Genomic DNA, 60948 nt, shown 5'->3' with positions numbered 1-60948 from the left:
TGTTCTTCGTTAGTTAGTTCAAAACTAAAACAAAAAGTTAAGGACTCAAAGGAGGTTCTTGATGTATACCTATAGTGATTAGAAATTATCTTGTTTCTTTATCTATAGTCTTTACATTAGTCATTACTTTCGTAGATATTATTAATGACATCAGTATATCTCCTATATGCAACTTTTTTTTTTCCTTTAACCCACTATAAAACTTCACTTGGTAAAAGTTTAAAAATGTATTATTTATAAAGTTGCATTTGAAAGTATAGATTTTGGGATTAGAGTTTAAATTTGTGTAAATTTAAACAAAATTTAATATAATTTTAAAATATATATTAATTTAATATAAATTTAAATGTAAGATCTCTCAAAATATAAGATAAATGAATTTTAAAAATTCAAATTTAATATTGCATAAAATAATGGTAGTGATTCTATTATAATAATGAAGTTAAATTAAATTTAACAAATCTAAATGAGTAAGTAGGTAAATTTATTATGCCACTACAATAACTAAAATCAAATTTGATAAATTCAATTTTAAACATGTAAAAAGTATTGAAAGTATATCTTGATTATTACTTTTAAAATTATTACAATTGATAACTTTGAATTAAAAAAAAATATCTTGACAAAAAACTCAAAAAACTTTATGATACAGAAAAGGGCTTAAAAATTTTGTCTAGCTCGTAATATTTAATTATTATTATTATTTTTTAAATTGTTAAACTTGTTTCATACTTTCATTTTCGTTTACTTGCTTCATCCACTGGATCTAACACCTATCTTCAACAGGAATTTAGCCGAGTGATGCTTTGCGGTTTGCACATCCGTCGTCAATGGCGAACCTCAGGCTCCGCGGCTTTGTCTGGTGGAGAAAATGGGCGAAGAAGGACTTGGCAACCGCGGCCGTTGCAGTCACCATCTTCATCTTTGTTTTCATCCTCATCTCCTGTTCATCGAGAAATGGGACCAGCGTCTCCCAGCCCTTCGATCGCCCTACCACTGATCTCGTCGACTTGACGTTGTCGCACGTCGCTAAGGACAGAGGCGCTTGTAATTATTCCCTCTTTACAAACCAGATCAATTGACTTTGAATCTTGGAAGTAATTTTCTTGCATTCGGGGTTTGAAATTAAGGCGATTTTCGCTTTCAAAAGCAGGAAAAAAAAAACCTTCCAGACTGCTAAACGACTGATGCCTTAAAATGTGTTTGTTTCTGTGGCAGTGTGTTTGGATGGGAGTTTGCCAGGGTACCATTTTCAGAAGGGTTTTGGATCCGGGGTTAGCAACTGGCTTCTTCACATAGAGGTTCGAGCAGTTTCTGACTTTTCTTTTTGACCTTTTAGTGTAACTTGTTTGTGTGCCTGGTGGGATTTGGGGAGTGTATTGGATGATTGGGCATAAATGTGTTTAAGTGCTGTTTCTGAGCTATTGCGTTGCGTGGCAGTTTATTTAAAATTGAATTTTGTGCATTATGTTTTTTCTTGTTGTTAATGTCTGTATTCGGTTTGTAAATTAAACTCCTTTGCTAGGAAGGACCGTTATTGACACGGCAATGTGATAATTTAAAAAAAAAATGAGGATACAACATGGCAGGGATAGGTCAACTATATATTTTTGATAATAAAAAAAGTATATTAGATAGGGAAAGGGAAAATAAAAATATATGTTTTGGCATGTTTTTCCTTTTATATGACAAATATTGTGGTAGTTTTTATTTAAACTGAAATATAAGCACCATTCATGCAAAATTATCAATTACACATTTTTCAAATACACTTACCATGTGTTTGGGAGCTTGGATTTCAAGCTTTGGGAATTGGATTTGTGTGAATTTGAATAAAATACAGGATAAAATTGTATTGATTTTTATTTAAATTTGCACAAATCCAAATCCAAGCCTTGAAATCCATGCTCGCAAACACTAGATTATCAAATCATCAACTACATTCATATTATGGAATACTGGTCCAACAAAAATAAAACAACTCAAAGGCATGGCTGATGCTGGGCCATGGGCATAACTCATCAAAAAATTTATTTAAAAAAATGATTAACAAAAAGTAGCAAATTGGCCATGGCTTTAGAGAAAGAGGGAATTCTGGGGATTGGGAGTTCCTACAGTGCTCTTTAAGGCTGGCATAGTGTTGCTAGGACTCTAAAGTCCAACCACTGAAATGTCAAAGAATCTCTTGACTCTTGGTCTCTTAACTTCTCAATTTTTTTGGGGGTTTTCTTAACATAATTAAAGTCGGCAAAAAAATGTAGTGTTGGACTAAATTTCTGACATGTGTTTGATACGTGTCAGGGAGTGTTAGGCATATGTCGGTATTCCGCACATGTTCCCACCAATACCTCATTCTTTCAGAAGTGTTGGCATTTCGTAGCCCCTTTGTTTATGGTGAAAATTAATTTCCACTCAACAATTTTCAATGAGAATTAAGGTCTCAAATGATATGTAAATGAGTTAAATTCACTTTGCCCATTGTGTCACTGGTCAAGTTTGTTTAGGGCATTGCCACTTGTGTATAGTGGATGGTAACCATTATGTAAATAGTAGTATAGGGTTTATTCATTTGAGTGCATTTATGCCATAGTGTAAAATGGGAGCATGACTCGGTTAGTTTGATGTTTTCTGGTGTAGAGTTAGAAAAGCATATAAAGCTCTTTAGGTGAAGGTGAGTGTTCATCAATCATTGTATTTACTCACTAGCATTTGTAAACATGGTTAACCTGCTTGCCTCCCTCGCTAAACACATTGCTTTTTAGGTGTTGTTAATGAATCACATTGCTTCTGTGTTTATCACGTGATTGTCATATGCTTATATGAATTGCTTATTGTTTCCGCTTACTTTGCATTCGATTGTTGTGCATGTGTTCTTGTGGTAAATCATAGTATACTTTGGTTGTCTAGTTAAGCAAGTTAGTGCCATATGGTCCTTCACAAGGTGTGAAGTGTTCGACTTGTCACAATTGGTATTAGTGCTTGATTAATCGCTTCGTGAATTGGTTGCATTCATATTGTGGGATTTTGTGAAGCATCGTTAAAAGATCATGCCAACCAATACTGAGAGAATTGAAGCACTAGAGGTGTAGGTTGAGCCAATCAACGATGTGGTTATGGAGATGACTAGACTTGCTGAACGCGTTGATGTATTAGAGGGACGACAAAAACATTTACAAGGATTTGTTATGGAAATGTCAGAGGACTTCTACGCTACAATAGAAGCTTTATAATTTCCAATTGGGGGATTTGAATGCCGAGACGAACCATCAAGCTATGGGAAATTCCAACTCTATGGGGATAGAATATGGAAGAACAAAGGTGCCAAAAACCAAAACATATGGAGGTGCCCATGATGCTAAGGAGTTGGAGAACTTATTATTTGACATGGAACAATATTTTTGCACAGGGAGGAATGACTTAGATGAGACAAAAGTATTCGTGGCTACTACGTGGCGATGCTAAATTGTGGTGGCATACCAAGTACAATGAAACACAGAATGGACATTGTGTAATTGATTGTTGGGCAGATTTGAAAAGAGAGTGCAAGGCCTAATTTTTTTTTTTTTGAGAATGTTTAGTACAATGCTTGCTGAAAATTGTGAGACCTTAAGCATACTGGTACAATCAGGGAGTATGTGAAATAATTATTTGCTTTAATGTTGGATATTAGGGACATGTTAAGAGAAAGACAAGCTGTTCTATATTTTTGAGGGGTTGAACTATGGAAAGGGAAGAGCCTCGTCGCAAAGAATTCAAGACTTGCCTATTACATAGGTTGCTGTAGAACACTTGACTAACTACGTTGGAGAGAGTTTCACAATGTCCCAAGAGAGTGGCATAGGCGGAAACAACAGGAACTTTTTTAAGAAGGGCAAACACAAAAGTGAGGGAGGCGACACCAAGGCGTCAACTTCAAAGGAAGTTTCGTTGTCTCAATCTTTCAATACATCTAGTGGTAAGGGTAAGTTGGCATGCTTCTTATGTCGAGGCCCTCATAGAGTTGTTGATTGCCCTTACAAGTCATCACTCAATTCCTTTCATGCTTCCATTGCAGAGGGAGTACAAGGAGATGATGAGGATGGGGAGGAAACCTTGAGAATGTGGCTATTCAATGTTTTGGAGAGGCAGGCAAAAAAGCCAAAAGTTACCCAAACAAAGGGGTTAAAGCAATGTTACCTAGATCATGGAATTTTCTGATTCGTGGAATGGGAACAAGACTACGATGTGGCAGATGTTTTAAAATGTGGAATGTTGGGGGTATACTAAAATAGATATATTGGTGAAAGAAGTGTAATGGCACTTGTGTATTTTGGAGAGAATGTTGAGGTATTCCTAAATCTAGAAGAGATTTTTTGCTCTGAAATAAATTAATTATGACACATAATAGAATTACAATGTGATGATTCCAACTTTTAACGAATAAAAAAATGTTTTGTGAAAAGCATTGATTTAAAACTTCGGTTCATTAGATTTAGCGTTTTGGAACAAAAATGTACCATGTTTTGAAACATTTGTACCAATACATGGTTCATTAGGGTGTTAGCGTTTTCTGGTAACTATGGGTTAATGTTTGTGGATTTGTATAGGCTTGGCAAAACGGTTGGGGCAGATATGTGGATTAGGCGGATTATCAGGTGAGGATATTATAATCCATATTCGACTTAATTAAGTGGCGAATTTATAACGGTTTAGATCAGATAATCTATGGAGGATGATGGATAATACGTCATTCACTCATTCCCATACCCAATATATATATATATATATCATCCAATGAACAATTTATTTTATAATATAAAAACAGAAGTTATTTTTAAAATTATAATTTGGTTATTGTTAAACATTTAATAACCAATCACAAAATTATATATATATGTATATATATATATATTTTATATTTCAAATAATTAATTTAGAGACTTTTATTTTGATCACAAGAAAATTGAGTATTTGGGCATGGGGTAGACCTAGAGGCGTATATAGTAGTGCAAGAGTTGAGAGTACGGGATTAGGCCTTGGCCAATAAAGCTTATGTTAGTTGGGTTGATGCCTCATAAGCATGGACATATAGGATTATCAATGAATTTAGACATTTGTTGTTAACGGATAGGCGGATATCTACAGGATAAAACCCTAAATACGCTAACTGGCTCATTTAGAGGTGGATAAAAAAAAGTTTAAACGATATTCGACTCATTTAATGTGTGGATCGGTTACGAGTCAGTTTAAGTGGGTTGGATTCATTTTAGGTTAATAGATATGTGGATCAATGTGAAGATTACCCATGCTATGGTGGATGACGGGGTTACTAATAACTTTGTATCACAAGCAAAAATATAGAGACTCAATTTGAACTTAGAGAAGGACTCAAAATGCATGAAAGTGGTTAACTATGCAGCTTAACCAACTTTGGGAGTAGCCAAGCTAGTGAATGTGAAGCTTGGAGAGTAGGCGGGTTATGTGAATTTCATAGCCTTGTCGATGGATGATTTCCAAGAGATACTTGGGATGAAATTCTTAAAAGAGACTAAGGCGGTACCAATGCCATTTTCTAGTTCCATTTGTCTGAAAGGAGACCACCCTTACATTGTGCAAGGTGTTGCAAATAAAGGGGATGATGAGAAGTTCTCTTAGCCATGCAACTCAAGAAGGGATTAAAGAGGGATGAACAGACATATCTCGCCACATTGGTCGTGAACAAAGAGGTAGGCCAAGAGTGGGTGCTTATTGCCATCAAAGTTGTATTGGATGAATACAAAATTTTGATGTTGGACAAGTTACTGCACAACTTGTTGGTGTGGAGCATGAGATCGAGTCGCTACTAGGGGTGAAGCCTTTTGCTGAAGGGTCATTATTAGATGACGTCTTTAGAATTAGCAAAGTTGAAGAAGCAACTTGACGAGTTATTGGAAGAGGGCTATATATGTCCTTCCAAAGCACAGTTCGAAGCACCATTTTGTTTAAAAGATAACATGATGGGAGTATGCTAATGTGTGTGGATTGCTGCACACACGATAAGGTGGTTGTGCGCAACAAGTATCTTAGTCTATTGATTGCTGATTTGTTTGATCAGTTAAGTCATGTCACGTACTTCACCAAACTTGACTTGTGGTCAGGCTACTATTAGGTGAGGATTGTAGATGGTTGTGAGCCACTTGACATGGTATAAGGCGTATGAATTATTGGTGATGCCCTTTGGGTTGATGAATGCGCTAGTGACATTTTGCACACTAATGAACATGGTATTTCATGAGTACCTCAACAAGTTTGTGTGGTAATCCTGGATGACATAGTTGTCTGCAATTCTACTCTGAAGGAACATGAAGAGTATCTAGTGAAGGTGTTCGACTGGATGAAGGAGAACAACCTTTATATGAAAAGAGAGAAGTGCTCTTTTGCTCTGAGGAGTACCAAATCCCTTGGTTATGTGATCGAGCAAGGTCGTATCTAGATGGATATGGAAAAGATGATAGCTATCGAAGACTGGAAGATCCCAATGATAGTGAAAGAGTTGCGTACCTTTCTTGGACTCGCCAGCTATTATTGCAATTTTATGGAGGGGTGCTCGAGGAGAATTGCCCTGTTGACAAAATTGCTAAAGAAATATAATAGGTGGAACTGGATAGAGAAGTGTCAGGGAGCCTTCGACAATTTGAAGGAAGCTATGATGCGAGATATAATATTTGCTCTTCTAGACATCATGAAACCCTTTAAGATATAGATAGATGCATCAAATTATGCACTTGGTGGAGTCTTGTTACAGGATGGGCATCTTGTTGCGTAGGAGAAGGAATCCATTCTCCCCTTTTGGGTTTCTCCTAATAGCTAATGTATTGAGTCGAATGGTGGATAGGGTTGTGGAAGGGGGTTGGTGAAAGGTTTGGAAGTGGGGAGAGAGGGAGTGGTGGTTTTTCATCTATAGTTTGTGGATGATACTATTTTCTTTCTACATGATCATAGCCCCTTTATATGATGTATTTTGGGTGTTGTCCATGCTTTTGAGAGGGTGTCAGGGTTTAAAATAAATATAGGGAAAAGTGGTTTAGCAAATATTTGTGTGCCCCTTAAGTGTGTTAGAGAGTAGGTTTCTAAGGTGGGGTGTGGCATTTTAGAGTGACCTTTGGCTTACTTAGGGGTCCTTTTGGGTGGTAATTCTAGATCCGAGGAGTTTTGGAATCAGATAGTGGAAAGAGTGGCTCAAAGGTTGGATGGTTGGAAGGGGCACTATTTTCCCTTAGGGATAGAATCATAGTATCAATGACAACGACAACAAGCCTGAAGTCACACCAGGTGGCGTCAACTACATGAATCCTTTCCCACCAATACACCTGATTGAGAGCATTTTCCTCTATTAGATTAAAAGCTATTAAATCCTTCCTCACTGCCTCATTCCAAGCTATTTTAGGTCTGTCCCTACTCCTTTTCATGCCAAAAACAATAACTAACTCCACCGCATAGGTGTGCTACTAGGCTTGCGTTTCAAATGCTTTTTAAGTTGCTCCTCTCTTATCTTATCTTATCCTCGACCTGTGCTATGCCTAGATTATTGCGTGTATGCTCATTTCTTAATTTATCTTCTAATGTTATGCTACTTATCCACCTTAACATTTGCATTTTGGCAACTTTTACTTTTTGTAAATATTTCTTAGCTGCCCAACATTCTGAACCATAAAGCATAGCTGGCCTTATAGCCATTTTATAGAACTTTACTTTCATTTTTAAGGGTATTCTACAGTCACACAACACACTTGACACAACAGTCCATTTTACCCAACTTGCTTTATTTTCATGTATTACATCCTCTTTAATTTCCCCTTCCGCTTATATAATAGATCCAAGATATTGAAATTTACAAGTGTTATTAATTTCTTGATTATCAAGTTTAATCTTCTCCCTCCTATTTCTCATATTACTGAAATTACATTTCATATATTCCGTCTTATTCCTAGTTATCCTAAAACCTTTAGCTTCCAAGGCGATTCTCCAAAGTTCTAACTCAAATTCCACTCCACTTCTACTTCCATCAATGAAGACAATATCATCTGCAAACAATATACACCAAGGGATCTTGTTTTGGATATTCTTAGTGAGTTCATCAATCACTAAAGTAAAAAGATAAGGACTCAAAGTACAACCTTGATGTACCTATTGTGATTGGAAAATCTCTAGATTCCCCTCCTACAGTCCTAATGCTAGCCGTTACTCTATCATTCATATCCTTAATGACCTTAATATACCTCCTGCATACCTCCTTCAATGACTCTAATTTTGAGAATAATCTCCTATTTTTAGACTTTCCTTATCTGTCACTTCCATGTTTAATTTTTCATTTTGGTTTTCATTAAACAGCTTATCAAAGTATTTCCGCCACCTCTCTTTTATGTCTTCTTCTCTAATTAAGACATTATCATTCTCATCCTTTGTACATTTTACATTACCTAAATCTTTGCACTTTCTTTCTCTAGCTTTAGCAAGTTTATGAATGTCTCTTTCTCTTTCTTTTGTATTAGTCTATTATTTAAAGTATCATAAGCTCTATGTGCAGCTTCACTAAGAGTCCTTTTTGCATATTTTCTTTCCTCTTTATACTTTTCTAGGTTTTCTATATTTCTAACTATGCTATATTTTATACTAGGATTTTTTGGACTTCTTGATCCTACCATTAACTTTCTTGACTACTTGAGTATCTTCCTTTGGATTCACCTAAAATCTCTTTTTCTATCTTTATGATAGAGTTAGTCATCTTATTCTAAACATTGTTTGGATCTACCTTACCCCCTATTGTCCAATCACACTTCTTGATCATTTTATCTTAATTTTACTATATTTTCTCCATTCAAGCTCCACTACCTTGTCCTCGTGTTAATTTACTTATTCTTTTCTTTTCCATTTTTTAGTATGTGTATGTAATAATATTAGGACTCTATGCTGTGTAGCCAAACTTTCGCCTGGAAATCTATTTGACTCTCCCTTACAAGATAGACAATCTCGCTTCCTAGTTATGAAGAAATCTATTTGACTTTTTTTTTTTCCACTTTTGAAAGTCATTAAGTGTTTTTCTCTTTTCATAAAGCAAGTATTCAATATAACTAAATCGTAAGACATGGCAAAATCTAAAATTTATTACCGACATCATTTTTATCTCATATCGATGTCCTCCATGCATCCTCTCATAACCTATATTATCATTTCCAATGTGTTCATTCAAATATGCTTTTGTGAATGTTTTTTCAAATGTTGGTACAACAACAACAACAAAATCAAGCCTTAAGTCCCACTAGGTGGGTTGGCTATATGAATCTTTTTTTGCCAATTTATGCGATCATGGACCATTTGTTTTGACAGATTCAGGTCTATTAAATCCTTACTCACTATCTCATTCTAAGTTTTTTAAACTCACTCTTCCTCACTAGCGCATTATGTGGCCTAGGTTGCAAGTGTCCAGATCATCTAAGTCGTCCCTCCCTTATTTTATCTTCTGTAGGTGTTACACCTAACTTACCGCGAATATGTTCATTTCTTAATTTATCTTTCAGTGTTATACCATTCATCCATCTGAGCATTCTCATCTGCGGTAACTTTTACTTTTTGGTTATTCTGTTTCTTTGTCGCCCAATAAAACTTTCCTTTTAATTTAAGGGTGTTCTACAACCACAAAGTACACTTGAAGCACTTATCCATTTTACCGAACCTGCTTTAACTCTATGCATTATGTCATCTTTAATTTCTCCTTCAACTTGTATAATTGATCCAAGGTATCGAAATCTACAAGTGTTATTTATTTCTTCATCATCATGTTTAACTTTGTCTATAGTATTCCTCCTACCACATTACTGAAATTACATTTCATATATTTTGTCTTATTTCTACTTATCCTAAAATCTCTAGATTCCGAAGCTTCTCTCCATAATTCTAACTCAGCCTCTATTCCGACTCTAGTTTCATCAATCAATACAATATCATCTGCAAACAACATACACAATGGAACCTCATTTTGAATACGCTTAGTCAGTTGATCCATCACTAAAGCAAAAAGATAAGGGCTCAAAATAGATCCTTGATGTACACCTATGGTGATTGGAAATTATCTAGTTTCTCCATCTATAGTCCTTACACTAGTCATTACTCCATTGTACATATCCTTAATGACATCAATATACCTACTACATACACCATTTTTTTCCTAAAACCCACCATAGAACTTCCTTAGGTATCCTATCATATGCTTTTTTTAGGTCAATAAATACCATATGTAAGTCCCTCTTCTTTTTCCTAAACTTTTCCATTAATCTTCTTAAAAGATATATAGCTTCTGTGGTAGAACTCCTAGGCATAAAACAAAATTGATTTTTTGAGACCTTTGTTTTTAGCCTTAATCTTTGTTCAACTACCCTTTCCCATAGTTTCATTGTATGACTTATAAGTTTAATTCCACAATAGTTATTACAATTTTGAATATTTCCTTTATTTTTGTATATAGGTATTAAAGTGTTTTTCCTCTCTTCATCGAGCATTTTCTCCTTTATTTTTGTTGGTATCCCTTGTAAAATACTGCCCATATCTTCTCAAAATTGTCTTTTAAGATTTTTTGCTAAGCCTATTTGGGGAACATTTACTATCGCCATGTCTAAAGCTATCTTTATTTTAATGATCCTATTCCTTATTCTTGTAACATCTCTACATTATCTTTTAGGTCTTTGTCTACAATAATTCCCACCCCATTTTTATGTTTCTCTTTCCCTGTGTACTAAAGTTTAAATCTTGAATTTTCAAAATTTCTAGCTTTCTCCCCTACTTATTTTGTCTCTTGAAGGCAAATTAAGTTAATTTTCCTTCTAAACATTGTTTCCACTTTTTCCATGCTTTTGCCCGTAAGTGTTCCTATATTCCAAGTTGTTAATCTTAATTTCTTATGTGGACTTCTTAGCCCTTCCCTTTATATATTGACCAGGTCTATCCTCTTGACCCGGGTGGATTTGGTGAGGATTCATGATAAATAGATCAGATAATTTTTATGCTGGTTGTTAACTACCTAACGCAACCCTACTCCTTTATCCGGGCTTGGGATCGACTGTGTGTACAAAGATAATTTGTGTTACATAGGTAAAGTGCAAGTTTGAGTTTTTTATTTTTTGGGATGCAACTTATTTCACATATACAATAAAGCAAGAACTAAAAACCCACACCCCTACCTTGAGCAATCTAAACATAGAGAAAATTTATTTACACTAAAAAAGCGCTTTTGAATTTTTTTTTCATAAATCAAGATTTGCACAAAGAAAACACAAAAAAGCATACGCTAAGCCTACAAATTGAAAACACAATGACTAAATGCATATGTTAAGTGGTCTCCAAAACAAAACACAAAATCTACTCCACTAACCAACAATTGAGAGGAGAGGAATAAAAAATCAAGAGAGGAGAAGATCTCATTGGCGGCTAAAAATGGCAAGGTTGAATTCTAGGCAAAAGTTTGGTGTCCCAATAAAAAAAGCAATGACAACTGACTAAAAATATGCAGTAAGTGCCTTTCGGAAATTTAACACTCATAACAAAACCAATTGAAGAATATGAAAAGCAATGAGTGATTACAAGAATTCTAAACCAAAATCAAGATTGGCGAAAAAGTTAAGTAATCAACAATGTCGAGGTAACCCCTCTCACACGACTCATGCCACTTTCATCAACTTATATTATTTGTCAATTTTTTAAAAATCTCAGCGGGGATTGCAAATAAGGTTGAGAAGATAATGAGAGATTTCTTATGACCTAGAGTTCGGGGTTTTCGGGATCACTTAGTAAGGTGGGATGAGGTATGTGGGTCTAAAATGGAGGGATGGCTGGGTATTGGTAATTTGGTGTCTAAAAACATTGCTCTTCTAGCTAAATGGTTATGGAGTTTTCCCTTAGAAGATCATTCCCTTTGGCTTAAAGTGATTAGAAGTAAGCATGGGTTGAGTGTCAATGGGTAGGATACTAGTGTTAGCTTGCAATTTTTTTCAGAGAGGCTATGGAGATCTATTTCTTAGATTTATCCCTTAGTCAATCCTCACTTTAATTTTGTGGTGGGAAGTGGTTTTTGGAAAGATCCGTGGTTGGGAAATGATGTTCGCTCCGCATCATTCTCTTCTCTCTTTTGATTGAGCTCAGGGCAGGATGGTATGATTTCTTTCTTTGTGGTTGATTCAGTCATCCCTTTAGTTTCTTTGAACTTTCATTTTAGAAGATCTCTAAATGATAGAGATTTGATGGAACTTTCCTACTTGTCGTTATTAAACAATTGTCATCTTTCTTTAGCTAGGGATACTTGGTCTTGGGCTTTGGATTTTTCTGGGGTTTATTCTTGTAGATCTTTTTCTTTTTAAATTTTATATATAGTTTTTGACCCGTTCTAATTCTTGTTTTCCTCTATACTTGTGTATCTTGAAGGCCAAAGCTCTCCCAAAGATTAAGGCTTTCATTTGGCTGGCATTGCTTAATAGAATCAATACTAATAATCTGTTGCAAGTCAGGAGACCTTTAAAGGCCTTATCTTTAGATGTTTGTGTACTCTATTTGAATCTGAATCGGCATCTCATTTGTTCTTACATTGTGATTTTTCTTGGAGCATCTGGAATAAAATATTTGATGTGTTGGGAGAAGCTTTGACTTGTCTAGCATTGTTGGAAGGAATGTTGGCTATTTCTTTTGAGGGTTTTGGAAGAAGGAAGGATAGGGCTGTTCTTTGGAAATGCGGTACATTTGCAGTGCTGTGGGGATTGTGGTTGGAGCATGTTGCATGCTTTTTTTCAGGGAAAAAAATTGAATATGCAGTTGGTTTGGGAAAAGTTTCAATACTTGGCCTCTTTTTGGTGCATTGGCTTTGGATGTTGTAAAGGAGCTAGCTTTCAAAAATCTAGCGAGATTGCAAGAAATTTTTGCTTTGACTTTTCACAATATTTCTTTGTTTTTTTAGTTTCTTTTTTCTGGATTTTCCAGAATTTTGATGGGAGATGTCTTATTCTCCACTTTGTAAATTCTTCTCTTATTATTGAAATGCCTTTTTTTGCTATCCCCCCCCCCCCCCCCCCCCTAAAAAAAGGTTATCACCCAAGTAGGCCCATTGGCAAGAATTCATGGTGGAGTTTGATTTCTCATTTAAGCACAAGGCAGGGTAGATGAACAAAGTTGCAGATGTAATGAGCAAGAAGGCCGAGCTTGTGTCCTTATAGATGGTAACAAACTTGACAACAAGAACGATTACTACAACAATGTGGGAACACATTAAGGAGGACCTTGTCAAAGATCCAGTTGTCCAAAGCCTCTTGAAGTTGGTGGAGAGGGCAAAGTGCGCCAATGCCAATTCTGCTTGGAAGTTGGATTACTGATGACACATAGTAATTGACTCTTTGTGCCTCGAGTTGGTGACTTGAGGAAGACATTGCTGTAAGGGTGTCACAACACCATGTGGGCAGACTGCAGGCCATCTAGGATGGCGTCGCAGTTTTGCATCGTTGAAGCAATATTACTGGCCACACATGCGTGATGAGCTGGTTGAGTATACTCGAACTTGTCTCACTTGCAAGCATGACAAGGTGGAGCGGAAGAAGATTGCAGGGCTGTTAGAGCCTTTTCAAGTATCAACAAGCCTGGGAGAGTGTCTCACTTGACTTCATCACTAGCCTGCTTGGAGTTGAAGATGCAAGATCTATACTTGTGGTTATAGACAAATTTTTGAAGTACGATACTTTGATACCCACACCAAAGTACTACTCTATAGACGAGACAATGCAATTGTTCTTCAAGCATATTGTGAAATATTGGAGTGTTCCCGAAGGCACTTTTAGTGACCAAGAATCCAGATTCGTAGTTAGCTTTTGGACAGAACTTTTTAGAATCCTTGGTTCACAACTTGACATATCTTTGAGCTACCACCCACAAATAATTGGATAGATGGAGAGATTCAATGGGCTACTGAAGGAGTACTTGCACCATTTTGTCATTGCCAACTAGAAGAATTGGGTATAGCTACTCACTTGTCTTTGTTTTGTTTCAATAGCCAAAAGAGCTCAACAATCAACAAGAACCCTTTTGAGCTTGTTATAGGCTTGCAGCCACTATTACATTACATAGGGGACAAGCCATGCATAGGAAAGAGTTTGAGAGCATACATCTTCACCAAAGGATGTAGATAGAACACAAAGGTAGCTTGAGTTTAATTGGAGAAAGCTTACAAGTGGATAAAGTAGGCATATTAGGGGAGAAGACTGTTGCACTTCAATGTGGGTGACTTGGTGCTTGTCAAGCTCCATCCGGAGCAGATCAAGTCACTACGGGATTGAGATAGGGGACTACTTTACAAATATGAAGGACTAGCCCCCATCTTGGCTAAAGTTGGGAAGGATTTTACGAGGTTGATCCTCCGAATTAGATGAAGGTGCATCCTCTGTTTCATGCATTGACATTGAAGATCCAAGCAGAAGATAGTCAACTAGAGCACCACTAAAGACAACACAACCTGACAAAAGAGAACTTGAAGTCATCCTTGTAAACTGAGAGTTCACATCATCAAGGAAGAAGTGGCACAAGTTCTTGGTGAAGTGGAGAGGCCTTGGAGACGAAGAAATCAACTAGATGTCAGTAGAAGACATGGTTTGTTGACAAAGTTGAAGAGTACTTAGTGTCAAAGTTTACGAGGACATGGATCACATAAGTGGGGAGAATGTCACTAGCCAAGTTTGTTCATGGCATTATGCTTGCTTTTGACAACTTATCTTGTGCACTAGAGATGGGTAACCATCTTGTAAATAGTAGTATAGGATTTATTCATTTGTGTGTTCAGCCTACTTGCTTCCCTTGCTAAACACACATTACTTATAGATGTGGTGTTAATGAATTATGTTGCTTCAATGTTTACTGCGTGAACATTTGCTTACATGAATTGCTTATTGATTCTGCTTACTTTGCATTTGATTGTTGTGAATTTTTTCTTTTGGTAAACCATAGTATAGTTTGGCTGACTAGTTAAGCAAGAGTGCTTTAACTAGTATTGTACGATCCTTTACAAGCGGTGAAGTGTACGTCCTATGGCACCCCGTCAGGTGGTTTGGCTGGTTTTATTTTGCTCATCTTGCTTTTATTTATTTATTTCACTTAGCACTGTTCCAGCCCATTTCCCGTCTGTGATGTGATTTAATTAATTTAATCAATGTGTTAGTTGTACTGAGCACTAAATCAACTTGCATTGTAATTGTTGGACTTGGCATTACATTGGTTGGAGCGCGAAATGATTAGTTGCTCTAGTTGCTGAAACAACATTGTAGATTTATGTAAATTGTGGAAATTATGCATGTAAATCATATTAAAATTGATGATTGTGAATCATTAAGAACCAATGGAAAAAATCTCAATTTATAATTTTGATAGAAGTTCCAATTTCAATGTAAAGAAACATTGGAAACGTATGATAAATTATGGAAATTAAAAATGTAAATTATATTAAAATAGTTGATTGTGAATAATTAAGAAGCAAAGAAAAAAATCCAAATTTTGCTCCTTCCTTCAGTTATTTTAAATTGCTCAAATTTTAGCTGATATACCCAAAATTTTGGCTGAAATTCGTGAAATTTTTGGAATATCAGCCAAAATTTCAGGAATTCCCAAAAGTTTATAAAAAAGAAATTGAAACCCAATTTCGTTTTGATCCTTCCCAGAAAGCCAAAATTTAGACTGAAATTTTGACAAAATTGCCAAAATATATGACCATGGTTATGGCTATATCCCTGTTTTTGTGCATTTTAGAACTCAAGGCCTTTATGTTTTTTTTTCCCAACTGCTCTGCTTGTCAATAATTCTAGGCATTCATGTTCTGCTTGAAGATGGAAATTATGGATTTTATTTTGATTTTGGAAATCTAGATCTTTTAAGGAGTTTTAGTTGATTTAAGGTTATTTTTTTATATTTTAATTCTTTATGTTGGTCTGTAATATGGAGTGCATGAGTACTCTGTTTATGTTCATTGCAGTTCAATCAAACTTGCCTCCAGTTCTCTCCCTCTCCTTCTCTTTCTCTCTCCCTATGTCCATTGCTTCCCTTCTAGTTCTCCTTTTATCTGTTACATCGACATTGTGCTTGCTTTTTAATTCTTTTCTTTTGGATATGGACCTTTAGTTTTGTTTAATTTGTTTTGCAATTATTACTCATTTGGAGCTCTTTTGTCCTATTATGTTGTAGGGTGGAGGTTGGTGCAGCACAATTGCATCATGTTCTTTTCGTAAAGGGACGGCATTGGGTTCTTCAAACCATATGGAACATCAAGTTCATTTTTCTGGAATTTTAAGCCGAGATTCATTGCAGAATCCTGGTATTAAGCTGCTGCCAGTTGTTTAATTTTCAATGTTTGAAGTCTATGCTTTTTTCTGTATGTATTTACTCTTCACCAGATATATGCAGTAGCTCTGTAAATGTGAGGGAATTTTGTGTATGATGCCTGTCCTTGTACCTGCGAAATTTCTTTTTCTTTCCTGTTCTTTTTTTATTTTATTTATATAAATATGTTGCTTAGGATAAAACAAAAGATTAGGATGCAACAAGAATAAGTCATGCTCTCCCCAACCCCCTATATGACACGGAGCCTTGTGCACTTGGTGTTGTATTTTATATTTATTTAAATTACCTTTACATGGCTGAGCTTGAGTTGAAAACTTTGGAATTGAGGTTTTAGACTGGACCTAGTTGGGCATAGTTGCTATTATGCATGGTGGTGACTTGGCCCAATTCCACACTTTCCTGGTCAATGTGCATGCTGATGACTAAAATGTCTATTTGACCATGGTTTCATTTTAACTTGTCTAATATAGGAAAACTAATATTGAAGCCACAATTTTGCTATTCAATGATGTTGATGGAATTTTTGGACGGAAATCACAGTATACCCAAGCCTGGCTTCTCTTAGTATAGTTTTATATTAACAAAAATCTTGTATTCAAGTGATTTATTCAAATTTTTTAAGTGCTTGCATTAGTTCTGTTCAGCTAATGTTATGGTCATATCTAATCAGTACTTTTTAGTTGATGTTCTGTATGTTTTCCAGATTTCTATAACTGGAACCGAGTTAAGATACGCTATTGCGATGGTGCATCTTTTGCTGGACATCCAGATAGTGAGTTTAAGGTATGGTAAGTGGGAGGTGTTCTTCCTTGTCTGGGTAAGTAATTGTTTGAGAAAGAGTGTTACTTTTGGTAATCTTTCTTATAAGTTCATTTATATCTCAGAATGGAACAAAGCTTTTCTTCAGGGGTCAGCTTGTTTGGGAAGCACTTATGGATGAGCTCTTAGCAATGGGATTGTCTAATGCAAGACAGGTAAATTTCTTGATACTATAATAATGTCCTTTAAAAAAAATAATATATGTGGGGAATAGAGAGGATCTGTTTTTCTGGCATGATATTTGGTGTGGGGACTCCTAGCTCAGCACTAAATACCCTTATATCTTCAGGCTTGCTTGCGATAAAGATACCCTCATTTGCTAGCACCTGGACTCGCTAATCAGGGGATGTTCTAGAATGTTCCCTTTATTAGGAATGCTTTTGATTGGGAGATTGATATTTCGACAGATATCTATAGTAGCCTTTACAAAATTCAGTGCTAGGCCACCTCCAATAAGCCCAAGTGGTCCTTGAGCAAAGATGGAAACTTCACGGTTAGATCTTTCTATAAACACCTTAGCTACTTGGTGGAGTGCAAAAGCAATTTACCTTGGAAGCTTTTTTGGGAAACAGCAGCCCCCTCAAAGGTTGCTCTTTTTCACGTGGGAGGCTACACTCGGAAAGGTTGCTTCCCTCTGATAATCTTCAGAAAAGGGCTTCTCTTTTGTGAATAAGTGTTTTCTTTGCCTGGAGCAGGCTGAATAAATGGAGCACATTCTTCTGCACTATTCTTGGACCAGAATCCTCTGGAGCTTGGCCATTTCCATGGTCAAGCAGAAGTGCATCGCTGCAGCTACGATGGAAGGCGTGATTTGCGCTTGGAAAGGGATCCACTCTAACAAGATCAAGAGGGAGGCTCTTTCCCTCATCCCCCTTGCTATTTTTGGGTGGTATGGAGGGAAAGGAATAGAAGGCCTTTTGAAGCAAAGGTTTCTACTCTGTAGGCTTTCAAGAACCGTTGGATATCTATGATTTCTAATTGGTTGAGTGGGCTGGCTTGGGGGAGTGGGGGTGGGGAAGGGGGACATTTGTGATCCTTGATATTGTTTTGTTTTTCATTGTTTTTGTTGTGCTTGAGTGGCATCCCCTTGATGCCCTTGTCTTTCTTTTAATAAAATGTCTCTTTGCTAATAAAAAAAAAGATAATAAATAAATTCATTAAGCAAAGGACCATAATAACTTTTCGTAGTTTTTCATTTGGCGTAAAAAGTTAAAAGACTTGCTATTGTTGTCAGTCTGGTGTCATGGGTTGGCTCCTCATATAGTTGTTCCTTAATTTAGATCCTACAGTTGTGACTTTTTGGGACTGGTGGTAAAGAGTATGTCCAAGAGCTTTAAAGGGTGCTTCTTTACCATAGGAGGGCATATTATTTTGATTGAGCCTGAGCTTCTCTTTGCTGTATTACTAATCTATTCTCTTATTTCAATTCTTTTCTAGGTAGCTGTGTGAGAAGTTGAGAAAGATTTCCTCTGGTTCAGTGTGGGTGATGAGAAGAGGGATTATCTTGTTAGTTGAGGAGGGATTTAAAGCCTAAGATTGAGAGTAGCCTGGGGGAATGCCAGAGCAGTAGACAAGTTCTTGAAAATCTCAAAATGTGAAGTTTGTAATGGGAAACAGCTCATTTTTGTGAGGACTTGTTGGCAGGGAATGCTTCTTTCTTGAGATTTTTTGCTTATCTAATTGTCAATGTGCTCCTCCCACCCCTTTTTAGTTATTCAATGGAGAGCTGTTTCTTCAAACTCTTGTTCTGTTAGGATTTCTGATTGAGAAGAGTGAGGACCTTATCTTCTTGTTAAATGCTCTTGCTTCTTTTTGGAGAAATTTTCTTGATTCCAATGCTAATTTGTTTTATTTTCATCCTTTTGTTTGAAAAGCTAAAATTCCTTTCAAGCACAACCTCTTTCTCGATTAGTAGTAATTGATATGACTTGTTATAGAGTAAGACCTTATAAAGCATTGTCTCTCAATGAATGCATATTATGTTATTGGAGTGGAGATTAATGTTCTTTTATTTTCACACTGTTTTTTCCCCCTCCTTAAAGTAGTCATAGTCACTTGTTTGTTAGGGAACATCTGTTTGTTTTCCAATGCTAATATGTTTTATTTGCATCCTCGTATTTGGAAAGCTAAAGTTCCTTCTCAAGTCAAGCTTTTTCTTTGTTTGCAACAATGTTTTAAAAGGCTCAATCAAGGCTCGTCTCAAGGCAAGACATGCCTAAACGCCTCGAGGCCTAAAATGCCTTGAGGCTCAATCTAAAGTACCAAATTCCAGAAAGGGTAACGCATTATATGCTGAGGCTTACTCAATCAAGGCTCGTTTCAAGGTAAGACATGCCTAAAATGCCTTGAGGCCTAAAAAGCCTTGAGGCTCAATCTAAAGTACCGAATTCCAGAAAGGGTAACACATTACATGCTGAGGCTTACACGTTTGTACAAAAGGCATGCCTTTTGCGCCTTTTTAATTGAGGCTTACGTATTTTGGGTGTGTGAGATTCTGAAGTTAGATTTGGATAGAAAGTTTTAACTACATGTTTTTATATAAAAGGAATGTCATAATATAAGTTGATTTCAAAAACTCTTGAATCTCAACCTTCCCAAAATAACTACAAGTTGTATCTTAGATTATGAAATAATTTGAACATTGTAATAGTATAGCTATCCCTTGTCATGATTTACGTCATGAATTTGAGTTATCAATTTTTGAATGGCCAACAAGTAGTTTGCAGTATATTTAACTATTTCTACATTATATTTGTGATTTTGTTAATTTTTATTTTCTTTTTAAAATCTATGTAATTTATTTGCATATTTATCTAAAAATAAAATTCTTGAAAAGCTTATGTCCCAATGCCTTAAGGCTTACCTGTCACCTCCTAAGGGTTAAAACACCTCACCTTTCGCCTTTGCCTTTTAAAACATAGGTTTGCAATCATTGAGAGGATCAATATCAATGATTTCTTGTAGAGTGGAAGGCCTTGTAATGCATTCTCTCTGGGCAATGTGTAATTTGTTATCAGAATAGAGAAATTAGGGCTCACTTATTTTTACATGGTCTTTTTTTCGTAGGGTAGTTGGATATAGGCATACTTGGATAACTAGTTTGGCATCTTTGTGGAGCAGTTGGTCTAGGGAATCTTTTTTGAATGACATTTAAGGATTTGGAAGTGCTGATGTGAAAGGCTCTCTAAAAGTACGTGATTTTTGTAGTGCTATGGTGTGCTCGGTTGGGCACAATGCTAGAACTTTGACGAGCAGCGACTTCTTCTGGTCCTTTGTGGTGTAAGTGGTTTTCCCAGCTTTGTTTAGGTGTTTTACAGATGACTTCTTTAAAGGAGTGTCTTTGATTAATATTCAGATAAATTGGAGTGTTGGCTAACTAGTCATTTATTTTTCTTTTGTTTGGTGGTGGATTCCTTTTCCTCTTTGTACTTGATATTTTTCTTTCTTAATAAGTTTCTTTGTTTATTTTAAAAAAATCTAGACATTTTGTGAATAGAATTGGTGGCTTCTGTTTGATGTCATGCAAAGTCTTTTTTATTTACTTATAATGGAAATGCAACTAAAAATGGGCGGCCCAGTGCACAAAGCTCCTGCTTATGCAGGGTCTGCGGAAGGGGCAGACCAGAATTGGTCTATAGTATGCATCCTTACTCATGCAACTGAGTTCTTAATTCCATTTCCCTCTCCAAGAGTCAAGTGCATTGCTATTAGCCATCTTTACACTACAATGATGGTTATAACGAAAGCACGTTGTGTTATTGAAGCATTAAGATGCAATATATGTGCTGAGAACATAGTATACACACTGATTGTGTTGCGCTAATATAGCATCTGGAAAGGGTGGGAGGATTACTTATCAATCATCCTCTTTCATGTTGGAAATGGGAGCAGTACTTTCTTTTGGCGTGACAGCTGGTGCAGGGTGCAGCTAACCTACTATTAGTTCCCAATTTTCCTGCAACTTTTAATCTTGCATGCAAGAAAGATGCTTTGATGAATATGTGTGGACCATCTGTCAATGGGGCAGCTTTGAACATCCTTTGTTAGAAAAGTCCATGATTGGCAGCTTGATTCTTTTGCTAGCTTTTACAGCTGCCTTTACAATTGGACAGTCCGGATGTATCTTTATGGAAGGTGAACAAAAATGGCTACTCCGTGCTCAGCTCGTTTCACAAGTAGCTAGACAGCCCCTCTGAGACTGGGATTAATTTCCCTTGGAAAGACATTTGGAAAACTCTTGTGCCAACCAAAGTTCATTTCTTTTTTTTGCTTGGGAGGCAACTTTGGGAAGATTTTTACTCTTACTAACCTGTAGAGAAGGGGTTTCACCTTGGTCAATAGATGTTTTCTATTCAAAGAACATGCTGATATTGTGGACCCCTTGCTGCTCCACTGTCCCTGGACCAGAATTTTTTGGAATATGACCACCAGTTATGGGACAGGACTGGGTCACTGGTGAAACTGTGGAAAAGAGAATCTGGGCTTCGAAAAAGGGAAAAAATCCTTGTCCTTGATCCTTCTCACTATCTTTTGGATTGTGCGGAGAGAGAGAAATGCTAGAGCTTTTGAAGGAACAACTGCTTCTCTGACAAGACTCGAGGATAGATGGCTTACTGTTTCAAGCTGGTTTAGTGGGCAGCAGTTCATGCTGGACAAGCATATAAGTTCTAATCTCTTGGATACATTATCACATTGTTGAGCCATCTCTGTCTCCCTTTTCTTTGTTTGTACATGGGTGGCACCTCCTTGGTGGCCTTTTTATGAAATTCTTTTTATTGATTGAAAAAAAAAGAGCATATACTAGTGAGGCTGGCCTTTCTTTTTGGCCAAAGCCTCCAACTTAGCTAAATTCATTATAGGTGACTTAGTGGGGGCATGATGGTTGATTTCCCGCCATTATTGCATGTTGTTTGTTTTCTCTTTATTTTGGATTTTGACCACCTTAACTGCCCAAAGATATTAATAAGCTTGTTTTTGATAAGAAATTGAAGAGATGGCATTTATATAATGTTATGTATATTACTGTATTCATGATAATGGAAATACAGGGGTTGTCAATTCCATTTCGCTTTGTGAATTAAATTGCATCAATAGCCTGTATACATCTACTTAACTTGCAAACTGAATTTATTGGTCATCTTGCAATCTTTCAAAGTTTTTAACCAAGTCCAAACTGTTTTTTACAGCTAAAGAAATATGGTAAGAAAACAAAGAGAGAAATCATGAGGGTATGAGATCCTCAGACCAAGAAACGAAAACCAAACAATAGAAGGAAATAAGAGAAGAAAGAAATGAAAACAAACTCTAGCAAACTCTAAATGTGTAAACTTCTCTTTAAGCCTTTCCTATCATAATTGAAAAAACTCTGTCGATTTGCTGAGTCACACTGTCCTTTCTTCACATCTCTTTTACCACCATCCAAGTGAACTTCATTCCCTCCTGGATCAGCCAACCACAGTTTCATCCAATAATTTTTGAGCTTCTACATCCTTCACACGAACATCAGGGGCAAGTAGAGTTCTGTCTCTAGCTACATACAAGTCCCCAAAAAAGAGAGCCCCAAAACCCAAGTTTGTAGGACTTCCACAAGATTCATGTCGATGAAAGGCCTCAATAAATTTTGCTAGAATATGAGGAACCAAACTGTAACTATGCGCAATGTAGAAAATGGACTTGACTTTTTTAATGTGTTTCCCATGTGCATTTATCCTTTTTTGAAAGGTGGACTTGTTAAAAGATGAGTATCACTCTACTTGATCTTTTTCTTCAGAGTAATAATCTTTACATCGAGATTTGTGCTTGATTGGTTGAAAAGTTCTCTTGCTGCAGAGGATTGATTTTATCTGAAGAGGTGTTTGATTGTTTCTTTCCTGCAAAGAGCTTGTTTGCTAGAGCTTTCCAAGCATCTTGTGTGTGTGTGTTGGGGGGGGGGGGGTGGTGAGGGATTGATCTCTTTCCTATCAATACTTCGGTTTTCAAGACCAACTCTTTCAACTGCTCAGACATCCATCCCCTTCGCCCGCCCTATCTATCCGCGCGCTGGCTGGTAGGATCTGTCCTCTCTTTTGTATGTCTACCTTTTTTTATAGCATAAGTTATGGTGGTTACAAAATGGGTCATTAGCAAGCAAATGTACTTACAAATGTCATCTATTGTGATTTTTAAATACATTCTTGGGACATTCTAAATGCACAATTAAATAGGTTTTCCGCTTAATTATGTGCTATTGATGCCTTCCACTTCTAAATTTGATTTAGCCTTTGGGCTTTTAGGCTCATTTAGATAAGCTCAAAATTTTCATGTCTATATTCACCATTGAAGTAAGTAATTGTGTACTCTTTTATTTATTTTTATTGACAACATTTCGTGTAATACATTAAAAAAATGGTGTCCCTTCTTTAATCCAGGTTATGCCTTCTAGGTCAATCTTCATTACTGTATTTGTGAAAAATATTTATCTCATCATGTGAAATCTTCTCTCAAACAATTTTCTTTTTAAGCTCATGAAAAGTGTTCGTGGACATCTTAATTTGACTATTGTATTGTAGATTTTTAGTTTATCTTTTTGATAATTTCACTTGCCAGGCTCTTCTGTCAGGATGCTCTGCTGGAGGGCTGGCAACTCTCATACACTGTGATGACTTTAGATATCTTTTGCCAAAGGATGCTACTGTCAAGTGTCTTGCTGATGCTGCTTTTTTCCTTGATGAGTATGTGTATATGTTCTAGTGTTTTCTCATTTGTTTTGGAGCTGCCTTTTCTTTTTATTATATTTCTAATTGATTTCCTTTATCCCTTGTATTGAAGAATAGACATATGGAGGGCATACATTTCTTCTTTGTTTTATTCCTATATTTCAATTAATGTGAAAGAAAGTGATATCTTTGATTCAAAGGACTTTAGAAAGGAAAGAGTAAATAATTTTTGAAATTCTATTATTGTCCCATGATGTATGCATGCACACTAAAGTCAGCACCTGGAGGATGCCAAGGAGAAAAAAAGAATAAAGCATCAAAAAAGAAAACTATAGTGAGTTCTTACAACACGTAGACACACACAGACACACCCCAAGCATCAAATAGGAAAACTATAATGAGTTCTTACAGGCATATATATATATATGCTCATGTGCAACACACACTAGCACAATATTGTGCAATGTGTGGTTAACATCATTTACTAAGGGGCTGTTTGGTATCACTGTCAAAAATTAGAGAAACAAAAACTAGAAACGAAAACTAAAAACTAGAAACAAAAACTAAAAGCTAGAAACTAGCAACCTATTTGGTTAACGTTTATAAAATTATTAAAAATTTAAAACTTAATTAAAAAATGTTCATTTTCATCTTTAAATCAAAATTTTATAAAAATATGATTAAAATAATAAAATTACAAGTAAGATGCATTAAAAAAATGCTATAATAAAAATAAAATTTATTATAATTATTTTACTTAATTTTTCTACTTTCAAAATTTACTTTACAATAAAAATTTTATTAGATATGACAATTGAAAAATAGTACAATTATTTTGTAATTGGTTTTATTATTATTTTTAAAATTTATATATATATTTTAATTATATTTAAATTTATATGATAAGTTAATTTATATTTTAATTTAAAAGTGTATAAAATGAATAATTTAATCCAAAAAATTATTTATGGATATTAAAATTTATGGCAACAAGTTGCTAAAACAATTGAAAACCATAAAATTTGGTTTTCAATTTTTTGGCAAACAGCTAAAAATCAGCAACAGAAACAAAAAATTGACAACAGAAACAAACACGTTCATAATTTGTTTTTTCAAACAGAAACATAAAACAAGAAACAACAATGATACCAAATATGCCTAAATCTATAATTGAAGAATTTTAATTACTTTAAAATAATTGAATACATTCAACAAAAAAATTATTTATTTACTTGAATCTTTATGATTGATAAAGCAAATTCAGAATGTTCATAATTTTATCCAAACTTTTGATATTACTCTGCCATTTATTCTCATAAAAAACTATAAGAATTGTACAAAAAAAGTTGTACGTACATATTTTAGAACAGTATGAGTGTGTGTCTTTCATTTTTTTATTCAAATATATTATTATTTATTATTATTTTTTTTTTCCGTTTTCGCTTAGACATGATGTGTATATGGCTAGTAACTAGAAATTGAACATGCACATAAAGATTTATTTAAAAGGGTTTGGAAGATGATTTTATGTGAGTGATAAAGCTTAATTCAACATTTACAACATATATGCAATTAAGTTTTTAATTTGAATTTTTTTAGGTGTCTAAACTTAATTTGATACACAAAATATTAATAGTTAAAGGACATCTTTCTGTAGTTGTTTTCACTATGTAATTTATTTAAAACTGGGGATGATAACTTGGACCGAAAAAAAAAACTGAATTAAAAACTGAAAAAATATGTAGGCGGTTGTTTTTAAAGAAACAATTTTTATTAAAGCAAGAAACTCTGATTTTACTAATCGAATGAAGAATGAATGATATTAGGATATACATATCTTTATATGCAAAAAATTAGTGTAGATTTGTTTACACAAATTTCAATTAACATATAATTATAAAAAAAAAGCTAATTAAATTATTTTCCCAAATGAATTGAAATTAGTTTATTAGATCTTTTTTTGGGATAGAAATTAGTGTACTAAGGAAAGAATTATTTTTTGATGGAGAATTATGTAAATACATTTTTAGTTGTTTCTAAAGATTAAAAAATTATGTAAACTGAGAAGAACAAATAGGTGAACATCTGTGAGCATCATTCTTTGAAAATAACAAGTATTTCTTTTTCATTCCAAAAAACGCTTACTAAAATCAAAGCAGGGATGAATTATTGGTTGAACAGGTGAGCCTTTTATATTAAAACAAAAGACCTTTACTTTAGAAGTAAAATATCTTATTATTCCTAGAAATTTAATGTTTTTATGTTCAAAAACACCAGAAATTAGAATTAGATTTTTGGAGCATTCTCAAGTCTTCCCACCTAGAATTGCTTTTCTATAGTATATAATATAGATATATTATTAATTTATTGTATTAAATCTGGGGCAATGGCAGGCTTAGGTCAGGAATTTCTACAACTGTGTATATGTGCTGAAAAGCATATGTGTGTGTGCGTGCTTACACGCACACACAAATTACACATAATGGAATAAGAGGAAAAAAGTAATGAAAACTTGGGCATTAATAGTATGAATGTGAAATGTTTGAGATCAGAGATCTCCCTATTTTCTATCTGGATCAAGAACGTACTCCTAACCCAGTTAGATTTTAGAGTTTTATGTAAAGGGTTGTGGATTCAAAATGGTTGAGAACATGTTCGTGGATTCTGATGGTGAAAGGGGATCATGAATAAGGTATATGCTTGTAGACTCACATGCAGGCAATTGTGGTATTGGATCTGTAGAGTCTTTGATTTTGTAGTTGTAGACTCAGTAAAATCTTTTAATCCTTTTGTTTCTCAATGTGCTCCTGATTTTTGGACCAGGTCTCCTGGTTTTTTTCTAGTTTTAATAGTTTTATAGATGGCTTTGACTTTTAGAGTTATGTGTGCCTTCTTTAGGCTCCTTTTTGTTGGGGTTTTGGGGATTTTTCCCTTTTTCTTTTCCGTTTCTTTCTCTCCTTTTGTGTGTGTGTGCGTGCGCCAGAGGGGGTGGTCTAGTAGTTCTTCTGGAATAAATATTCTTATTTTCCTTTGTTTGGTGCCACAAATAAAAGAGAAAGTATCTATTTAACAGAAAATCTTTCAAGAGTAGCAAACTTCTTCCCTTAAAGTGAGAAAAAATTTCACTTCAGGCAATCAAAGAAAAATTAAGGGTTTGTTATTGGAAAATTGTTTTCCTTCCTTTTTTCTTGCTGAAAAATATTTTCCCTTCAACCAAACAGAGCCTAAGTATTATTATATCTTGATTAAGTGACTTTGATCTTGATTGATGAAATTATGATGAGATTTTGTGTATGTTATTGATTCATAGGAAATAGCGCCTATTATCTTAAGATCTCTTTTCACTGTGACCTCAATTGTGAATTATTCTTGATTAAGTCCATGAAATTGTGTGCTATTTATATTCTCATAGGATGATTCCTTTGATTGATACCATAATTTTTCCCTGACCTGCATTTCAGGAAAGACATCGCCGGTCATCACACATTGCAATCTTTCTATCGCAATGTTGTCCACCTCCAGGTGGGTACATGTGTGTGCATCTGTTTTTCACTTTTGACATTTTCAGGTAACACAGAAAATGTGTTTTTTTTATTGTTTGCCATCTCATGGCTATCTTTGCAGTTGAAATACTGAACAATTTCTTTGCATAAATTAGGTTCATGCATTTATTAGTTTGAATGGTTGATTATGCGGCAGTAATTCAAGTGTAGTTTGACATAGAAATAAGTTTGTGTGTTCTTCAGGCATCATTATTCAATATTCATGTGGATTGGTAAAAAAAAAAAACTTGAAGCAAATGATTTATAGTTGGTGTCTGTAGACTCTGTTCATAACTCTCTCTCTGGTGGCTGACACTTGAAGCAAATGAGTGTTTTGTATATGAGTGCTGAATTTTCCTTTCTGAGGAAACATTGCTAATATACCTCACCTGCATGTTATGTTTCTCAGGGTGTAGCAAAAAATTTAAACAAGGATTGTGTTGCGAAAATGGAACCATTTAAGGCAGGTTCTACTTTTCTTTTTCCTTCCCCCGCCCCCCTTTCTTGTAGTTGTAATGTAATGTTTGACGTTTTGATTGTTTAAATGTATGATGCCTTATCTTTTATATATAAGACATGTTTCCTCTTTGTTTCTCAGTTTCTGTGATTTGCAATTCCAGTGTTTCTTTCCTCAAGAAATTATTAAAAACATAAAGACCCCAGTATTCCTTGTCAACCCGGCTTATGATTTTTGGCAGGTAACTTTTCCATGAATTTCATGCTTCATTTGTTCATAACGGGATGACAATCTTTTTCCCTTTCTGATCAGTTGATTTTCAGATACGGAATGTCTTGGTACCAGATTCCTCAGATCCTCGTGGCAACTGGGTACAATGCAAACTTAATATTCGCAACTGTAATAACAGTGAGACTGAGATACTCCAAGGTAATGGGATGCTTATATTGGTTTTTGATGTATGCTCTGGGCTTAACAGATTAAACTAGTATCCATGTATGAGAGATACTGTGATTGGGCAAGGGTGAAGAGTTAAGATTCCTTTACTGTGCTACCAGCCTACATATGGCTATTTTGTATTTGAAAATTAACTAATAGTGGGTCCATGGATAATTACGGTCATTTGATCGATGGAATTTATTTGAAAAACCTAGAATATTTTACAACCTAGATGTGGCCACTGGGTTCGCTGTCAGATTATTTTATTATATTGAGCTCTGAAATAGTGCATACTCTGCTTTAAGCCATTGACTGGTGAAGCCAAATTCACAGAGGAGTCCATGTATATGCTGTTTAGACCCAGCTCAAGTTGTGTCAGGTCACTGGATCTCTAATGAAGGGAAGCCTGCTTATACCATATGCCATTTGATTGAAAACTTGCTGCCATATGGTCCTCTACTTAATATAAACTGTTAGATTACCGCTTTACTTAAAAGTTTAAGCTATTAGGTTGTAACCAACAATGTATATCAAGCTTTAACACTCCCTCGCACGTGCAGCCCGACAGCACCTGCAGAGATAAACACACAATAGATAATACCCATTACAGGAAATATAGTAATTTTTTAAACATCACATAATAAACACGGGCAATGAGACTAGAACTCAGGACCTCTTGGTATCAGCTCTGATACCATGTTAGATTACCACTTTACCTAAAAGCTATTAGGTTGTGTGCCAACAATGTATGTCAAGTTTTAACATAAGCAATTAGGCAGATATGGCCAGGGCAGATCTGCCCCGAATTCTGAATGAGGTGTACTGATGATAATAATAGGCTTATTATTAGAAATTTGAGTAGCAGCCAGATCCTTATTGATTACATTTGAGACTCTTCCTATTTTTTGGCCTTCTCTCATTATTAACAAATCATGTACAGGTTTCCGTAATTCTTTGCTAAAAGCACTGAGTGAATTTCAGCAAAACAAGGAAGGGGGGATTTTTGTAAACTCTTGCTTTGCTCATTGCCAGACATGGATGGCTGAAACATGGCATTCACCCAATTCTCCTAGGATTGGCGATAAGGTACATTTAATATAGTCCTTGAAGAAACTCCCACTCTTTCCCCATCTGTATGCGCATGGGTGGTCGAATAGTTTACATTCTTAATCTTCATGCTAATGCATCCGTGTGATGATGTATAACTCAAAATTCTGTAAGGCTTACCTGTGTCAAAATTCTCATAAGGCGAAAGTTTCAAACTGTATATTTTTTTCTCCTTAACCATCCATTGCATCCGCGTAGCTTATGGTTCTTTTGTGATTGTGCTGTTTTTTTAACAAAATTGTGTTCCGAATGTTTATGAATCTCAGATTTGACAGTATGGGATTGTTCTGGTGCTTGCAATTTTTGAGTAATATTTAGAGATGAGATTACTGTACTGAGTACGTCTGCTCTTCTGACAGACAATTGCAGAGTCCGTTGGCGAATGGTATTTTAATCGAGCAGTTAGGCAAATTGATTGCCCTTACCCATGCAATCCTACCTGCTAGAATGTGGATCTTGCTTGAGGTTAGTGAAGGTCAGGACTTCTTATGCTCTGCTTCTGCCTATGGTGCCTCCCAATTCTCAACTTATTTACCACAAAAATTTCCCTTTACATCCCAGCATCGTTTCAGCAGTTGAAAATGATGCATGAAGCGCTGTTTATAATTTCATACCGTATAGCTCGGGCTTGGGAAAATTTTTTGATGCTCTGTGCGTCATGGAATCTCTAGTTTGAATGAAAATGGAGCCATTTGCCTTCATTGGCGAAGCTGTGGAATTGAAGAACTCAACAACATTGTTCTCCTGTTATCTTCTTGGATGTTAGGGCTTGCCATCCACTTTAAGCATTGGATTTTTTTTTGTTTTATTCATGTGGCGTTTTCTGGACTTGCCAAATTAAAATGAGTCAATTTTTTGTTCGATTGCAGTATTGAACATTTTTTATTGTTCCTCTTCTTTTATGCTTTAGTTTTAATCTGTAAAAAAAAGGAAAAGAAAATTGTTTCTCTAATTTATAATTTTATGTTGCTTAGGTATCAAAAAAAGAAAAAAAAGAACAGAAAAAAAGTGGAATCATATTCTTAGATCATTGTTTTCATTTAAAGAAATTATATTCTTAAAAATATGGTTTCTCGTTTGCAGCATTAGCTTTTATTTTTAAAAGTGAACTAAATTCCATTTTTTTTTTTTTAAATGAAGCAAAACTTCCATATATTATTAATTTAGAAAGATTTAGGAGTAAAACAATTTTATCTTAGATGGCAATGTTTTCATTCTTTGAAATTATAAGATGAACATTTATCTAGGGCCGTTATTTATTTATTTATTTGCTTTAAACGTATGATCTAAAGGAAAACATTATATTTAAGAGTACTACCTCTTAAAGTAGGAATGTTTTTCCAAAGTAGGGTTGCTTAATTTACTGGTATTTCTTTCAAGCTTGTAAGGAATGTGAAAAGAATACATTTTCTCAAAATAAACAGTGTATTATTTGGCATCTATATATATAGGCATTTACATGCACCACAAAACATGCAGCATCATTTGGAGACCGTATAAAATTCATTATTTTTAAATAAAGAGAATGGGAGAGGAAAAGGTGTGGTGGTGGTTGTGTTATTATTTTCATGTTTTGATTGTACTATGAATAGAGGTGGCAATAGTGTGTTTGCCTATTTTAGTTTCTATTTTTTGGTTTTAGTTGTGACAATTTAAAATGTGATTTTCTATTATTTCTTGTTGATACTTTCATAGTTGAACCACTTTTTTGGATCAATCATTGTTAATGCAATTTTTTTTAATAAAAGTTAAAATAAATCATGTGAATTTGAAGCAAAATAAAAATAAAAATATCTTTAAATTTTCTAAAAATTAAAAAGGACAGATAAAGTTTTTAGCTTATGATTTTTTTATCTTTATTTTTGATCTGTACTTTCATAATTTTCGATAGCAACACAACATGGATAGGTCAAGTACTTATCACATTGCCATTTGCCTTTGTTGAATGATGAAGCACCATGAATTCCACCATACATAACATAACAATTCCCCAAGAAAGACTCAAAATAACATTTAACTCCAATATATATATACATATATATATATATATATATATATATATTAAAAAGTGCTACAATTCTATTGACAAATCATCAAAATAAGATTTGATTATATTTTTGGATATCAAACTTCAACTATACACCAAATATGTGTACTTTTGTTTTGACTTCCTTTTGTCATTCTCTTTTTGGACTCTTGATTTTTTTTTTTTTCACTAGTAACAATTTTTCAATCCTTTAACATGCTAGGTCCTCAATTTTTTCTCTACCTCCTCTTTTTGGTTGATCCTTTTTACAACAGTATAATAATTTGCTATATTTTTGCTGTTTGACTTTTTTTCCCCTTTGCTTCTTCTCACTAATAATAATAATAATTATTATTATTATTATTATTATTTGGCAGGGGTAGTTATCACTATAATTGCTGCATTGTTGCCTTGTTGCTATGGTATTAGGAGTTGGAAACATGATAATGTCTTGCCATCTAAGTAATTTATTAAAACCCAATTGAGTCATTGGAGTGATGGCATTCCTTTATGTTTGTCACAAAGTGCCATTCCGTTTTAGGTGGGAGTGAGGACCATCACCATTGCATAGCATAGCTTAGCACCCTACGAACAAAACACAGAATGGCAATACTGATGATGACATTTCAAACTCAAAAGCTGTGCATTCTTTTGATAGCAATTAATCTGTGTCACGAGATTGTTACTTGTAACTATTCACCTTAAATGTGCCTCTGTCTGTGCTGTCTAGTTAGCTTGCTTCCTCTCTCTGTGCATGCATCTCATCTTACTTTCCTTTCAACAATTTCCATTTATTATGAACCTACCTGCTTGCTTTCTTTATATCTCCGTCATCCTCCAATGCTTGGTCTGTGTCAACCCCCTATAGGCTAAGAGATTATATGAGGAATTGACCCTTCCGCGAGTTTATACAGATGGCAGATGATTCATTTCAGCCCTCCAATGCTTGGTCTGTGTCATCCCCCTCTAGGCTAAGAGATTATATGAAGAATTGACCCTTCCGCGAGTTTATACAGATGGCAGATGATTCATTTCAGTCCTCCAATGCTTGGGCTGTGTCAACCCCCTCCAGGCTAAGAGATTATATGAGGAATTGACCCTTCCGCGAGTTTATACAGATGGCAGATGATTCATTTCATTAGCCGTCGATGATCTATTGTCGCGTATCCCACATCTATGGATATGTGGAGGAGTCTCCCTCTTGGGAGATTATACACAGATCAACCCTTCCCACATGCTAATGCACCTGTCAACTAAATGTGAGGTATAAGGTACCTAGGGTCCCACTCTTTTAGCCGTCTGTCATCAAATGAGTTATTTGGAGCCATACACATAATGTCTTTCTTGGCAACGGATACGTGGAGGGGCCTCTCTCTCTCTCTCTCTCTCTCTCTCTCATTTTTGGATTTTTTTTTGCAAGGCAGGAAAAGGTCATCACCTGCAGCGTCCTAACTAGACCAATTCTGGTTTTGAAAATCATCTTAAGTCATAATGGCTGACTATTTTTTTTTTTCTCTGGTTTTGGTCCAAAAAGACTCCCGAGCTCATGGGTTTTCAAAGGGGTTGATGGTTTCTTTGGGGAAATGTATTGCCAAAAACGCGTTAGAGGGATTTTTAAGAGGCAAATGATGGGTTTCATTGACTATGACCATCAACCCCCCACTCCCACTGTGCGTTTGGTGACCGTTCCCTATTTCTCAGTAGAAAACCTTAAAACACACCCTACAAATGCAACTTGTTGACCTCGTAAATAATCTCTGTTTAATGCATGTCCCACCTAACCATACAACTATTGCTTTCTGGCAGCCATATGTTGACATCCCCCAAATGAAGGAACAACCCCATCAGAGATTACCTTTTCTTTTGTTTTGTTTAGATCACAAAGTGTCCGTTACATTTTTTTTTTTTTTAAAAACACAACTGCAAGAAGAACAACAGTGTGTATGAAATGACATTATTTATTATTTATCAATTTTGATGAACTTGATTCTATTCTCAAAACAAATTAAAGCATACATCTTTTCTGGAGAATCAAAACATTGCATTGCCAAGAAGACAGGAAGAATACAAGACAAAAGTTGATATATTATACTGAACATTCAAAACAGGGGAATACAGTTGTAAGATTATAAGCTTTCAAACCTCTGCCCCTGCGTCTGTCTCTGCCTCAAAATGGAGGGATATATGTGACGTTGATTTTCAGAGTAATAAACAATGATTCTCTGCAGGACTTGCTACTGGACTTAACAAAGATACTGTAACATAGAGCAGATAATGCCACTGAACTCACATCTGTGTTCTTTTTTCACTGGTGAAGAAGTAGAATGTAATGAATTGAATTGAACAAAGGAAAAATGAAATTCTAAATACCCCATTTCAGGAATTAAACAGAGGAAGGTTGGACTGCAAAAAGAATGAAAAGAACATGGACCAATTGGTTGATATTTGAGTGAGCAACCTGTGTATGGGACAAGGGGTGGAGAGAGGTGGGGAGGGGAATTGAACTATGGGAGCCCCTTCAAAGGGCAGCATGTATTTATCTGAATACAATATACTATCACAGAGGGGAAAACATGAACCAGTTTACACCTTTACAGTCCCCACAAGCTGATATATGAAACAATTTTTTCTCCCCACATCTAAAATCTTATAGTACAAATATTAATGGGGAAAATTGGGGAGAGAGGAGGGTAGAAATTGCTTCAATTTAAAAGTAGAAATTGCTTCAATTTTTTTTTTCTTTCTGTTTTGGTGTATGTACTCATTGTATCTTCTATTCCAAGTCTATATTTACACAGAAGATCGCCAGATCCGTCCCTCCAAAGATATAACAATAACAGAGACATCATCATGGTATTTTCGACGGTCCCCTTGTGGAATATCAAGCAACTCATGAAAGTCCATTCCTGCAAAATAGATCAAACCCAGTTCATTACATATGATTCAAATTTCATCCAATGTGAACTTTGATTCTTTCAACACTTGTTCAAACGATCTTACCAGCCTTCTTTGCAGCTCGAAACAGCACTTCTTCGATGAGATGCTGTGCAGGATCCCCTTCAGGGAATGCAGCAATGAACAACTCAACTTCTGAGACAGCTTCTTCGTTAGTGAAGTACTGGTATAGTCCATCAGAAGACAGTATCAAAAATCTGTCTTTTGGGCTGAGTCTGTGGTGGTAGAGGGATGGCGAACAGGTGATGTATGGGTTGGCCCCAACATAGTCGATCCTGAACATCTCTAGTAATGCATTATTCCATTTTGGCTGCAACGATGGAATGGAAATTTATGATCATTTGTATGCAAAAATGATTTTAAGAACATAGATTTATCCAAAAGTGAACTTCATGAATGTAAGCACACAATCCAAATATACCTGTTTGAGATATCCAGCCCCAAAAGCCCTGGTGACCTTCAATGAACCTTTCACTCGATCATTGATTACCGCAGAAGCATCATCTGGATGTTCTCTCAATATTTTCTGAACTTCCTGCTCAACAGTGAACTTAATCCTCAGAAAAGAGCCCTTAAAAATAAAATAAAAAATTCTTAGGTGTTAAAAGGACTGAACTTTACCTCTTCCACAGATGTGCTGTGATCCATGGTGACCTGAAGAGAAGCTAAACTGGGTAATCTATCAAATTCATCTCCATCATATGATTGAAGATCATTCAGAGTCTCCTCATTGATCCGTTCCAAGTCCTGCCCGAGCCAAAGGTCGGGTTCGAACTTTCGAGCTAGAACTGCTCTGCTATCCCCCACATTCATCAAATAAACATTTTCCCCCTTCATCAGCATCACCAAAACACATGATCCCATGAGAGCTAACTCAGGGTTTTCCATTACCATCTTGTCTGCAATCTCCAAGTATGCCTCCTCCGTCTTCTTCAATGCCAGCGAAAGGGCTTTGAGAACATCGGAGTGGTTTATAGACGCTGCTCCGTCGGACTCCAATTGGTTTAAGTGTTCCTTCAATCTCCTATCAAGCTCTAATCTTTCCCTTTCCCATTCCTGCCTCCACTTCCTTTGATTCTCCTCCCATTTCCTTCCCAACCCTCTGTTCTTGCTCTTGGAAATCCTACAGCGCTTTTTCTTGGAACCGACTTCCCCACTAACAGATGGTGAATTCTCTGGCTGATCATAACATTGACAACATTCATCCCCTGCGGGATTCCTCGTCTGGGGCCAATCGAATTCCTCAATCGGAGGGGAAGACTCCTGCGAATTCGAATTCAAAGCGGATTCAGCCACAAATACTGCAGTCGCAGGGGATTCAAACTTTTCATTCCACAGCAACCCTTTGAGCTCCTTTTGAACAGCAGGGTAAAGATTAGACAAGAGGAAATCAGGAGCATCAGGGCCATTGAATCCGTCATAAATCCCCACGAAAACCCAACCGCGTTCTTCCGAGATCACGACATGAACACGATCCTCCCCTGCTTTTCCCTGTGCCCACTGAAGATTCTGACTCCCCAACGACTCATCCCCATCATAAACATAAACATCATCATTCAAGCTCCCATTGCTGCTCAAATTAGCACTCGCATTAAGACTACACTCATTGTTCTTATCCGATTCGGATTTAATTGGCGCAACAATAGACTTATGACCTCCTGGAATCATGTTCGTAATCGCCCTCTGAAAAGCCTTCATCAGAGACTTTCTCTTGGATTTGCGCTTAAACCCAAAACCCCCATGGGAGAAGCTCCTCTGCAGCTGATCAAACGGCTTCTCCATCGGACCAGAGTAGACCCCGCGATCGATCGGACCCGACACGAAGCTTCGATCGATCGGACCAGACACGAAGCCTCGCTCGATTGGACCCGACAGGAACCCTCTTTCCATGGGGCCGGAGCCGGGGATTCCGCCGGAAAATTTCGGCAGCGGGCCAGAAATGGAATTCCGGGGAACCGGTTGCAGGGGAATAGAAGCAAAAGAATTGGAGCTCTCAAAGGCTGAAGCTTTATCGAGAGAAGCGTAGGGATAGAGATGGTGATCGAGCAGAGACGTGGAGAGGGGGGTGAAGGCGTTGGCGCTGACGGACGCGCCTGAGATGGAGCGAAACGTCGTCGTTTCGACCTCCTCGGAGTGGACTTTGGAGGTGGAGAGGCGGAACGGGTCTGGTCGGATGTAGCAGAAGGAGTGACCCAAGCCCTCGTCGAGAGGATGGTCGGAGAGGATGAAGTCGATGTCATGCCGGCGGGAGACTTCTCCGGAGCCGGCGAAGCAGTGGCCGAGCTTTCCTACGCCGTTGCCCATTGGAAAGAATACGTACCCAGATAGCGTTGACCTTTGCACAGATGCTAGAGGTGGTTTTTCATGGCAGATGGAGCTCTCTGGCTCTGTGAGAAGGAGAGAGAGAAAGGAGCGAGGCGAAGATAAATAGAAGAGAGAGAGAGAAAAAGATAGGGGAGAGAGAGAGAGAGAGCAGTTGACTTTGTAAAGTTTTTTTTTTAAATTTAATTTAGATTATGTTTTATTTGATGTTTGTTTACGACTTTGTGAGCTATTAATGGAGACGTTGACTTGAGTTTGGGGAGTTTCAGTAAATCCCTGTGGGTTCCAAGGTAAAAAGTCGTGGGCGTGCATAGTCAAACCGGAGATGTTAACTTCACCTGCCAGTGCATGCTACCTGGACACGCGGCACTTACTCTGGTGGTGGAGGACACGGCATTATGCGCAAAATTATTTCGCAATTTATATATATATATATATATATATATATATATATATATATATAGATAGAGAATGCAAGTGAATTAATATTTATAGTGACACCTTAATGATGACGTTCAAGTACCAATTACAAAATATTTTATGTCATAAATTTCTTTTTAAAAGATATTCATCTACGTTGACCTTTCATCCTTATTATTATTATTTTTTAATGAAGATTGAATTTTAGATTTTCAAAATTCATATTTAGCAAACAAATGTTTTATTTTGTTTAGACCAAATCATTTTTTTTTTTTTAAAAATCCAAATATTATTTTGCACGGATTGGCAAGTTCAGATTTTGAATATTTAATAACTTGCCTTTTATATTTTCTAAAATTTAATCTTTAAATTTATTAAATTCCCATTAACTATTTTAAAATTAATGCACTTGAAAAGGGGTTTACAAATATTTTAAAATGTCAAAGAACTTTATCAAAAGGAAATGAGGTTTTCCTCTTTGGAAAAAAAAAAAAAAAAATCAATCCGTTCTTTTATCGAAAGATCAAAGAATAGTCTTGCATTTTCACACATAATTTAAAATGTTTTTATATTTGCTAATCTCTCGTGTATATTAGTTCCATATTGTTTATTACTTATTTTTACGGCGTTTGTTGAAGTAAATGTGTTTTCAAATTCATTGAAGTGACAACTTGTCAAGGTTTCATACATTTTTTTTTTTTAAACCGTAGATGTGGTTGTGTCACTTAATTAATTACCGATTTTAATGAAATTCTCAAGTCTAATACAAATTTATAAAAAATAATAAGTCCGCGTGAAGAGCACAGTTATACTTGGAAACAATATTAAAACAATAGCGCCCTTATGATACCCGTTTCATGAATTGTACTAATTAATTATAATGTATTATGACTTGATAAATAAGTAATAATTTCTTTTCATTCATTTCAAAAACAAACTCATTTACACGTCATAGATAATCATGCCAACAATAACTAATTGACTTTTAACTGTCAAATATTTAGGTATCACTGAAGCACACGTCTCTTTCTCAACGAAATTACAGTTAAGCAAATAATAACTCTCTCATCTTATTAGTATCTCTATAATTGTTACCAAAGCTCCATTGGAGTGACTTTATTATCAAATTATTTGAATTTTTTTCAGTACATAAAAACAAAACAACACTGATAATATGAAAACATCAAATTTTGTTTACTAAGTATTTAAGTATTTTTCTGGACACTATTCATAAACCTAACAACGAGGACCTCTAGTTTAAGGAATACCTTTAGGGTTAATTCTAATTCTAGAACACAGTTAGAGTGATTATATTATCAAAGATTTGGTAAAATGAATACAAAAGTAAAATTTACCTTATGTGTGTGTGTTTTTTCTTTTTGATAATTCGGGGACTTCAGTCATCATCGCGTCACTTTGGACACTACGGTATGACATCAAACTCGAGGGAGTGAAAGTCATCCGTCCATTGACGCACCCCTGGTAATTCACTAGGATAAATTCTCAAGGGGGAATCAAACTCGTGACCTAGGAGTCACCAAATTAAAGTCCCAAGTTGCCCTTTATCACTTGAGTATAAATTATAGCCATGTAATTTATAAATGCTCATCTCTCTCTCTCTCTCTCTCTCTCTCTCTCTCTCTCTCTCTCTCTCTCTCTCTCTCTCTCTCATATGTAAGTATTTAAATAATTATAATTTATTGACAATTTGTCACTTTTAAGGATGTGGATTTTGTTGGTCTATTTTTAATTTGATAAAAAAATATATATATTAACCAAATGAATTGAGTCTTTGTTAACCTTATAGGTCACACCTGATTTTGATAATGACAAATACTCAGGTATTTGATAATTGTCAAATGTTTGTGTAGGTTTAAATGAACATCCCAAGGAAGGACACTTGAAGCAACTAGAAGACCCTGAAGACTTTTCATATTTGTAATCATAAATTCAATATTTGTAATATGAGTCTGTAATAGTAACTTAGGATGTGATCTTTATTTATTTTATCTGCACATAATGCATATTGGATATACGGTAAGCTCAATATGGTCATAGTAAGACTCTAGGTCCCAACACTCACACACATAACATATAATATATAGGTGTGTTGAAATTGTGCTTAAATTGAACATTTTCAAACAACTTGAGAGAGCTCGGGCGACTGAACCCCTGGAGTTCAAAACTCCTCGAGCGCCCGAATTGTTGATAAGTCAACAATTGACTTGAGCTCTTGGGTGGCTGAACCTATTTGTGTATATTGTCCACGGGCGCTTGAACACCTCGAAAGGGACAGTTCACCAACTCGGGCGACCGATCATCTTAGTTCAAAAAGAACCCCGAGCGACTGAACACATGAGTTCAGGCCACCGAATATTGGACCGAGCACCCGAAGTCACGAACAAAGGCTACTGACTTTGATTTGGGTTGCCGAAACTCTACACGGGTGATTGAACCTACTTAAAGACCTTTTTAGTCTATATCTGGTCGGGTGACCGAACCAAGGTTCAACCACCTGAACCTCAGCTGGTTAAAATTATTTTAACCGCGATAAATCAGGGTTAACTCAGGCTAAATGCATTTTAATCATTTGAGAATTTTTTAATTATTCCCATCATATCCCAAACGGTTATATTTTTACCCCTGACTATAAATATGAGTTCATTTGCAAAATTAGAGCGAGATTAGCAAAGTGATTAGAAAAAAAATCCTCTCTCTTGAAAATTCATGCTTTGGCCAAATATTCTCAAACTTTCATCCTTTTGATAAAATCTAAGATTGTGAGAGTTCTTTTTGTATAAGTGTGATTGCTATATTGTGCTAAATGCTCCCACCTATTTGTGTGCTTGAGATAATTTCTTTGGGAGTTTAGCTTAGGTTTATCTCACGGATTTTTCTATTATAAATCTTGTGTGGGATTAAACCAAGGAAATTTAGGATATTTGCATCTTATTGCAAGTGTCCAACAACTTGTTTTTGGTGTGCAAAGATTCTTTAAACAAGCAAATATTTTCAAACTAGCATTGTGCATATTACATTGAAGAAAACTTTCTTAAGCTAGTTTGATTATCTGATTTGTATACTTGGAATATTGATTTGCTATTGAAGTAATCCGTTTAGATTCCAAGATATTGTTTGTGTTGAATACTCTTGAGTATCATACTGATTATACTGTGTTGAGTATTGTTTGCACAAAACTTGCATCACTGAGCTTACACTATATTCATGTTATTAATGTCTATGTGAATGTGCGTATTTGGATACAATTCTGCTTTACGTGAAAGTACCATTTTTGTACCATCTATTTGAGAGAATACCGTTGTATTTCTAGGCATGGTCTGAAGGGGCGATAATCCAGCCTGGTAAGGATTGTTTGTAAAGGTTGAGGTTAGTCCTGTGCTAATTGACCTGGTTTGTTATAGGTGCTGCTCCACCTGCTTAAGTGAGCAATTATAGTGGTAATTCTTATGTTTGTTAGCCAAGGCGGGAATGTAGGCAATTGGCCGAGTCGAACCTCGATAACATTTTTACCTGTCACTCTTACTTTACTGCTTTCTGGTGCTTGTGTTGTTAATTAGTTCGCTTTATTTAACTACTGGTACATATTACAACTGATTTACATTACTTGCATTAGACTGACCATAGGATTGTGAAAATAATGTTGTTAGGAGATTGACCTAGGGCTCAAACTTTAAAAGTACCAATTCACCCTCCCTCTTGGGATCATGGTAAAGTTACTTGGAAGAGAAATAATCAAACCAAATTGAATTAACAAAAACCAAAAGAGATAAGTTTGGTTCATTGTTAAATAAGGCTGACAAAATTCGGCCTCTAAATATTGTGTATACTTTTTAACTAAAAACCATTAGTTATACTTAATTTCAAAATTTTGAATATTATTTAAAATTTTCATTACATATTATATTACAAGAGAACAATCAAAAATCATAACACGCTAACAAAACCATTAACCCAGTTTATTGACTGACCAAACAATTATGATTTTTTTTAATCAAGTTGGACCAAACCAAAATTTCAAATTAAGAAAAAATAACTAACCAAAAAAAAAATAATCTGGTGGTTACATGCATCACACACTCATCTTATAGAATTAATTAATTATTCTACATTAGAATTTTTTACATCGCTCACATCTTATAAACTTAAACTATTACAAAATCGTTCTAAAAAAAATTTGAGAAATTTCCGAGCGAGCATTGAAGAACTCAAACCCCCCCCTCCCCCCCCAAAAAAAAAAAAAAAAAAATACAAAAGCATGTTGGTATTTGAATAAATAAAGGAGAATAAATTTTCCCAATTAAAAATTTATATATATATATATATATATATGGAAATATGTAAATATAAAAAGAATAAATAAATAAAGATTCACAAGGTTGGGGGGTGAGACTAAGAAAATCCACGTAGTGGAACCAATATTTTAAGAGGAGATGTCAATTCAACGCGTGTTTAGACCCAATTTAATAAAGCAAACTAATTAATAAAACTAAATAATGGGATCAGAGTTTGGCTTTCCCCACTCACACTTCTTGCTTGACTAAAACACAAAACAACGTTTTGCCTAATTATTATATTCATGAAACTGCAATGCTAAGAAACCAACTATGCCTTCTTCCTTGCAACTTTTATACAGTCATTTTTCTTCTTCTAAACTATAGTATTTTTAATCGATTAAATTTATTGAGGCCACGGTCGGACTTGTCACAATATACTTTTTCTTTGTTCGTGAATATCAAGTATTGTGTGCTCATATGCTTGCGTTATTATCGTGCTTTGGTCTAATCTATTACGAGGTCTTCTATTTCTTTCTAATTTTTTTTTCTCGCTCCATCTCAAAGTCAGTGCTCTACCCTTAAACTAAAATGATTAGCATGATTTTGTCGCCTCGAAAATAAACGACAAGGGTTGCGTGTTACTAATGGGGTCAGAATATTTGACGTGATAATTATGAAGTAAACTGCATGATTTTTGTTTAAAAATTAATTTTTAAAAATTAAGAAAATAAAAAGCTGTCTATTTAAGTTTACAGATGTTAAGAAAAAAATTATTGTAAAACTAAGACTTATTACTTGATGCTACCGATGATATTATATTTGAAATGGACAAGACTTATTATTAAATGACTTAAAATTGTCAACTCATCGCATGTAGTCAAAAGTAATTCTTCTTTTGGTAAAGGAAAACTAAAATTTTACCTTCTGTTATTTTATTTTAACTTTCACTTATGAGTAAAAGTCATTATATTAGATTATGTCAAATCCCTCGAGTGTTCATGTGTCTATTCTTCCATTTCCTTCTATCACGTGTGACACAAATCAATATTACTAATTAAATTCAACTTAGACTTAGTAATTAAATCATACTAGTAACTATAAGTTATGTTCGGCAAAAAGGATTAAGTCATCAAGTCTTTGGTCCAACTAGTGAGTCAATAGTAATTTAATTAAAAAATTTATAGTTTTTTTTTGAAATAAAAGATGAAAAATGAGACTATATGCTGTAAAGTTCGTATAAATTTTCATAATTGTATTAAGCCCAGTTGGGTCAACTCAAATGGTAAGGGGTGACTTGTGACTTTGGTGACTCTAATGTCATGGGTTCGATTCCCCCTTGAGGTGTTACGCCAATGAATTACTAGGGGTGCATCAATGAGCCAGCGACCTTCACCCTCTCGGATTTAGTGCCGCACCATAGTGTCTAAAGTGACACGATGGTGGCTAGAGTCCCCGGGTCATAAAAAAAAGAAATCAAACATGCTAATTCTCACTGATTAAGTTTTAACTTTAAATTTTCATTGATTCGTTCAGATGTCATGATCTTGACATTCAAAATTTATTAAGTTATTAGTTTTGCAATATTCAAAAAGGAAAAAAACAAAGAGTAAAAATTAAATTATAAAAAGTAAAAAGCAATAAAAAAGTAAAAAAAACGGTGCAAAGTACAAACCCTTGATAGAAACATATCTGACCCTGGTGGAGTCAACCAATTTCGCCAAATCCCGTCAGTTTGACCAGTCTCATTATATTGTATGTATTTTCAATCTAAATAATAATGAAACATGTACTCAAACCTAATCGAATCAAGTTTAATAACACTTTCCCAAAGTAATATTACAAAACTAACTACTCATATTAAAATGCAAATAGAAATGTTAAAAACTTATATTATAGTGGGAAGTCACTTACTAATTTATGTAGAAGATTAGGTCATATGTATAGAATGAACCATACAACTCTCAACTATAATATTAAAGAAGCCACTTGATATTTCAAACAGGGCAAGTGGAGAAGCCAGCCATCTCTTATACTAACAGCATTGACATTCAATTTTTTTTTTATCTCTCTCTCTCTCTCTCTCTCTCTCTCTCTCTCTCTCTCTCTCACATCTAATTCTTGATTTAAATTGGTTAATGCACCCACTTCCCCGATCCACAATTGATCATCCTCGCTGCATATATAAATAATATATATCTGGATATCTTAGATTCAACTCTATCTCTTATATCTTTTCTGACCAAAACCAAAAGAAAAAAAAAAACGTATATATATTAACATTAATCAGCTGGCTGGTTAAGAAGATTCTGCTGTATTTTTTTTTAGATTAATAAACAAAATATAAAAGCCAAAGCCCTTATATGTAAATAGCAATAGGAGGAAATGAGTTGGTGGTTGACTTTGAAATTAACAACGAATGAACTTTGACCTTCATTCCCATGCATGCACACCTTCATCCTTATTATATGTATATGTATATATATACGTATTTATGTATGTATATTTTATTATTTTGTTGAAAAGAGTTACGGAATTGTATTGATCAGTTTTGAAATGAGGAATTAGGGATAATTTTTTATTTTTAATTTAATATAATGAATCATTTGTATTGTTTTTTACTGATAGACATAGGTAAATCTTGTTAAAGAAGGAGAAATGAGAAATAATGTAATTTACGAAGAATAACACCTTCTACCACATTATTTGAAAGGTATTCTTCGGATTGATAGGTGGGGTCTCGTTTTCGTTCGTCGTTAGTTCAACTTTAGAGTTTTGTTTGGTAAATTTTGATTTGTTTTTGGTTGTGTTTATACTTTTATCTTCTTTGTTAGTTATGTTTAGTTTTGTTGTCTTGATTTGATTGGTTGCTGGTGTTGTTTTTGTTGGGAAAAAATTATATACCAACAATTCCCACAACAGAAAAATAGAGAAAAAAATTGAGGAGCCCCTTGCTGCTATAAGTAGACAAAAAAAAAAAAAAAAAAAGGGGAGAAAAGGAGATGAAGGGGCAGCTGGTGTGTGTGAGACCTTTGGAAAAATGCAAGGCAACGGCTGCCATGCTTCTTTGAGAAGCCAACTCAATAAAAAAACACCTTTCTAAAAGGCATGAGCCCCACAAGGAGGGAAACCCAACAAATCTCCCCCTCTCGACTTATGGGAACAACTTTACCAATCCGACCAAAAGTTGACACTTTATATGCTTGTCTTTAGTCAATGCTTTTGTCATCATATCTGAACCATTATCATCAGTGTGAATTTTGTTAAGTTCCAACAATTTCTTATCCAACACATCCCGAATCCAATGATATCTAACATCAATATGTTTTGACTTTGAATGGAAGATAGAATTCTTACTCAAATGAATTGCACTTTGGTTATCACAATAAAGAACATACCTTTCTTGTTCCATGCCCAACTCTTTCAAGAATCTCTTCAACCAAAGTAATTCTTTGCAAACTTCCGTAATGGCTATAAACTCGGCTTCCGTAGTAGATAAAGCAACACATTTTTGTAATTTAGATTGTCATGCCACAACTCCCCATGCAAAAGTCATCAAATAACCCGAAGTAAATTTTCTAGAATCAACATCACCGGCCATGTCGGCATCCGTGAATCCATGGAGCGTAGATTTACCATTTCCAAAGCACAAACACACCTTTGAAGTGCCTCTAAAGTATCAGAGAATCCATTTTACCGCTAACCAATGTTCCTTTCCTGGATTAGAGAGAAATTGACTAACAACTCCAACAACATACGCTAAATCCGGTCTTATGCAAACCATTGCATACATTAAGGAACCAACAGCTAAAGCATAAGGAATTCTCTTCATCTCTCCCTTGTCTTTCTCACTTGTAGGAATTTGTTTTATACTAAGCTTGAAGTGACTAGCAAGTGGGCAACCAACGAGTTTTGCTTTATCCATATTAAACCTTTCAAACACTTTTTCAATGTAACTTTCTTAAGACAACCAAATTTGCCCTTTTTCATGATCACGAACAATTCTCATGCCAAGAATTTGCTTTGCTGGTCCCAAGTCTTTCATAGTAAGAGACTTGTTCAACTCCAACTTCCACTTGTCAATCTTGGAGAAGTCCTGTCCTACAATGAGCATATCATCAACATAGAGTAAGAGAATAATATAAGTACCATCAAATTTTTTTTTCACAAACACACAATCATCCGAAGAGGTTTTTGAGTAATCATGATCAATCATGAAAGAATCAAATTTCTTGTACCATCTCCGTGGTGCTTGCTTCAACCCATACAAACTTTTCTTTATTTGCACACTAAATTCTCTTTTCCTTTTTGTTTGAAGCCTTCTGGTTGTTCCATGTAAATTTCATTTTCTAAGTCATCGTGTAAGAAAGCGGTTTTCACATCTAGTTGCTCAACTTCTAAATTCAAGTATGCTGCCATGCCAACAACCCGAATAGATGACATCGTCACAACCGGTGAGAATATCTCATCAAAGTCCCTTTTTCTGACCAAAGCCTTTTACCACAAGCCTAGCCTTGTACCGAAGATTCTTTCTATCATTTTTCAGCCTAAACACCCATTTATTTTTCAAAGCTTTCTTTCTAGGAGGAAGTTTAACCAAATCATAAGTGTAATTGTCAACTATGGAATTCATTTCCTCTTGCATAACCTCCATCCATTTAACTTTATTTTCATGGTTCATGGCTTTTTGATAGCTTTTGGGATCCCCTTGATCTGTTAGAGTAACATAATCACTTGATGGATATTTAGTTGAAGGTCTTGGCTCTCTTGAAGACCTTCTCAATAGAGCTTAATCTTGAACTTGTTGCTTCCCCTCATTTTCATCTTCAACATCATTAGGAATTTCATCATTTCCAACATCTTCAAGAGGTGAAAGAACATCTTCTAAATTTTCATCATGTGCCAAAGGTGGAGAAGGTAAGTACAAGTCAACAAAATCATTCCCATTAGATTGTGGTTGCTCAATCGTGCCAAATCTTCAATTGTTTGATCTTCAAAAAATACAACATCTCGACTTCTAACAATTTTCTTGTCAACCAGATCCCACAATCTGTATCCAAATTCATCATGCCCATAGCCAAGAAAAATACATTGCATTGTCTTGTCATCAAGTTTGGATCTTTCATCTTTTGGAATGTGAACAAATGCACGACAACCAAACACTTTCAAGTGATCATAAGTGACATCCCTACCTTTCCAAAATTTTCGGGAACTTCACCAAGTAAAGGAGATGAAGGATACAAACCTCATTGCTTCACCCCAAAATGATTTTGGCAACTTCGCATGAGAGAGCATACATTTCATTCTCTCCAGTATATTACGGTTCATCTTTTTTGCAATACCATTTTGTTGAGGGGTTTTCTTGACGGTCTTTTGATGTCTAATTCCTTGGCTGTAACAATATGCATCAAATGGGCCAATGTACTCTTCACCATTATCTGAGTGCTCACATTTCACCTTCTTTCCAGTCTCCTTTTTAACTTTAACCTAAAAATACTTAAACACATCTAAAACTTGATCTTTATACTTCAAAGTGTAAGCCCAAACTTTTCTTGAACAATCATCAATAAAGGTAACAAAATAAAGTGCACCACCATGAGATTTAACTTTCAAAGGACCACATACGTGTAAATGTATCAAATCTAAAACATTTGATTTTTTAGTAACAAACTTTGTACGAAAATGAGCTCTATGTTGCTTACTAGCCAAACAATGAACACAAGCTTTAAGAGAGGTACCTTTCAACCCGGGTAGGAGCTTCTTTTTGAACAAAAACGGAATTCCGCTTTCACTCATGTGCTTAACCGCTTATGCCACAAATCGGTGGAAGAGTGACTCTCAATTGCATTCACAACACCATTACCAATTTTACCTTGCATCATATAAAGTGTACTAGTATTCTTGCCTTTAGCCACCACCATTTTACCCTTTGTAAGCTTCCATTTTCCATCACCAAAATGATTGTCAAACCCTTCATCATCAAGCTTTCTGGTAGATATCAAATTTAGTTGAATATCGGGTACATGTCTCACACCTTTGAGTACCAACTTGCATCCCAAATTTGTTTCCAAACAAACATTTCCCATTCCAACAATTTTTGATAAACCTTCATTTCCCATCCGAACAACTCCATAATTTCCTATGGAATAAGAAGTGAAGAAATCTCCCTGAGAAGTGACATGAAATGACGCACCGGAATCAATAACCCAATCAGTCTCTTGATTTGTCAAATTAATGTATCTTTCATCACAAACAACCATGAGATCACAAAATTTTTCAAAATTTTTCTCTTCGTTTTCCTCCTTGAATTTCAATTTTGTACACTCCCACTTCATATACCCCTTTTTATTACAATAGTGGCACTCAATATATTTTTTCAAAACTCAGCTGGACCGGCCTCTTGATTTATCATTGCGGTGAGAATATCTGCTTTTGCTTTTGTCTCTCCCTCGGTTTTTTGTCACAAGTGCCTTTGAATGAGAAGAGCCAACTGATTTTCTTCTAATTTCTTCATTCAACAAGCTGCTAGTTACTTGGTTCATAGTAACAATTCCATCGGGAGCCGAATTACTAACTGTCACAACCAAAGTCTCCCAACTTTTCGACAAAAAGTTAAGAAGCATTAAGGCCTGTAATTCATCATCAAAAACTATTTTCATAGTAGCAAACTGATTGATAATATTTTTCATCTCATTCAAATGTTCGGTAATAAGACCACCATCTTTATATTTCAAATTCACCAATTTTCGGAAAAGAAAAACTTTATTTGTAGCCGACTTTCTATCATAAAGACCCTTTAATTTTTTTCCACAATTCACGTTCCGAAGTTTCGGTAGAAACATGATGAAAAACACTATCATCAATCCATTGCCGAATAACACCAACGATTTTCTTATTAAGCATATTCCACTCATCATCACTTATATCTTTAGGCTTTCGGCTATCACCCTTAATAAGCCCATCCAAATCTTTGCAAAATAAAAGATCTTACATTTTTGTTTTCCAAGTTACCCAATTGCTTCCATTGAAGCTAATCATACGGCCAACATTATCATCCATGATTTACACAAATTTAATGTGTACAAATAACACGGCTCTGACACCACTTGTTGGGAAAAAAATTATATACAAACAATTCCCACAAGTAAATCAATGGAGTAATGCAAATGATAAATAAAAAATAAGACATAAGAAATTTAACGTGATTCCCTCAAATGTTGAGGTAGGGTCCACGGAGTACGGTGGTCCAAATCCACTATCACCTATATGTTGTACAAAGTGGATACAAAAGGCATAAGCCTTACAAATACACAAGAGTGTATAAATAAATGTAGCAAAATAAAAAGGCCTCACCAAATATTCTGAACAAAGCTTCAAAGAACCAACCAAAATGAGCACAATCAAAGAAATACCAATATGTTGAAAATACACAGCCGGAACAGCAGCAGCAGGTTGCTGCAGCAAAGAAGACGAACCGTGCGGTTACTGGGGTGAGGTGCTGGAGCTGTAGACGTGAGTGAAAAACAGAAAAATAGAGAAAAAATTGAAAAGCCCCTTGCTGCTGTAAGTAGACAAAAAATAAAAGGAGAAAAGGAGATGAAGGGGCAGCTGGTGTGTGTGAGACCTTTGGAAAAATGCAAGGCAGCAGCTGCCATGCTTCCTTGAGAAGCCAACTCAATAAAAAAACAACTTTCCAAAAGGCATGGGCCCCACAAAGAGGGAAATCCAACAATTTTTGGGAGGATTTTATTTTATTTTTCTGTAATCTCTATTTTGCTTATTTTGTAATCACGGTATTCCTCCGCCAAAAGTGATGGTACATTAATAAACAAATGGAGGTGCCGCCATCTTTTAGTAAAAAAAAAGAAAGAGTAAATCTATTAAATTTGCAATATATGCTTTAATTTTATTTTCATTTATTACAATGCATTTGTGATGGAAGGGGCCTCTTAACTAGTATTTAATGACCAAAAAATACGTAGAAATAAATAGGCGTATGAATATTTGGCTGGCATGGCATACTTTATTTTACAGATAAAAAATGTTAAAAATAATAATTTTTTTTTTACAAAATTAGTAGCATAAAATTTTGATATAAAATAACAATTAAAAGTATAAATACATATATATATAATAAATAAATATTCTAAATTTAAACAAAAAAAGAACTTTGTAGAAAATCAGAAGAGATTCGAAAACAAATAACTTGTGTATGCAACCCGTTTATTTATTTTTCATTCCCATATAGCAAATGTGCAAGTTCAATAAATGAATGTGGATCCTTGACTTATTTGTTAAACTCATTTCTACAAAATGATATTAAATATTTGTAATTAATAAGTTATAATTAATAGTTTACAAAATTTTTTTACAAAAAGATAATAATGTGTAAGAAAATTAAATAAAGAAACAAATCAGATAATTAAAACATAGGTCATAAATTTGGTGAATTCACATTTAAATTTAAACAAGTATATTCGGGTTAACAACAAGACAATTTGCCTATGAAAATAGTTTTATTTTTTATTTTTAAATTTAAAATAATTGCAAAAATATTACTTTGTTTTTTAATTTTTCAAATTTATATAGAAAATTTAAAAAATATTTTTTCATTATTATTTAATTTAGAATATTTCCTATTATTATTATTTATTTAAAATTCAATATTGCTTTCATTAAAATGGATTTTGGGTCTTTTGACACAGATCCTTTGATTCTATTATTTATTTATTTTTTCCTTCCATTAATGGAATTATTTATTTCCCTTTATTGCCAGAAGGAACTAGCTATGCTCCTGCTGGAATGTATTAGTGAGTTAATTAAGGCAATTAAGTGAAGGCTTTGAAAAAAACAAAAGAGACAAAGTGGCCACAGCTGCAATTTGCAAAGCATTCGCATATCAATTCCTCCCTCCCCAATTTCCATAAATGCCAGAATTTGATTTCTTCAAGTTCTGACCTTTGACCAACAAACGTAAGAATTTAAAATGGGCATTAAGCTCCATCCCAATGTTTGACCACCAAAATGCTTTCTAATTGAATGCCTAAGCCCCCATTGGCAAGCAACTTTATTTCTCACCCACACATTTTTTTATTATCAAACTCTAAATTTCAAATTTGAAACTCAAAAACCTTCCATACCAAACTCTAATTATTAAAAATGATTTTTAAGAAGATTTATTTTTCATGTTTAGAGAGGGCAGGTGATATTTCCTTTTATTTCAAATAGAAATATAATTAAGAAAATAAAAAGAAAAAAAAGTAAACCGAAAAGGGTAATTTTATTTGTTCTATTTCTTTTTTTTTTTTGAAATGAATAAAATCGGATTCTTGAAGATTGTACGAATCGTTTGGTTTGACCTTTTAAAATATTGTGCTTGATTATAGAAATCGTTTCATTTGACTACTGAAGTGCTTTTTGTACTTTTAAGGTAAATGTTGTGTAATTTTTATATTTAAAAGTGAAAAAAGTACTTTAAAATAAATAGGCAAAGCAAAACAATTGTAGTGATTGTATAAGAATGTTTTACCTATTTAATTATTATTGTGAAGATAGTTGTGTTAAATTTGCTTAATTTGTGTTTTCATATAGAGGCAAGTTATACGCCCGCCCACTTTATGCCTAGCTATGTGAAAAGATTTAAGAAAAATGTAACTATGTGCTCAATCGTTTGGAAGAGAATTAAAAGAATTTTTTTAATTGTATTTTAAATATTTTAAAACTTCAATGCTAAATATATTTCAATAAAGATTTTATGAGTTGAGAGATCTTGTTTTTTTCAATATTTTTGGATTTCGAATCTTGAATTTAGATTTAAGAATTCTTGCAGTCCCTCGTTGCTTAAATATTTCTTCGATTGATTTTTGTAAGCAGCATCAAAATTTCTTACAGTAAAGTACACATATTGTAGTATTTTTCAAGCCGTTGCTATTCCCTTTTTTAGTTTCAATCACTCGTGAGATCTTCTCCTTTCTTGTTATTTTTTATTACTATTATTAAAAAAATTTATAATAGTTGGTTAGTAATGGAGATTTTGTGTTTATGATGAGTAGGCTTAATATATGCATTTTTTTTTTGGTTTTTGTGATTTTCATTTGCAAGTTTTGGAATATACAAAATTTTTCAAAAAAATGCTGTTGCATGATTTTTTTTTTTTTTATAAATTGTAGTCTAATTTGATTCACACTCAAAATTGTATACTTTAACTTTTTTTTTTAATGCATTTGTATTAAAAATAGTGTGTGTGGTTTCTACTAGTTTTAGAGTGTGATTTAGAAATTTGTCTATATGAAAAAAAAAAAAAAATGCAAATGTGTACTTCGCCTGTGTGACACAAATTCGTTGTACACACAATTGGTCCCAAGTTCGGATAAATGAGTCGGGTTGTGTTAAGTAGTTGACAGCAGTGTAAAACTTTATTAGATCTTATTATCTTGAATTCTTACCAAATTGCAGGTGCCGCTCTCCTTTAGTTTAATAATAAAAAAAATTAGTAAGAATAAATAAGTTAACACAAGAATCTAAGATTAAATTAACAACATGGAATATAGGGACCCTAACAGAAAAAAAGTATAGAAATAGTGGAGATAATGTTTAGGAGCAAAATTAACTTAATCTTCCTTCAAGAGACGAAATGGGTAGGAGAGAAAACTAGAGAAATTGAACAATTAGGATTTAAACTTTGATACACTAGTAAAGGGAAACATAAAAACAGGGCGAGTATTATTGCAGACAAAGACCTAAAAGATAATGTAGTACACACTTGTTAAAAAAATGGGGTATATGATCATTAAAGTCAAGGTAGCTTTAAGCTTGGAGATAATAAACGCCAGTAGTACGTATGTTCTCCAAATAGGACTAGCAGAAAATCTTAAAAGACAATTTCGAGAAGATATTGATCATATTTTGCAAGGGATATCAGTGTCTAAAAGACACCTAGATGAGCTGATTTGAATGATCACATTAGAAATGGTAATATAAGATATAAGACGATACATAGAAGTCATGGATATGGAGATAAAAATAAGGCTGATAATATAATATTAGATTTTGTCATGTCTTATGATTTTGTTATATTGATTACTTGCTTTATCAAAAGAAAATAACATTCAAGAGTGGGTATAATACAAGTCAAATATATTTTTTCTTAACTAAGAACGGGAAATTGTTTATTTTGTAAGGATTGTAAATTTATTTTAGGTGAAAGTTTGAGTACACATCATAGAGTTTTAGTATTATATATATATATATATATATATATATATATATGTATGTATGTATGTATGTATGTATGTATGTATAAATGGAAGAGAAAAATTAGTATAAATCAATGCAAGAGAAGTAGACGATAGAACTTGAAGGGAGATAACATAGTAAATTTAAAGATAAAATGATTAAAGAGAGTGATTGAACAGTAGGGGATAAGGTTGATGCAAATTGTGTTTGGAATAGAATGACAAATTCTATCGTAAGGAATAGCAAAATAGATTTTACGTAAGTCCAAAAGAAGATAGTTGGGTAGTGACATCAAGAAGTCCAAAAAGCCGTTAAGACAAAAAGAAATTGGTAAAAAATATCTCAAAATTGTAGAAATATAGAAAATCTTGAAAAATATAAAGAAGTAAGAAAAAATACAAAAAAAAAAAAAAAAATACTACTAGTGAAGCTAAACATAAAACTTATGATACTATATACTAAACAAGATACAAAAGAAGGAGAAAAAAATATTTATAAACTTGTTAAAGTTAGAGAAAGAAAATGCAAAGGTTTAGGTAATACAAAATATATAAAGGATGAGAATGATAATGTCTTAATTACAGAAGAAGACATAAAAGAAAGGTGATGGAAATACTTTGATAAGTTGTTTAATAAAAACCAAAATGATAGATTAAACTTGAGTAAAACATGTTCTTCGTTATCTTCGCGGCACATCCTAATTCCCCTAAGACCAAAAGAATCTATCTTTTTCAATTTTTGTAATATATTCCCCTACTTGTCTTGAGTCATAATTTTGAAGTTTATGAATGGATATTAAACTCCAAAATAGCCACACCATAAATTATAATAAACTATTCATTAGTTTTAGAGGTACGTACATTCTTTAAACTATTCTATTGCTATGTGTTTTCAATGTTCATCTTAAAATTATGTTGACAACAAATAATTATTCTTAGCCCCAAGGTTTCATTAACCTAGTTTTGATGATACAAACTATTGAGTACTAATGACTTGGTGTTTAAATTGTTCTCGGATTAAGTCATTGAAGTTGAAGTAAAGTTAAAGAATTGAGAGGAGATATTTGAAGACTTTAATTGATTTGTTTGTACTCTTATTCTCTCATTTGTATTATACTTTATATTGTAAAATCATAAGCAAATATAAGGCATAATACTAATGGGCCTGTCGCGATGTTCCCGAACGTGAACTTGGGACGACTATAAAAAATGAAAATAAAGTGTATGGATTTTGAAAATGTGATTTTCGTGAAAAACAAAGTGTATGGAGTCGCCACTAACCTTTTGAAGTGTGGTTAGAACACTTGATTACTACCCAATTAAGGATAAAATCGGTCTGCATTACTAGAGTCGGGCTCAAGAGTTCGATTACGCGAGGGGAAGGTATTAACACCCCCTACACGCCTGTTCTTACGAACGGTACCTAATTAATCGTAAATTATCTTGTTGACTTTTTGAGTCCTATATCGTTTTTGATAATGACAAATACAAGGTATTTAATGTCTGTCAAGTTTGTGTGCATGCTCATATCAGTAAGATCATTTGATGACACGTGAAGACTTGAAGACTTGAAGACTAAAGACCAAGAAGATTTATTTTGTGTTGTAATTCATACCATGTTTAATTTGGGTCTGTAATAGTAAAGTAGGATTGATCTGTAATAATTGATGTGCATCATGCATGTAGGAACTTATAAGCTCAAGACCAGAATGACCTTAGGGATCATCCTTAGAAAGACCCTAGGTCCCAGTACTTGTACATAAGATGTCCCCAAAATCACTTATAATATCAAGAGAATTAATTGAAGTGAAAATGGACTTATAGGTAAAAATTTTGAGGCTTCGAGTGACTGAACCCCAGGTGTTTAAAACACCTCAAGCGATCAAACCCTTGACGAGTCAACTTGTTGACTTGGGTTTCAGGCGATCAAACCATTTTGAACGTATCGTCCACGGGTAACCGAACCTTGTTTTTAACTTTTCCCTCCAACTCAGCAGCCCAAACTTTGAAAGAATCGCTTGTTTCAGAAAACCGAACTCATACTCAGGCGACCGAACTTTGAAAAATAGCCTTTTTCGTTGAGTCTATTCAGGCGACCGAACCGTGGTTCAGCCACCCAAAACTCTTGGGTTGTCTTATATTTTTACCACGGTTAAGATGGTTAAACAGGGTTATTTTTGCTAAACCGTTTTAAAATAAATTTAAGAATGCCCTATATGTCCCCAACAACTATAATTTTGCCAATGCCTATATATATAAGTTCATTTGCAAGGATTAGTAGAGAATTAGCAAAGTGATTAGTGAGAAATCCTTTGAAAATTTCCAAACCTTATTCTCTTATACTAAGTCCATAACACTTAAATACTTTCATTCCTTTGAGAAATCTTACATTGTGAGTGTTTTATTCATCATTCTAAATTGCTAGATACCCTCACTTGCATTTGTGCTTGTGATTTTTATTGGAGGGTTGAGTAAAGAATTTTTTCCCTTGATTTTGTCAATAAACCTTTGGTTGGCAAAAATTCTTACAACTAAGTGGGTCTTTGCATTTGGATTGCAAGATTCATTAGGTTTATATTTTTGTGTGCAAAAATATTTTACAAGCTTTGAATTGAATATCTCTTAATGCATTGATATTGAGAAAACTATTTTTTTTTGAGATATTCTAAATTGTTATTAGTTCAAATATTGGAAACCCAAAAAAGAGATTGAGATTTTATCTTTGCTTAGTTTCAAAGATTAGCTTGTTGATACACTCTTGTGCTTGATTGACTATTGACATAACTTTGAGTGTTGATTGCACACATAGAGCACCGAGCTTATAAATTCCTACATTATTGGTATGCATTGATTATATTGTGTGTAGTGGTACATATCTGCTTATGTAAGAAACATTTGTTTCTGTTAGTGTTAGATTTGGTGTATTCCCAAGAGGGGGGGGGGGTGAATTGGAATTTTTAAAACTTATTCCTACGTTAAATTAGATGTTAGTAGAATATCACAACCTAGAGTCTTTCTATGCAATCCCAAATGCGCCGATAAATATAATATGCAGAAATTTAAATCATGCACATCATTTACACCATAACATACATGCGCGGTAAATATAAAGTGCGTAAATATAAATAGATACATGATATGTTATCGGGGTTCGGCCAACTGTGCCTACGTCCCCGCCTCTAGCTCGCAAGTCCGAGAATTCCACTAATGACTCACTTAACGGGTGGAGCAGCACTGATTACAACCAGATCAATTCAAGGAGCTGACCTTAACCAACACACCTTGCCAGGATGGCGCACTTAACTTTCCTAACCGGTTCTAAGCCAGTTTATGACTATTCAACAGGGCCAGTCTCCCTCTTTAGGCCCGTGCCTGGAATACAACCAATGTGTATAAAATTTGTACATGAAAATACGCTTCTTACACAAGTAGGTATATGTACCAGTATAACTCAATATAATCAATGCACCTTAATGATGTAAGAACTATAAGCTTGGTGCTTTAAGTGTGCAATGAACACTTAATATTATGGATAATATGAAATATGCATAAGAGTGTATAAACAGGATTTTCTTTGAAACACAATATAAAATATCTCAATGCAAGCTTAGGGTTTCAAAGATGCCAATCAGAGTATTCAAACAACCTCAAAAATATTTTCTCAAATGTATCTAGCACAAGAGTTGTTTGAAATCTAGTTTTGTAAAATATTTTTGCACAAAAAAATAAAAGTATAGGAATCTTGCAATGACAATGCAAAGATCCTTAAGCTTATGAGTTTATCCCAACTCAAGATTTTATCAATAAAAATCTGTGGGATAAATTATGCCAAACTCCTCAAAATCAATATCAAATATTCAAGCAAGACAGTGGGAGTATTAGAAATACCTAATAAGCACTAGCACACAAAATATACTCACAATGCTAAGATGTATCAAGAGAATGAATATTTGAGAGTATTTGGAGTGTAATAGGCAAAAATAGGTTTTTGAGATTTAGAGGATATTTGCTAATTGTTTTTCTAATATCTTGCTAATTATTCCAAATGAGGGGGTATATATAGATTTCCCCAAAAATATAACCGTTTAGGACATATATGGAATAATTATAAAAGTTTTAATATATTTTAGCAAATTAACTTCATTTAAAAATATTAACCACGGTAAAAATAATGGGGCAACCCAAAAGCATTGGTTGACCAATGGAAGTTTCGGTTGATCGAGTTGTGCATGGTTCAGTCAATCGGGAACCAATTGAACTACAAGTTCGGTCGACTGGACATATAAGTCCAAGGGCGGTTTTTTCATTTAGCATGGTTCAGTCGACCGGGAATTTTTTAAACTATCTAGTTCGGTTGACCAGACCATTGAGTTCTCACATGTGGGAACTCGGTCGACCAGGGCGTTGGTATGCAATTTTGGCACGGTTGACCAAATGGTCAATTTGTTGACTCCTAGGGAGTTTGGTTAACTAGGTGATAATGAACTGAGCTGGGCTCGGTCGACCGGACTGTGGTCAAACTGTCAACCCGATCCTGGTTCGGTTGACCGGGAGAAATTGTACTAGAGAGTACGGTCGACCGAATGTGCCTATTTAGTGAATTTCGGTCCTGTTTAAGCATGCAATCACCCTATTCAAATGACCATACATATATATATATATATATGCATAAGTGAGTGTCCTAGGGGAATATCTAGGTCTTTTTGAGGACATAAAAAAAATTCGACGTCGGTCGATCGAAGGGTGTTCCCTAAGGTCTTTCTAAGGTCATGATTTTGTGTAGGGACATAGGGTCATTCTAAGGTCTTTGAGCTTGTAGTTACTACATGCATGAAATGCAGATTATTACAAACATTTTCTTAATTAAGATTACAGACCCAAATAGAAGTTACAACAAATAAATTATAACTAGAGTCTTCAGGGTCTTTATTTTTCTTCGGGTTTCCGAGTGCCATCATATGATACTGCCAAGATAAACCTACACATAAACTCGGCAGACATTAAATACCTGAGTATTTTTCATAATCAAAACTGGGATAGGACCAATATGGTTAACAATTAGCTTTGGTGCAATCCTAAGAGGGGGGTGAATTGGAGATTTAAAAATTCTTCGTAAGATTATCTAATCCAACAACTATATAACTCAACCTAGGGTCGTCTAAGCATTCCTCAATAATGCAAATAAATAACTGAGCAAATATTTAAACAATTAACACAATCTCAGTATTTTCCAAGCATTCACAGAATTTGAAATATAAACAAATAACTGCAGAAAATTAAATAGTGCAAGGAAAGAGATTGACACAGGATATGTTATCGGGGTTCAACCAACTGCCTATGTCCCCACCTTTAGCTCGCAAGCCCGAGGATTCCACTAAAGCTCATTTAATAGGTGGAGTGACATCAGCTACAACTAGGTCAATTAACGAGGCTGACCTCAACCTACACCTTACCAGGATGGTGTACCTAACTTTCCTAACTGGGTCTAAGCCAATCCGGGGGAATTAAACCGGTTAAACCTCAATCAGTTTTAGGGGGAAGCCACTTTAAGGTCTTGGTCAAGACCATGACGCGTGGCACGTTGTGATGGGTCTGGAAAATGCTGGTGGGGTTGATGATGTGGCGGCATCTGAGGGGTTGGAGGCATTCAGGTTGGATATGCAATGTGGAAAAATTTGAGTCATTGCTGAGAAGCATTGATCGAACGGACGCAGACAAGCCACACTTCAATAACCATGTGCGGAGGAGATGGGGTCCACGTGGCAGCATCGTGGGCGTCTACGTGGAAGAGAGATCCAACAGTTGGGATGTGGCCATTTTAGGCCTTAATGGCGAGGGAACAAACCCGCCACATGTGTCTGTGTGCATTGATTGTGAGGGAGACAAGCAGGACACGTGTTCCTTGGCATGTGGAAGGGCGTGCAAGAATTAATAGAGAGGGGGGAACAGGCATGCCACGTGTTGATGCTTGTGGGGAGAGTGTGCCTGGCTTCATAATGAAGGGGGGCTGGCAACATTCAATGCCCCTGACATGGGCGATCTGGGCCATTGACACGCTGTGGAGATCAGATGGTGATGGTTGAGAGTGTCAAAGCTGCTGACGAGGGTGAATCGTAGCCGTGGTGAGATATGCACGCACAGATTGAGGATGTGGCTTGATCTAGGGCATTCATAAAAAAAATGTAAATTGTGCGGCTTCAAGAGTGACACGTGACGATCTTGATCGAATGGGCATGAACGTGCCACGTGGTGAAATCCTGCAGTTACGGGGGCGCACATACTTAAACCAAAAATTTTGTCTCCGTTTCATTTTTGCAATCTCATTCTTGAGCAGCCCTCTTTCCCTTCTCACTTGTTCTTTCCTCCCTAAACTTATCCTTAACTTAGAAACCCTAGGGTTTCTGGCACTCCTATCTCTGCAACTCACCATTCCCTCTTTGTCTCTAGCCTTCCTTCCTCTCTTCTGCTTCTTCATGTGCCAAAAATTAAAAAGCCCTAGGGTTTCTTTCCTCTGTTATTTGAACACACAAAACCCCTTATGGTTTCTTCTTTTTATTGATCTCTCTCAATCCCCTTCCTCTCTTTTCTTTTCCTAACTCTCATTTTCCATTCTCGTTTGCAAGCCTGGAAACCCTAAACCCGAAGCATTCTACCACTGAACTCTTAGCTCTCCCTTATCCTTAAACCCTCTCTCTTAGACCCCTCCAAAGCCTTGCCAGAACACCTTTTCTCTCCTTCTTCGAACTAGATCAAACGAAAGCAGAGCCTTTCAATGGGATTTCAAAGCTCCAAGGGAAGAGACTAATGCAGATCTCCAAAAGGGAGCTCCTTGAAACTTTGAAAATGACCTGAAGAAGATAAGTTCCCTTCCCCTTTCTTTTTATTAATTTTTTTTATTTTTTTTTTATTTTTGAAAGTTGGGATGTATGCGGGAGTCCTGGGTGTTGTGAATACTAGCTTGGTTAACGATCTCTGTATGATGTTGTTGATGTTAGGGTGTATGAGTGTTTTGCATACTGTTTTGATTGTGTATGGAGTTGCAGGTTTAGAATTAGGTTTCAGGGTTAGAGGTGAAGACGAGTTAACTTGTCTTTAACCAAGTGGGTTACACCTGGGTTGACTCGCGCGAGTCAACTTGTAGGGTGAGTGAACTCAGTTGAGCCAGAGTTAAGCTTAGATATCACGTGCAGAGGGTTTGGTGCATGTGTTGGGCTTAAGTGGAATTGTCTTGGTGGGTCTAGGTTAGATGGGCTTGGCTAGATTGGGCTTTTGAATTTAAAATGGCTTGGGCTAAGTTTGTGAAAATGGGTTGATTCGTTTTAAAAATAGGAATTGATTGGGCTTTGGGTTTAAACCAGGGACAATGGGCTTTGATTTTTTTTTTTTATAAATGTGCTGGGTTAAAAATTTTTAGAAAAAACCGGTGGGCTATTTTTAGAAAAGAAGATGGGCTGGTTTTGAAAGCAGGACTTGGGCTTCATTAAACAAGTTGGGTTGGGGTGATTTTAAAACCTGGTGTCAGGCTGGGTTATTTAAAAAAAGTTATGGGCCTGGGATTTTGAAATGGTATGGGCTGAGGTGTTTAAAAGAAACTTGGGCTGGGGGTATTTAAAAATGATGGTGAGGCTCAGTTAACTTTTTAAAAGAGAATGGGCTAGAATTTACTTTTGAAAAAAAGCCGATGATTATGTTTTGAAAGTGGTTTGGCTGTGGGGCTTTAGTTAGAATAATGGATTGAGTGTTCAGGTTCAAAGAGTCCGGACTCGGGTCTGGGTTCAAACATGGGTGTGGGGAGAATTATCTCTAATACCCAACCCCCCTATCCGAGTTTAGGTAGTTTATTGGGGTTGGTTCAAACCTAATTTCAGACTCAGGTTCGAGCTGTTTTATCTGTGGGTCAAAGGTTCTGACTCATGTTTGGGTCTGGGGGATGTTGAGTTTGTGAGTCCGATATCTGTTTTGATGCTAACGAAACACAGTGAACTTATGTGTGTATTTAGCATGTGCACAGGTCTACAATTGAGATCACACATAAGGGACAGGGAGTATAGAGGCCAAGACGGATAATACACATACACCTAGCGTACTCCATTAAGTGAAGAGCATGAAGATTGAAGACATTTTTGTTCTTATTGTAATTGCATTTAGTTTTTGGGTCTGTAATAATAAACTGTAATATTTGCATGTCATGCATGATAGTGTATATGCTCAAGAGGCCTTAAAATGACCATAGGAATCATCACCCATATAGCCTAAAATGCCTTATGTATAAG

The 60948-nt window shown here is 35.1% G+C and overlaps 2 protein-coding genes across 5 annotated transcripts; one reads left to right on the top strand and one right to left on the bottom strand.

Moving 5' to 3' along the window:
- The first annotated feature begins 693 nt into the window (after nucleotides 1-693).
- Nucleotides 694-30287, top strand: LOC131159765 (pectin acetylesterase 5-like). Of its 4 annotated transcripts, XM_058114923.1 has the most exons (13): nucleotides 738-1047; nucleotides 1219-1301; nucleotides 16213-16342; nucleotides 17072-17151; nucleotides 17253-17342; nucleotides 23773-23897; nucleotides 27344-27404; nucleotides 27834-27887; nucleotides 28045-28122; nucleotides 28205-28310; nucleotides 29260-29405; nucleotides 29786-29891; nucleotides 29988-30287. In XM_058114923.1, exons 1-12 carry the CDS (start codon nucleotides 831-833, stop codon nucleotides 29870-29872), a joined length of 1257 nt encoding a protein of 418 aa, XP_057970906.1. In that variant the 5' UTR covers nucleotides 738-830; the 3' UTR covers nucleotides 29873-29891; nucleotides 29988-30287. The 4 variants fall into 4 exon arrangements, 3 of the variants coding, with proteins under 3 accessions (XP_057970907.1, XP_057970906.1, XP_057970905.1); XM_058114924.1 differs by having other exon boundaries at nucleotides 694-1097; nucleotides 29786-30287; XR_009137863.1 differs by having other exon boundaries at nucleotides 28194-28310; nucleotides 29786-30287.
- A 3230-nt stretch (nucleotides 30288-33517) lies between these two features.
- On the bottom strand, nucleotides 33518-36975 carry LOC131159764 (probable protein phosphatase 2C 23). Its single transcript, XM_058114921.1, has 4 exons — nucleotides 35029-36975; nucleotides 34829-34942; nucleotides 34453-34717; nucleotides 33518-34358 (listed from the first exon to the last, which is right to left on the bottom strand). Exons 1-4 carry the CDS (start codon nucleotides 36709-36711, stop codon nucleotides 34243-34245), a joined length of 2178 nt encoding a protein of 725 aa, XP_057970904.1. The 5' UTR covers nucleotides 36712-36975; the 3' UTR covers nucleotides 33518-34242.
- Between the last annotated feature and the right edge of the window lie 23973 nt (nucleotides 36976-60948).

This window comes from Malania oleifera, chromosome 7, assembly GCF_029873635.1.
Source record: "Malania oleifera isolate guangnan ecotype guangnan chromosome 7, ASM2987363v1, whole genome shotgun sequence".
In the NCBI taxonomy this organism is placed as follows: domain Eukaryota; kingdom Viridiplantae; phylum Streptophyta; class Magnoliopsida; order Santalales; family Ximeniaceae; genus Malania; species Malania oleifera.
The sequence above is the reverse complement of the archived record's forward strand: the minus strand, read 5'-3'. Positions and strand labels throughout refer to the sequence as shown.

What these genes read in the sequence shown, in the direction of transcription:
- LOC131159765 (XM_058114923.1), top strand. Translation starts at nt 831, where the DNA reads ATGGCGAACCTCAGGCTCCGCGGCTTTGTCTGGTGGAGAAAATGGGCG. An exon ending in ACTGGCTTCTTCACATAGAG is followed by an intron (nt 1,302 to 16,212) that starts GTTCGAGCAGTT and finishes ATTATGTTGTAG; the next exon opens with GGTGGAGGTTGGTGCAGCAC. An exon ending in GCAATGTTGTCCACCTCCAG is followed by an intron (nt 27,405 to 27,833) that starts GTGGGTACATGT and finishes TATGTTTCTCAG; the next exon opens with GGTGTAGCAAAAAATTTAAA.
- LOC131159764 (XM_058114921.1), bottom strand. Translation starts at nt 36,711, where the DNA reads ATGGGCAACGGCGTAGGAAAGCTCGGCCACTGCTTCGCCGGCTCCGGA. An exon ending in GGGCTGGATATCTCAAACAG is followed by an intron (nt 34,718 to 34,828) that starts GTATATTTGGAT and finishes CCATCGTTGCAG; the next exon opens with CCAAAATGGAATAATGCATT. An exon ending in TCGAGCTGCAAAGAAGGCTG is followed by an intron (nt 34,359 to 34,452) that starts GTAAGATCGTTT and finishes TCTATTTTGCAG; the next exon opens with GAATGGACTTTCATGAGTTG.